This window comes from Pararge aegeria, chromosome 6, assembly GCF_905163445.1.
Source record: "Pararge aegeria chromosome 6, ilParAegt1.1, whole genome shotgun sequence".
Lineage (NCBI taxonomy): Eukaryota > Metazoa > Arthropoda > Insecta > Lepidoptera > Nymphalidae > Pararge > Pararge aegeria.
The window spans coordinates 40,233-112,321 of record NC_053185.1 but is presented as its reverse complement, the minus strand read 5'-3'; the positions used below and the strand labels follow the sequence as shown (position 1 = coordinate 112,321).

The following is a 72,089-nucleotide window of genomic DNA, read 5'->3' as shown; positions in this document are numbered from 1 at the left end:
GCGCAGACTATACTCATAGCTACCCGACGAGACCAACGAGAGACTTGCACACATTTATCCTTTACCTTTACTGAGAAATGAAATTCCCAGTAGGTATAAGAATGATGACAATTTCAAACCCGGAGTTCCTCGTGTTACGCAGACGAACGTGCCACCCACTACCCCGCATTGGGACCTCCACGACGCAGTGGGGAGCAGAGTGGGCTTATAAGTGGGAGGACCCGGCAGAAGCAATTTGGGAATTTATAATTTCTGAATTAACTCTGCTGGCTGGCATTACTACTTACCACAAAGTGAGATTGCAGTCAAGGTCTAACGTGTAGCGGAATAAAATAAATGAGCTGCAGACTCCAACAACCTTACAGAGATTCTTTATAACCTTGATATATTAACGACAGATGAGATGTATTTTGTGATGTAATAATTGACGCGTCACAATTTGTACCAGACCTTTAGGAGTTTACGTCGAAGTATAACGATTATAACGCACTTAATGAGGACTAACTGATGAGAAATATGTCAGACGTTCGTTGTCGCACCGATCGCAACTATGCTCTTTTCATTGTTTCTCCTCATCCTCCTCCTACAATGAGACGTCCACCACGCTGGCCCAGTGCGGATTGGTGGACTTCACACACCTTTGATAACATTATCGAGTACTCTCAGGTACCTATGCAGGTTTCCTCACGATGTTTCATTCACCGTTGAAGCAAGTGATATTTTTAATGTCTTAAATCGCACATAACTTTGAAAAGTTAAGAGGCTGGGATTCGAACTCGCCCCCTGAATGTGAAGTCGAAGTCCAACCCAATGCGCTATCACCGCTTCAGCCGTTTCTTGCTTCATTGTTGTACCTCATTCCAACGTTAATATTCCGTCCGCGTCTTATCACTTTCGACCGTTTAGCATACTCAATAAAAACTAGTAACAATAAACACATAGTTTTACCTCAGCTCCCATGTCGCGAGTAATTCGTAGGAAATGCGCGCGGCGCGAGGCTGGCCGGCGGCATAGTAATGACTATTAAATTGTTAAGTCACGTCGATGTAACCACTCGGGCAGGTCGGCAAGGTCACTGTCGGCGGCCGCGCTCCCGCAGGACAATGTGCTGTTTTCCTTAACATTCGTATTTTAATTCAAATCATAATACCCTTTAATTATTTTACCACATCGTTGAAACAGTAGAGTTACTAGACGGTGGATTGGTGCTAATGCAGTTGTCGGTACACAAATCACCAAACTAACCACTACACAGAGAAAAATTTGGTAGATGTGTCAATTTACAAACAAAAAATTAGATCCAATAACCACGCAAACAGTGTTAACATGTAATAATAATTATCACGTCACATAAGTTGCAAAAACCAAATGGTTCCATAGTTTGTCATTCAATCTCAGCGTTAGCAGAAACCGATTTTGACAAAACAGAAGTGAGTGGGAACCCAGAGGCTTGTTTTTAGAAAAAAAGGTAATTATACTAAAGTTTTACAAAAATAAAAACAAAATTATTTTGATTAAAAATTATTTATTTTCGGAAAAATCATCAACACAGAAAACAACGTACATAAACCTACATTCAACACATTACATTATCTATTAATTCCAAAGCCGGTTTTATACGTGATTAGTGTCTAACAGGTAATCAGTTTCTTAGTTTACTTCGATGTGTAATCAGCCGAACAATACATACATTAACAACCGTGCACACAAACAAGCATGTTACAAACAACATAATACTTAATTAGTTATATCGAGTGATCACTTTTTCCTGTAACCATTCCCTCAGAGGAAGAACCACATTCTGTGGCTAAGGAGCTTGTGACAGTTACAGTTACGTCTAATTTAATTATATATCCAAAATAGATGAATTAAGTGATTTCTTAAAATTCACAAATTCACTTTTGTCGTTGCTGCCTCAAAAGTGCTATTCCAAATCAAATTCAAATTAATAATTCATTATTGCGAATTTGGATAGTTAGAATACAAATGACTAAAATAGACTGTTAAGCTGAATTCCGCGTTACAACATGCAATATTGTTATATTGAAGATTACTTCCTACCACCGGCTCCGTAGCTATGAGTGCTCATTATGTAATAAGTTAACATTGAAGCGGGAAAACCGCACCCTCAAAATTGCTCAGGTAAACACCGATTGTTGATTGATGTAGAGACTGGTCGAGCGGTTCACATGCACGACGTAGATACTGGAGCAAACAGCGTCTTATCTACACACAAATATACTTCTGGACAAGGATGATAACGAACTTGATTTTTAAGGTACCGTACATCATAATAGAATAACGGAACCTTTACAGCAAAACTCGCGTAGGTAATTAATTCATCTATTCTGAATATCCGTCTGTCACAAGTTTGTGAGAATTTGCACCATAAAAAGAGTTGGAAATTAATTGTCAACAGTATATCTTGTGACGTTTCAAGTAAAACAACTGTATATTATTAGAATTCACAAAACACCGAGCCTCGGGAGAGCTACCTCGTCTTGTACTGAAAAATTATATCAACAACGTAACGCCAACAATAATGGTTTTCAATATGAGATTAAATAACATTGAAAGTTCAATTATTTAATACATAAAATAAAATAACTGAAACTCGCTGATCTCTATTATAAGCACTGGACTTGTTCATAAACAAATGATAACTTAAATTGTATCCCCATTTGAAGCGCCACATGTGTCTAACAGTGTTTTAAGACATTAGTACTAAAGCGTAGTAAACATAAACAGCTCTTAAATAAATCCTGATTCTCTATGGCACTGAATTCTTGATTGCATACGAAATTTATTTTACCTCGACATAAGAGGAAGTGCTATAATCAGAAGCCATGAACAAGAACAACAAAAATTTCATTGAAAACTAGATCATAATAATATTACGGTCCCGTGCCCTGTTATAAATGCTTCGGAAAACTAGAAAATTAATAGGAATTAACTTTTTTTTTTAAATTGAATGAATAGAATCCACTACAAGTCTCCAGGATTTAGTATGCAGCAAGAACTTTGCACGTGTATTAGTTTACACAGGAGTCAGATACCATTTATAATGTTGTACTAATTCGTTTGCCCGAAAATATCTTAGATAAATGTGAACAAATGAACTAGCATTACACAATTCAGTCACATTACACTTGATTTAATTAACATAATCTGCATCTAAAATACAATTAAGGACATTACGTAAACAGCTGAGAGTTCAACTCTCGCCACTATACATAACGTGTGGCTGTTCCACGGTTCTCGTGCAGTTAAAAAGTGGCACACGCTTCGTTACATCGCTTCGAAATTCTGTCGATGGGTTTACACAACGCACAGCTGAGTAGGTATTAATTATCTATGCAGCCGAGACCGATAGGCTAGCAGGAGCATCACCGCGTAGATTTGTCTGTGGCAGCCAATGTGGTGGTTAGCCGTGAGCACCATATCATTATAATTGAGAGAATACAACAAAATACATTTTTGATCGTAAAACTTAAAAAAATGAAAAAACAGTTTTGTGTTACAGAGGTCTTTACCGATTCCTATAAAATGGTTTAGATACATAACGCATCGCAATAGGTAGATAAATGTTAATAAAAGCCCTCCTCAGCCAGTTTAGTAGGATAACAGTTATTGAAGTCGTATGCTCGAACCCTTAGTTGATATCGAACTGAATAACTTAACGTCTTGGAGCAATCTTGGCCAAAGTTTGCCAAAGGGGTCCAATAATGGACGAGGCTTTGGTTTTAGTTTTCTCAGTTGTTTTTTTAATGTAGCCTTTATTTTACAAACTGAAGACATATATATAACCTCTATCAGAAATGTGAAAAATTACCTAAACCCATTTTTAAATGTTTAAAATGGCCCGTGTATTGAGAAGGATTAATATTAATCACAGTGTGATCCAGTTAACGCGGTCGAAATACCGTGGCACAGATATATATACGAGTTTCTATATATTATATATTTCATTTACATACAAAATGGAATTGGGTGGAAAAAGAGTTACCAACCATGTATAATATTCATTTAAACGATACTGAACAATTAACAATCGCAGGTATGCATCCAAATAGCTAGATTATTAGTAGATATCAAGATATCAATTTGTCAAGAGCCGGGTCGTGAGATTGTAAACGAAATATGAGTGTTTAATGAGCTGCGACGGGCGAGTGTGCGGCGGTTGCCATCTCATACAATGATGTCTCACACGGGGCTGGACGCGCGCCAGGATTGAGGCATTTGTAAACAAAGATCATTACGATTCGTGCTCTGTTATATTTTTCTAATGTACTGATATGTGGCAAATTAATGAATACGTTGACCTTAACGATAATTGAACCATGACTAAGTTAAGCTGAACCTTGGCAGTTCTCGTTTTGTGTTTGCAGCTTGCAGCTCACCGCGGCAAGCTGCAAGCGCGACCTTCGCATTCACGGGCGAGACGCGCCGGGTGCTGGCTCTGGCCGGGCCCGCGGTATCTGCGACCTGCTCGCATGCGGGAACCTGCCGGACCGCCTCTCGCTAACGGCACCTACTCGTTGTATTTAATAGTTTGGCTCACATGCATCGTGTTTGTGTTTACTCATTTTAAATAAGTAGGTACTAGAAGCGATTCCCCGCGACTTCGCGTATGATTTAACCTAAAAAGATAGTCATGCGCGGACGTTTAGAACTTTAAAAGAGGAAGAAATCCATGATTTATTATTTTTGCGTATTTTTTACCGTATATGCATCGCATCAATGGTCGATGCCAGTAAGTAAGTTTTATAAACAAATAAAATCAGTAACCTTAATTTTGATTAACTGTGTTATCTGGTACTTTGTAAGCGTTTTGAATTCTTATTACGAATTCTTACGGGGTTCAGCCTACAGTACAGCCTATAGATTTTTACATAAGTTTGGATTGATTTAGTAGGTATATTGTATTACAGAAACTAAGGATACCCTACCCTTTCACAAATATATTAAGACTTATATTATAAAAAATGAAATATATTATGAAAAAACCTAAACAATTTAACGCTTTGCGTAAAAATGTTCTAATATCAATATCAATTCGTTCTTCTACTCCAATATTTCAAATCGCCCCGGTGTAGACGTATTAGTTGAAAAGTGGCCTCGTGGTGTGCGGCGCTGCTTGCGGAGCGGGTTCGGCGGCTTCGGCCGGAAGCGAGCAAGATCTGCTGATTGCTTATTATCATATCGACCGACACTCACGCGAGCAGCGCGGCAGCTGACCGCACATCACGTCCCGAGCTGCGGGCAGCGCCGCATGTCCAGTATTACCTACTATCAGCAGCGGATTTCGTAATCAACTGTTGATACTGGCAAGTTGATAAAATGACTATCGTCGCGGTCTCACTGCGTTGAAAAATGTTTTGAAAGTTATCCAGATGCAAATTCAATTAACGTCGCCAATTATTTCTTCAATTGTGAAAATCTGTTGTGTAGTTTGATACGATACAAACTAAAGCTTCCTAAAATGATCTTTGATTTTATCTGATTTATATGGATGAAATACATAAGTTTCACTTTGGACTTAATAATATCTTTAGGGAATTTATCGGAAGCAAGTCAATTAGTACTTATTTTCGACAAGGGAGAAGTATAGGTACCTCATATGGTTTTTATTTTCAAAAACTTTTTTTAGGCTAACTGCCGAGTGTCTTAGCGTCTTCTTCTTAGTTAAATCTGCTCTCCGTATTGGCGATCACGGTAATAATACACAGACTACCTGCTTCAAAAGAACTTGCAATATTTATATAGAGAGTAGGTATGAAATAGAAGTAATATTTAAATGAAGACTATCAAATCAGTATCTGAAAATAACTGAGCCACTTATCCAAAATGTGTTATCCGCCGATATCGGGCCGATTATTGATAAGAGCGTGATAGCAGCGCTACCGAACTGCCGCGCGCTTGTTAGCTGCCACTTCAAATATTGTAATGTGCTAATGAAACATCACAAACTCTGTTCTGCTAATTACGATGCAATGACATGCCGAGCTCATGTATCTCCAGGATTGACGGCAGGGAGGCGGTCAAAAAGTTCAAAATTCAAATCAATCAGGTTGGGTGTGAGGGTTCCAAAAGCAGGAACTATGACAGAAGGTCTAGCCTCATGCTTTGGTTATGTGTTTAGATGTGCGACAAGGAAAGGACCTCCACCACCACTATTAAGATATTGAGCCAGGCGTACTAGGAGAAAATCCCGCCTGGAAAAGTACTGAATACACGTGTATGGTACTATCCAACTCATGTCCATGAAGCTAGCTATTATAATATTGTATTTTATCGTTGTTTTATATCATGGACTAAATTATTTAAAGGCCGTTTATTACGTATGGGTGGGATCCGTTATACTGAGAGAGCGTACGAAGCGACGTGCGGAATTTTTTTATGTTTTAACGGCTCCCTTAGCACGAAGTTTTACACCTTACAAGTACTTATAGATTTCGAGTATCGTATAGATTACTAGCTGAGCCGTGCCCACTTCGTTGTGCGGTAAACATTTATACTTGTGATGCAATTATGTGTGTGACTGCCAAAAGGAGGGTTTTTTTTCTGCATACATATATGTCAGTATTCTCATGTCAATTTAGCAGTATTACTGGGTTTCAATCGGGGGAATTAAATGATTTTGATTGAATACTATATACTGTCTATGTCCTGGTTCCATTCCGGGATAAACCAACATATACTATATCTAAATACCTTTACCGTCGGAATAAAGAAACATTAAAATCGGTTAAGAAACGGTGTATAAATCGGTTTAAGTAAAAACAAAAGCGAAACGGACCGAATTGTGTACCTCTGACAATTTAGTGTTTAGTATTCGAAAAGTGTTGCCGATTACGAGCTGTGAAAGTCGTGCTAGGGCGCAGCCAAGACGCTCAGCGCCGGGCGCGAGTCAAGGCTGGCCGCAAAGGTCGCTTGCGCAGCCCGCGCGGTGCAGCGAGCCCGCTCCTCCACAGACTATTCAACACATTTACTGCGAACATCGCACTTCGGATTGCGCGTACAACGGCGTACCAATCAACAACTTAACCGGACGTTCAAAGTGATCATTAACTGAAAATCAGCCCTACAATAATAATACCATAAACGTTTAAGTTTGTTTTCTGTTTAAAAACTTTTTATAGTAATTGAATTTAAAGTTTCGCCGTTATACATAGTTAAATCCTTCTGGTTTCGAAAGCGGTTGAGATGAACTTCTGATATAACCCTGGTGAGTGGTGCACTGGCGCGTTTGGAGCGCCTTTTAATATTAAATAAGCATCCTGGCCTTCGTCATGGACGATGACCATTTGAACTGTGCGCCAACAGTTATACGTTACTCGACTTGAACGGTCCTTGAGCTAATGGCACACATTTCCAGGTCGAAGCACATACACCACTGGATTTGACGAATTGTCGACAAATCCAGCGCGAAACAAAACGAAAAACTAATATGCGATCATTAATTACATTAGACCAGCATCGTTTCAATGTACCTATAACAGAATGTAATTTTGCCTGTTATCCCTCAACCTTGCTTAACGACATGATATTGTGGAGAGGGAGTGTAGCGGAGGAAAAGTTTCAATACACAACAACAAAGCTGTGGAATCATTCGGAAAAGGCAACGGAATCAATTTAGCGCGCTGTGTTGACTGTCAAATGTCAATATGTAGCGAACAAAGGGGCGGCCAGCGGGCTCGGGTGTCGCTGAATCAACAGTTGGTGTCACCGTCGCACCTCCCCCGCCGCCCGACACGACTAACGAGCGTCTCCCCTAGTCGAATTACACTGACCAGCTCAGTTCCTGAGTTGTCCATTTATTTAGGTTAAAAAACATTTCTCTGAAAGTGAAAAATGTACCAAGACATCTTACTATAGTGTTCTACAATGTTTACAAGATCAGCACTTGAGTACCTAATACAAGTATTTGGACACTACTAGTTAGCACAAAGTTTGCAAAAAAATTTGTTTAATAAGTATAATGCAAGCCGCCAGTGAGAATAACCACTGCTTTATTTATTCCTAGAAATAATTTAAAAGCAGTGTTTGCGCTATTTTTGTCTATGCCTAGCTGATCTAAAACCCTATCTATGACCGCCACTAATTAAGCTCTTTCATTTCGCCCTCTTCAATTGTCATGGATCACAACAGTGTCCATACAGTGCTCATAAAGGTGTTTTTAGACATAAACTTTAATGAACTGATCGTCCTTCATCATTGAAAAGTTGTATTCGCATTGTCTTTGGGTTTAAAAGAATATAATATCTCGTGAGCTATGGCACCCGAGTTGCTAACGAGCAGCAATTTAAACGAATCGCCCACCGCCACGGCGCGGCCGCGTCACGTCGAGCCTCGCGCTAACCAGATCGGTCGACAAGCGCCATTGTCACGGCTGTCACTCCGCTGTTACGAGTGTTTATTATTTGTTAGCTGCGGACCCACTTCCGCCACGCGCGCCGAGTCCCACGCCTTACTTCTCGGCCTCTCATTAAAATGTGCAGTCGAACTTAATACAGGCTTCACTTACTGATAAAATCTCGTTCCTTCCAATTATTTCCAACTGGTCCAACTTCATATTTAACGGTATTCTTTGCTTGTTTCCTTCTCATTGTACAGTTCGGCTACAAGCCGAGATACCTAGTAAGTACGAGTAGTTATATGCTAATATGCGTAGCTCGGACGGCCCAAGGATTTTACTTATTTTTATGTGTACGTAAGTACCGGTGCCGGTTTCTGCGCATTGTTGATCGGGCCTCTTACGACATATGAGTGTGTATAGTGCCATTTAAAAGAATCGATAAGCTGTCACATGAAGCGCGTGAGCCGCGCTCGGGACGCGGGCCGCCTCTGGGACGCGAGAGCAGGCGAGCGCTTAGCATGGGCGTTTGGTGAGACCGGTGCCAGTGAAAGCCAGGTGCCTGCTGCCGACGAGGTTCCACGTGGCCACTTAAGTACTTAAGGCACCATCACACACATACTTGACCTAACCTGCCACTTAGGGTTTAGTACCCGCTGTCTCACGAGCAGCCAATGCGAATTGCCTGGTGAGATTAGGAATCTGCAAGGCCAGAAAATACTACTTCGAAGTATATATAGGTTTTGTATTTTCGTGTAGGTTTAAACTTTGCAGTAGCGGCCGAATGTTTTAAAGAATTTGTATCGTATTGATATAAACAAGTGGACAGCGATGCGCCACGCTGTCAGTTTGTCGCGGCGCCGTATTTTTAGTGTCCGTTGGCCGCACACACACACGCGAGCTATAAATACCGCTCCGAACGAGTCAGCACTTCGCGCCGCTCGCCGCTATCTGCTTTCCGCTGACATTGGGCGACGCGCCGCATCGAGCGCTCCCTAGCGCACGCGGGTGTTACTCACACGCTCACCTACTCACGTCCCTTACTAGGACGGAGGCCAGTTAGGTCTATTTATCAGATGATGCCTCCATACCACTATACCCCACGTTGGGTTGCTTACAAGCTGGATGTACTCGTATCGGCATGAGCTAGAGTCAGGAAGTGTTTTCAGTGACCATATCGTGTATGGCTGTACGTGAAGTCTACTTCGGAGTTGGTGATGTGTGCGAAAGCCTTCCCGTGGTGCCGTCTTCAGGCGATGAGAAGGAACAGCGTGGGGTTTTGGTCAGTAACAGTCCGAAATGACGCGGGGTATTCATGAGGATTTTCCCATATAAAAAAAGGGTTCGCGCCCGTCAACGCTGCACATATATTGATAATTCTAAAAGGCCCGTTGGATAAAGTGCAGGGACCACATTTAGTAACATGAACGCCAGTAGAAGATGGGAAATAACGACGATAGATCCGAACGTATTCTACTTGATAAAACAGAATACTTTCGGATCGTATCCTGCTTTCTGCCTTGAACAATGAATATGACATTTTATACAAGTTCGTTCACCTAAATGTCAGTGTTGGGAGCATGTGCCGGCGCAGACTTGACAGAGATAGAGCACATGTCAGTATGTATCCACATCAATATAGAGTATGCATTTTGAAGTGTACCTGGGTAGTAAGTAGAAAGAGGTCAACTGCGCCACTGCAATGGATTCCTCTGCTGAGGGCGGTCCACACCGACACAACAACGTGGTATAATATGGCTCACCTTCATGGCACAGCGCCTGTGTCAACTCGACGCAGCTGTTCAAACGGAGCTTGCCGCATGGAAGTGACAATTAGAGCATCGTTTCGTATTTTTCGGTTCACAATAATATTGTAGTGTAGTGAATGAATACCTCGGCAGGCAGCCACCGGAAGCGAGAAGAGCATTTGAGATTCTAAATGAAACAGAAGAGACAGCGCTGCGTGCAGTTGAATGAAGGTACAGCAAGTACAGACAATGTGGTGATCGCAAACTCTACAACCAGTAGGCACAAAAGTATAGGTATCCTATGCTTCACACAATCAAAAGAACTACCACTACCGGTAGGTGACATCCATACTTTTGTATCTATTCTACACAATTCCATACTAATATTATAGAGGAAAGATGTTTTGTTTCTTTGTACCGAATAGGCTCCGAAAGTACTAGAACTATTTTAACAATTTCTTCACCAATAGAAATCTAAACTATCAAGAAGTAACATAGGCTATAATTGGTTACTTTATTGCAATTTTCAAAAGAATTTGCGAAAATTGCAATAATGTTACCCAAAGTAGCCAAATTTTGCATATAAAAGTTAATTGGCGTGCGCTGAGAAAATTGTTGGTACACACACAATTATGTACTACATAATAAGAGTACTCATTATAACCTACAAAAAAATCAGAGCGCAAAACATTTGTATCGCAGTATTAATATCTATTCAAGTAAATCGTTTTATCGTCAAAGATATTTATTTAGCAAAAGGTCTTTTCAATTCAATTTAATCAGACATTACAGTTATCGCGTTTAGAAAATTTAAGGACTACACTTAGTGATAAAGTTATTCTTAAAAAATTTAACATCTATTATTATTTACGTTCTCTTAACTTAACGGTTCCTTTTCCTTGTTAGTAATACAATCTGAAACCCACGTCCCAACGCTCAATTACCCTGCAAACCTCCAAACTGGGTGCTATCCATTTACTGACTATTTTTGCTCCTGCTACTGCCACACATCTCTCACACGCAAGCAAACGCGGACGAAGTCGCGGGCAACACCTAGTAGAATATACAAGCGGAAGGCTATTAGCAATTTCAATGAGGCAAGTACATAACCTAAACATTCTACGAATAGTAGATTAAAATGGTCTGACGCCACACTGTATCCAGCAGAAGCTCTTGACTATTGTCCGCTGGCGCCGTGTGGACGAGGCCTTATGGCCGACGCTAATTAAATTGCAAATGTCTTCAATAATAGTTTTTAGTAGCGCCACGCCCGACCCCGCTCCGCGCCCGCCGCGCCACCGCCCGCGAGCATGCGATTACATCGCATTTTGCTGATTAATTTTCATAAAAGCAAATTAATTTTATGATTAGTTGGGGATTGTTTGTTAACCATTACGAGAATGTTGGTGGCTCGCGCTCTGCTCCCAGGCTGCTCGTCGCCCCGCGCCTGTACGACATCGCCGGTAAGGCTCGTCAGCTCTGCTTACCAGCTCATGGTTGAGCGTGCTGAAATAACATCTTCATTGAATCGGTTTGCCCGAAACAATGGAAGGTCAACATACCGTCACAAACTGGAACAAGTCAATTTTTTTTCTTTGTAAAAATTGCTTTTTTTTTGTATCGACATATTTAAACCTAACGATAGAAATTCTGAGTTAGCTATAAAATGAATATGTATAAAGGTATGCTCGTAAAAATATAAAGTTTAAAGCAGGCAGGTAAAACTATGTAAATTTTCATTCGTGTCCGTGTAGTTTTATAAAATGACGGCTCATATGTATTAGAATTTTAAATTAAAATATTGATCTGAACGGTTTGTTTGTGTTTCTATGTCTGCAACTATTTTAACCTACACAACAACATTTGTGTTAAGTAGCCCATATCAGTTTATCGAGCTAATACCTACAACAAACATTTTTAACTCTTTTTAAAAATAAAATTATACAATGTTTTATTTCAATTTCTTATTAGAGCACATTTATCTGTAAAAATATTTTATGAACCTTGTAATGTTTTGTGTTTTGTCGATTACGCTCGGTAGGTTTAATTTTAATCAACTTTTGTAATAAGTTGTAGTTCCATATTATGTATCGTGCCTCATAATTTGTAGATACACGCTAGTCTATGTACAACAAGTTATGTATGAATGGATTCCAGCACCGAGGTTGGAGATGCAAGCTGAACTAGGTAGCCGCTTTAATTACTAAGTGCCACATATTTGTGCATTGCGTCACGCCTCGGCACCGACATCATGCCTCACTAGCACACACTACTGCGAGTGCAACCTGGCGAACAACTATTTACTTCCTACATGATAAAAATACTAACTTGCTACAATAATGTTCAGAGAATTGTGCCAGTAACACTCTAGGAAACACTACCAATAGTTTGCTATCGGTAGCGTTCCTTAGACATATTGTTTTTAAACTTTTAAAGTATAATTTACTTACTACATCCCTATTTCCTTTTCTAATCACAAGGTCGTAAAACTCATTTCTTGCACTTGTTGCACAATCTACTATTTATAAGTTTACCGCTCTGTCTGCCCGTGTCCGAGTAATGAAGGAGGTCGGTTTGCTATGAAGGAATTAAATCGCGATTGTTCTAGGCTGTGTGTGACTGGGATATGTTCAGGTGTAAGAGCGTGACCAGCTTTTAGCCTGTGTAGGCCAACAGTCATACAGTTACTAGTTATTTCCACTTACAATGAGTAGGTACACTAAGTCATTCTAATGACAGCGAAGAAACAGCGAGCGGTCTGCGGACTACACTACTCAAGGATTTATAAGGTGAATAGGGGGCGCTATGATCTGTTAGCGGTGTTTTCAAAATAAAAATGTTGATATAGGAACAGAGTGACAATAACCAGGGACTGTATAAATAACTGTGGAGGCATAATATTATGTGGTCGCTGGGGCAATGCACACCTGACAGTCAATATAAATCGAATACGATCGAAAGCGAGTTGGTAATGTTGGTCCTGACAATTTGTTTGTACCTACATTCCACCTGCCGTTCTATTGTAGAACTGTTGACAAACAAAGATGGCACTGCCTGCGACAGCCCATCGATTAACAGTTTAATTTCATTGTATAATACAATTAAATAGTATGATTATATAGGCTCTGTGGGCGTTAGGTTGTTTTTCCCTCTCTAGTGTCACTTCAACCACTGTCTCAACTGAATTTAACAGAAACTCATTTTGACTCTTACTAAAATCCATCATCACATCATCCTGAAATAAAAACACAGTAGTCGTTTGAGGTCGTTGAAGTCTTTTGGATGGAAGAGAGAATCTCGCATTGAATAAGGATCAGGAACGAAAAGTTAATTAGGTTCCAGTGATACAGGAACATTCCTCGCAGACGGGTCGCCGACAAGAGCTAGAGTGGGTAATCTAATCATTTAAATGCAATTGTATGTCTGTGACTTCGTAATAACTGCCTCTAACTTAGCTCTTTATTGACTATCTCAACCGATGGCGATAGCATAATCATGTTGTTATGGCTACGTAATCTTCGGAACGGCTAAACCCATTTTGGTGGGACTTCCTCATGCCGACTGTCTTATGAGCATTGAACAATGAAATTGAAGAAAGATTCCTTTAAGCGGTATACTATAATTTCCATCTGATGACGTACCGATGCAATGAAATAGCTAACCTACTTGTAGCCCGCGACATCAGGAAATTCAGCTTCTTTTTGGTTGTAGGCATTTGATAGAAAGAGCTCTCCGGAATTTCATTTTAAAGCGTTACATCTTACGAGTAATCAGAAAAAAAAACGTCGCGTGTCAATCAATCAATATAAGGTAACGCTTAAATAATATGCAAATAATGTTAACCAATATGCACTTGCATTTAAAATATTTTAAAATCAGCCTTCCAAAAGCCTACAGTGCAGCCTACTGGTTGTCAAAAGATTTTTGAATTTTTATTATTAAGGTCACTATTTTTAGGTAATTCATAAACTAAGCGCTAACTTCTGTAGCATATAGGTATGCTTGTACGTTTCGAACTACACTAATTTCAGAAGCTGTAGTAAAGAAGAGTTAAATTACACAATGAATATATAAATTAAAGGCAAATGGGTAGGTACGCGAAAAAACTGATTCGTGCAAGTCACGGAAGCGTAGAGCAAAAAAAGCTTTATGTTAGTTCAGTACGAGTACGAGTACGTGGCCAGTCGGGCGAACACTCGCAGCATTCAATTCCTCAAATAAAAATGTAAGTATTAATTAGCATTTAATCGCGTGATGGGAAACGGCCCGCCTCGACTCGAACGAAGGTTTTCTATCTAAGGAGGTCTCCAATTAAAACCTTCCTAACGCCTAACTCAGGGAAGAGTTACCATATAGTCGGCTTTCAAAGACAACGACATGATTAGCAATTCTACTCTTATACTAGCAGTCCTACTCGCAAATATACATTTGAACTAAAATGACACGACATCGAAGCTCGAGACCATGGTATCCACTGGCTGCCTACCGAAGCTGCGCTAGTTAGCACCTAGTAGCTATGTCGAGCTCGGTCGGTGGTCGGGGTCTCATTTCTCGACGTCACCTAGGTATTCCTACCATAGCCTATTAGCTTAGAGTTTCCGTAGCTTTGATAGCAAGCCGTGGTCTCGACCCGCGCTAGAAATCGAAGCGTAGCGCGTGGGCTCGCTCGACGCGGCCCGCGACGGCCACTCGAGGGCAATAGAAATAAAAGCCAACGCCACATTTCATTCCTAATATCTACTCTCGAGTCAACGACCGCGCCCGAGCTAATATAATGAAGGAGATATATTTTACGAGGAAAATTTAAATAAAACACCTCCGCATTAGCATAGGATTATGAGACCGTGCACCGCAGCTAACTGTAGTCCGCCACAGCGCCACGCGCTCAGCGCTCTTTCGGCTTTACTAAACAACTGCACTAATGTGAACTTGATCCATGAACTTATTAGTCCTACGTGATCGGTGACTTATTATTGGTAATAATAACGATAAGTCAACGATGTTTATTAAAAAGAATATATAAGCATGAGTTTAACGTACAAAGGGAAAGTAATTCCTTTATTATCTGCTCTAGCACCACACCAGCCCGCCCCCACAACGTGGCCACGTTTGGGTTTTGCCTATTATTCTTCTTTCCAAACTAACATTGAATTTCATTTATAGAACTCCGATTGTTGGGAACCCTCTTTCATTACGTCTTTTTTTTTAACGAGTGCCCCGATGTACGGAAGAACGTAAGGCAGCAGCCGACCGGCGTGCGCGATTGATTTAAACGCCGCATCAGCGTGGAGCTGCACACATTAGATAATATGTATCAATACTTGCGCCCTAATTCCGGCCCACTGCCACGCGCCACGTTCCCCAAGCACAGGACCGTGGCGTATTTAGGCAATGATCTTTCATTACCATCGGTCAGGTAGTTCATATTTTTAGTTACTTTCACAACCAGGGAAGCTTTCATTAAGCGCGGCGTGCGCCACCGTGGGCCTGCAGCCACATGCGGTTCATCGCGATCAAAAAATCCGGTCCGGTCGCGTCCCTGGACCGCCTCGGCTATGCGTACAGACACAGTTCCAAGAACATTCAAAATTCATTTACCTACCTACGTGCTAAGATCTATTTAAACATCTAGTCTGTCTGCGTGTAGTAACTCTAACGAAGAAGCCGGCAAGACACACAGAAATAACTCTTTTCCAACATCAACATTTTACATTCAACAATCATTTTTCCACCATGCCGAAAATGAGAGCCGAGGTGACACTTGCAAGCAACTTCGCCAATAAGAAATGTATCGATTGTATAGTAACGCTGTAATAAATTTTGTTTCATCTTAAACATGTGTAGTCAGATACATTGAATTCATGTTGTAAAGACCTATTCACTTCGCTACAGAAATGCAGCTCCTGGCGGCGCGGCGGAGATTGCTCACTGTTCATATCGCCGCGACCTCGACGCCCACGAGCGCCGCTCCTGCTGAAGCGTTATCAGTTCTGCCGAATTCACAAATACCTATTCCAGTATCGCTGCTTAGCCTTCGCCTTATCGAAGCAGACCGAAGCCGTGTTTTCTACCGCCTGGGTTACGGAGGTTTTTAATAGACAAAGTTGTTGGTAATTTATATTAAAGTATTAAACAAGTGTTCCGTCGACAGCCCCGTCCTCGACTGCTGTATGCTCGGAACTAGTTTGCCGGTTATAGCCTCGCCGGACTAGAAATCCGGATGCGTTATGTACGCAGCATAATCGTTGAAACGATTTCAATGAAATTCTCAACGAGTGGAAATCCGCAATGACACAGAGATTAGAATTGCACGACTCGAAACTACACGCTTCGAACTTCTTACACCAAGCCGTCGAAACTTTTTATTATTTAACAGAAACATTGCGCAACCGTGCCGTTACCGTTACCGTAATGTCGAGAAAAACATTTACATTTAACTGTAAGAATATGTTCTGCATTCTCGGTACTTACGCGTCATGTACTGCGCAATTAGGCTAATGAACGAAAATGAGATAAACTGCTCGCGAGGGGGGCGAGTGCAGCTCGGGCGGAGCGCGGCGCCGGGCGCGGGAGAAAGCTGCCCAAACCTGTTCCCGCCGCGCGCCCAGCGCTGGGCGCCTGACCCCGGCCGAGCCGCCTGCGCTTGTCACACGTGGACAGGTCGACGGGCGACGGATCAGCCGCTCGTTTTAGCGACGCGGGACCGAAATAGCCCGCAACAATGCTCGTGGCGCCGCGTGCCACGCGGGTGACACTTTCGTGAGCCACGCAGGGGCGCAGGCTGCTGGCCCGGGAGAAAGGGCCCGGGGCTTTGCCCCGCGCGGTTACGTCATCGCAGTATGATACCCTGTGCGTTTCCTCGGCCGCAGTGCCAAACGGCGGTCAACGACTCCCGAAATAGATGGCCGTCGCGCGCACCTATAGGAAATTAAGAACCGGTCCCGCCGCGGCGACACTCGAGACCGCCGATAAGAATTCGATTCGAAAGCGGAATCCACCTGAGCGATTAATTTACTGCTGCTTTCACCGACCTCGTAGCGACCGGCTCGCGGGGCCGGGAACCTCCCGCGAGGATCTCCGACGACGAATTCCAAGTTGAGTTTTATAGCTTCCATTGCCTAGTCCGGAATATCGTGGGAACGTGTCACATGGGAACAGAATACTGTTCGTTAAAGCTAATCTGTAATAACCAACACGGAAACTGAAAGTCTCGAGAGGTGAAGGCGTCTGTAGCGATCGAGAAGGCGGCCGTGGAAGCTGCGATGTCGGCATCATTAGGCAAGTCAATCGAGGTTGCATCTAAATGATCGGGAAGTAGCGCAACAGCGGCCGCCCAGCGCCGTGCGACTCTCGACCCACATCTCAGTGATCGGAGAACCGCAACTCTCCCTCTCTCTCCACGCGCAGATGTTGCTTGCGTAGGTACCACCTGATCTCAACGGTTGCCTCGCGTGTGAGGAAAATGGGGTTGTGAAGGCCCTCCGGTGCTACCTCACACCCTTGCGCAATGTTCACCAGCGACGTAAAGACACGTACCCACGAATTTGTAAGAGATATTCATTTCATCGATGATTGAACGAGTTACTACGCTCATATCTATTCAACGTCCACGCTCTACGGGCTTCAATTTCTTTAAAATATATTGAAAACTAGAATGTCACCGACTTCCTTAATTACCAACCACGTCAGCATAATTGCATAATTGGTCGACTTGTTTAAATATTGTTTTATGTCTGGACGAGTAGTAAGTACGTAGATGGCAATTGCGAGACTAAACTTAGGCTATTATGCCAAAATTGAGAAAGTGTAGATATACGTTGTGTTGGAAACATGTAAACTTTGGATTTCACAGCAATGCACGAGAAAAAACTAAACAATACGAACACAAACGGTGTTATAACGTTAATTGTATTTATGATCTGTGTCGGAGGAATCTAGCAGAAGTTAATGATTCGAAAACATAGGTTCATTGCGGAGGCGAGGAATTTTAATTAGGAAGCGCGTTACGTGATGCGTGCCGTGCGCCCGCGCCGTGCCCCGCAGCGCACGGCGCACGCGAGCCTGGCGCGGAAGGGCTTCACGCGGCCGGCCACGTGGGCGCGCCACGGCCGGCGCCGGGCCCCCCGTCAGAGTGGATGGCGGGAAACAGTCCACATTGACTGAGTACTACTAGCCCCGAGTGCTTCGCATCGATTAGTCTATCTTCAACGGACTCAGCTGTTCTAGAAGCGATGGAGTGGCTAAACACGTTTCGACTGCACGAGCTCATACAAATGAATACATGGAACAACCTCATGAGACATGGCAGAGTGCTGGCGCTCGGCGCTCGGGCTGCGGCACGCCGGGCCGGCGGACCGGTTCCGTACTCCTGGCGAGGCACTGGCGCTGGCTCCCGCGAGGGCGAAGCGACGAACGTGGAGCGCGGACGACATCTTTACCTGACAGTATTAGAAAATGACACGACTCTAATGCTGCCCGGTAAGATGCTAACCGCCACTCCTTTCTCGGCGACAACCGCAGTCCTGGAGCGCGTGGAGCGCGTAGAGCACCGGGCGAGAATCGAGCGGGACACATGCAGCCGCGGGCGCGGCGCGGCGCGGACTGAGCGCACGCCGCACCGCCGAGCGCGAGCCGCGGCGCGGAGGCGGCGCCCCACGCCCCACGCCCCCCGCCCCGCGCCCTCGAGCCCCGCACCCCGCTGCCGCTGCGGCGCCACTCCTGCCGCCGACGAGCCGCAACCGCGCTCCCAGCACTACCACACGCCTGGTCTTTCCTTTGCAGGGAACGGAAACGGGCGTTACAGTGCAATCGGAAACTGTTTACTGGACCTCCCGACCTTAGACTCTCAGTTAGTAATATCATACGCACCCACAACTAAACATGCACGTTTCGGTCTTGTTGAAGCGGTCATAACGAACCTAAAAAAAAAAAATATACCACGACAATACACTCATTGCCACCAAGCCCTAAAGTAAGCGTAGCTTGCGTTATGAGTACATACAGATAAACAACATGAAAAACATTCACGTTCATCACCAAACATTTTCCAGTTGTGGGAATCGAACCCACGACCTTTGACTCAGAAAGCAGGGTCGCTGCCCACTGCGCCAATCGGCCGTAAATTCCAGTAGTGGTAGTAGTTTTACTTGGATCGGTCGGCATATTTCGGATCACATATCCCAAGGTCGTTAAATCGGTCCCTTATTATTTATTCTGCACAGAAATGTACTACCATACGTAATTAGTAATTAGATACTGATAAAAATATCATTTAAGTTGATGACATTTCTTTTATGACATCCTCCTATAATATTGCTATTAGTGATCCCATAGACACAGTCGGAACACTATTTATCAGGTACCTACTCAGAAAACTACAGAATACTGCACACGCGCAACTTTAGCCCCATACGGGTCATGTAGATGAATAAGAATTCTTATTGCCATAAATCACGGTAATACATACAATTTACATATTTATTGAAACAAATCCGCACTGGGCCAGCTGGTGGCCAACGGCCTAAACCTTTCTTAATGTGAGAGGAGACCCACGCCCTGCAGTGGGCCGGTAACGAAATAATGGCATATGATGATTACAAGTACCTACATAAATAAATAAATGAAATACTTTTCTAGACACTTTTTCCCCCTTCGAAGTGGAAATTTTTAATTGAAGCGATGATAGGGCAGCTTGACTTCACTTTCGTGGGGCCGAGTTCGAATTCCAGCACACACCTCTAACTTTTCTGAGTTATGTATGTTTTAATTAATACCACTTGCTTCAATGGTGAAGGAAAACTTCATGAGAAAACCTGCATGACTGAGAGTTCTACATCGTTTTATTTGATAAATAAAAAAACGCACTGGGCCAGCGTGGTGGACTCGTGGCGGTCAATGTGGGAGGAGAGCCGTGCCCTGTAGTGGGCCGGTAGTGGGTTGATATGATGATGATGGATTGACGGACCAAGTAGATGGCCCCCTGATAGTTGGTGGAAAACCATCGCCGGTTAACAGCAACACTTCGCAGGGCATGCAAGGAGCACCTCCTGCAACATGCCGCCTGCGACCAACAACCTGAGGCGCAGGTGATAAGCCTCATGTGCCTGTAATGACACCGGCGCACGCGACCTTCAGCAATAATCAAAGGCAAAGTCAAGTATTTCTTTATTCAAATAGGCACATAGATGGCACTTTTGATGCGTACATTACATGTAAAATATGACATAGGAGTGAGTTGATGGCGATAAATAAATTCGTCAACTTAAAACTAAAGCTACGAGGGTTCCAAACGCGCCCTGGTCTAAAAAGACGCCCACAACAAACTTAGCCGGTTGTTATATTTTTTTTTGTTATCGCCATCTCACATTGTCCTTTAAAAACTAAATAAAGAAGCAACCTGGTTAGAGCAATAATTTACACCCAAGCATTTTTATCGTTGACTTACTCCTTAGGACTTTTCTATAAGCTTACGTTTAATACAAACTTTGAACTTATTCATTGTGGTGCGAATAACGCCGGATTCAATATTATCTAGTTTAGAGAACACGTACATAGGTATATAACTAGGTACCCTAGCACTAAGCCTGCACCTAGAAAGATATGGCCGACTTTTTTAGATTGGAAGAAGCTTACGATCGACAGGAGTAGATGGAGAGGTGATTTAGGGGAAGGGTGTGGAGCCCACAATGCCGCTTTGTTTTAGGACTTTAGGTTCTTGCACTGAGGAGAGCGAAGAGGTGGATCAATGTCGCGACTGCGTCAGTGGTCGTCAGTTCTTGCTGTATCGAGTGTGGACAAAATTGACGCTCACGAATGCCTCCGAGACAATTTTTGAATCGTCTGCTGAAATGATGATAATACCTACCTACACAATGGCAAATACTACTACCTAATAGTATAGTAGAAAATATTAGAATAACTATATATACAATACTATATATCTATATACTTATAATAAAACTCAAAATTCTGGGGTCAAATTCTGTATATTGACGATATTTAAATTATTTTTATTGAAGCGCACTCTGTAACCGACACTGAACCCAAAGCTGTAATTTTTTTCATTCGTGTCTGTCTGTCTGCCTGTATCAGGGCCGCGCATCCCGCTGAAACTACTGAATGAATTCAAATGAAACTTTGCACGATTTGAGGTTATACTACAAGGTAGGGCACAGGATACTTTTTATCCCGAAATTCAGCTCAGTTCCTTTGGGCGAGGGGATGAACGATGATGATTTTACACCAGAACTCCGTCAAATGTTAACCGAATCAAATAATTATGAGGTAATGCTGCTGATATAGATTATTTTTTCGTCCTGCAGAAGAAAGCTGTTCAAATACATAAAATGGGCCCAAGAGAGTCATAAAAGGATACATTTAAAGAAGTTAAAATAATGACGTTGCATAGCTGAAAATTTAATTCATAGCCATAAAAATATAATAAAATTTAAAAAGAAAATGGACTGTAACAATTTAAAATTTAAATATTAGAAGCAAAAATAAACTCTTTGTGCAGTTTACTAAGATAAATATTAAATAAAATTGCTAATTCATTCAAGGGTAATTGTATATTATTTAATAACAAATTACTGAATGATATCTTCGAGATGCCTCTCAATAAGTTCATACAAAACGTAAGCTTACAGACTACCCTAATATAATGTTAAGGATTACTTAAACGATAAAAAAGTTATGGATTGCTTTAACTTCTTTTTTTAATATTTATTTAGTGTGAGATGGTGAAAATAAAAACATTTACCCGGCTAAGTTTGCTGTGGGCTCTTCTTAAACCAGGGCGCATTTGGGACCCTCGTAGCTGAAGGTTTTATAGTTGACGAACGAAGTTATCACACTATTCTTACAATTAAGAAACCATATTATGTATGAACGCTTCATTTAATTATTTTTATACTGGATAGATTATACTATCAGTTTAGTCTTGCCCAATTTTTGTGTAGACCTGATAAATATGATTGGAGATAGATTGCAGAATTCTCAGCGGACAGCATTAAACCCCTTATTTAAGGCTTAACGATACTAAATAGGTAAAGTGCTGCGACATTTATGAAGACTTCAGTGCTAATATTAAATATAAAATATTAGAAATTTTCTTGGTCAAGCTTGAGCATACGAATCAACTAACAATACGATTTCGATTCTTCCTGTTACGCTTATCCTTCGTTAGTAATAGGAGCTGAGACTGATGGATATCAAAGTATAATTTAAACTTCCAAAGACGGTTACCCATCCATTTACTGACGTTGCTTACCGACCGCTACCGACTTATATGTAGTGCTGTTGTTAGTGTTGCCAGGTATCATCAGGTACAATCATACAGTCATTTGTTGTAGCGAATTCAAAGTATTTCCAATAAGGCACAACATGAGTAGGTCCGCCGTACATTTGCGATTGCAAATGTTAACGTGATTGAAGGTTTAAAATATGACACACCCAGGTCAATAAATGGGCGTTTGTTTGAATATTTCGTAGTACTTACTATCAGTACTAAATATCATAGATTTGAATTTTTGGCACTTTCAGTACTATTGAAAAAAACTTTACGTTTGGTATCTGATTTATTGCGGTAGGTGTAGGTAGACTATGTAACAGTACGCTGCGTCTCGAAATTTACGCAGGCTATAGGCTTGTATAAGTACGAGTATATATAAATTTAAAGTCCTGACTGACTTGTAATCATGGGGGTTAGAAAGTTACATTTTCACAGTAGATTTCTGTCAAGACTAAGAAAGGATTTCGTGAAAATCCACCCCCAAGAGGGTTAAGTAGGAGTTGAAAGTTTGTATGAAAGTTTGTTATTTTTCAAGTCATATACACGAAACTTGGTACTTTGGCTCCTAAAATTAAATAAAGAAATAAGTGTACCACAGTTTTTGGAAATTTTACCCCCGAGAGTAATAAAATATATAGATACCGAATTCAATACGATTGAAAACTCAATGCACAGCCTTAACTGCTGCTCCTAGAGCCATTAATTTTTAACCGTGTATTCTTTACAAAGTGTAGTAGTCCAGTAAGAAAGGATATTATTACGAAATCCCATCCCTACGAGAGACAAATAAGGGGTTGCCTACTTATAATAAAATTTTCCATCCTACATTTATTGTTTTGATCAGGTGAATATTAAATATCGATCGAGAACACAAACTGTTTTTTTTTATATAGCGCATTACGCGAAACTAGTGAATAGAATCAAGTGCCATTTAGTCTACCCACTTGTGGTTAGCTAATACTCAGAGTTAACATTAAAGCTGCTTTTATCCCTAAAAACAAAAGGATTCCTGCGGGGTGAGCAATGAAAGATTAAGAACATTTTATGCCATAACTCTGTAATATCTCCACCGATTTTAATGAATCTTTTTTGGGCTATGTAAGTAATTTATTGAAGATCTGATGAATGTAACAGGTCCGTGGAACGGTTACTTAAGATTGACAATGTTGATTGCGAAATCTATCTTATCAAAATGTAGCCTTATATATTCCCAACAGCCGATTTCCTGGATTGCACAGGAAGTGTTTTACACCATCATAATTTGGACCGCAAAAGGCTATATTCCCTTGAATATGATAATGAGCCTTTTGCGTTAATTATAAACTTTAAAGTAAAACTTTGCGAAATAAGACTAGAGTGAGTAATTGGTTAAAAACAACAGTAAAAATATTTTTAGCAAAGCTGAACTGACGTGACGGGTATGTTATGTTCAACTTGAGCTATAGTGGCAAGAATTTAGACAGGTTGTTATTAATTCAAGGCTGGCAATGCTGGTAAAGTGTGGCAACTGGCAATACTATAGACTTTGGTCGAACCTACAGTCCATAAGATTATGGAGGGTAGAGGTAAGGAGAGTCATCTGTGTATATGAAAAAGTGTCGTCAAAATGTATTAAATTAGGATGGCGCCACATTTGCATCAGGGTAACTCTTAAAAGAAGCGCCAAATATAAATATTGTTAGAGTAGGCTTGAAAATAAACAAGGAAGTATGGAGATACAAGGAAGTAAGGTTATATTTACCACAATATTTTGTACAACGTAAGTTGTTGAAATTCTCAATAATTAACTACTTTAGTCGATAATGACATTAAATTTTTTAACTCGGCATACTTCAATTCATCTACGATTGCTACATTCATACCATACCCTGTGCATCCACCAGCGCCATTGTGGAGGATTTTTGAACTGTTATTTAGCGCAACAACTGGACACTTTTTCAACTTTTCTCCCATATAAGATGACTCTCCTTACCTCTACCCTCCATACATAAGATGAATAAATTTACTAAAGGTAAATAATTACTAAACCTAATTTAATACATTTTGACGACACTTTTTCATATACACAGATGATCCTCCTTACCTCTACCCTCCATAACTAAAGGTAAACAAATATGGCTGACTGTGTCCTGCCATCAACTCTATGGTTATTTTTTTTAAGTTCTATTACTCTATGTCAAACTCTAATTAGTTTCAGTCTGTGTTTTTTTCCGATTCTTACCAGTGTTTTGATAAAGTAATAGCGTAAACTAATTTTGATTCAAAAATCCTATGTTTATTATAATCTTTAATAGTAATTTTACTTTTGGAAACAAGACAACGTACGTGTTTTGTTTACTACTCGCGCTTAGCCGGTTTTTCTTCTTTATGGGGTGTAATGTTTATATACTCATTGTTCGTGAGTCAACGGTGCTACCCGTTGTTGTGTAAGTCGTCTTTACTCATAATTTTTAGTCTGTGTCCGTCGTCTCATCATAACTGTCAAAGTGGCATCAAATAAAATATAGAAGCAAACTTGCGAAAGTTTTATCAATTAAAGATAAAATATTGAAATAATACAACACATCGATATATTTGTCAATACGTGTGATGAATTAGAGATAAAGTCGTGATTGTGATACTCTTGTTTTCCACAAGTGAGCTGGGATTGTGCATGCTGAGTGCTGCTGAGTGCGTCGAGGATGGCTCAACGTTTCCCGGCCAGCGGGCCCGGCGCCGCACCGCCGCAGCAGCGCTACCCCGGCCCGGCACCGCCGCAGGGCTCGCCGATGCCGCCTAGACCTTATTCAGGTCCCACATTTCCGGTAACTTGAGTGATACTTCGCGATCTCGGAATATACTTTTAGACAACGTTATGTTACTTTGTTGATCAATTACATTTTCAGCTTATTGATGTCGCAATTGTCGCAAGTCGTCGTCTCTAATGAGGAGCATTAGAGAGAAGTTCCATGTATTGCAACTCAAAATGTAACTGTCATAACATCTATAGCATGTTATAATGATCACTTTTTTACTACTTTGGCCTTTCGGTCGGAGCACAACCATGCTAACGGTTAAAGTGTCTACCACCAGGTGTCAAGGCATCACATGATAGAAATAAATCCGGTGCAACCCAAATGAAATTCTCACACACACTTTAATTTATGCTACACATATACATATTCTATACAGTGTATAGGAACTAGATAGGAAGATAATAACTTTGGACTACCTAAAGCTAAAATTATCTAGTGAAAATAATTTTGTCATACAAAAGAATTTCTACGTCTACACACATTTTTCTTTTTCAACTTAAAAAAAAGTAATAAATTGTTTAGACTCTTCAGTTACTCTTAATACTTCTACCAAGATAATGATGTGCATTTATGCCACTTCCAAGTTAGTCCAACCTCCAGTGTGATAGTGACACTTATATTTTGTTGTTAGTTTGTTATCTTTGAAGTACTTTGTACAATATAAATATAGTATAAGTATAATATAACAGCAATTATTTGTGTAGTTCATCATCATATCAACCCATTACTGGCCCACTACAGGGCACAGGTATATTTTAATTGCTTAAAACACACATAACATAGAAAAGTTGAAAGTGTTTGCCCGGATTCAGTCCGGACTCGCCCCCCAAAAGTGAAGTCAAAGTTCTACCCGTTTGGCTAGCACTGAACACTTCACATTTGTAGTTAGTAAAACATCAGTTCTGCTGCATAGTGAGGGCTTTACTCTGAATTACAAGTTAAAGCACAATATTTTCTTACAAGACATGTTGAGTAACATTATCATAAAAATAAAAATAAATGGAGTGTACTGGTATATCGGATGTGGCACATCCGATATACCAGTACACTCCATTTATTTTTATTTTTCACTGAGGGTTTTTATAACATCCCATATAATAACAAGATTAAAGATTTCTCGTCTATCATGTGACCCGATAGTAGCATTGAAGAAAACCATACTTATAATAATTGCATAATTTAATTGAATTAAAATGTAAAGCCGATGATAACTGCGTCTGGCGGTCTGCAGCCGCGCAGTGGCTTCACGCCGCCGCCCGCCGGCGCGGCCCCGGCGGCGGGCGCGCCCCGGCCCGGCCCCGCGGCCTACGGGCCCGCCGCGCCGCCCGCCGCCGCGCCCCGGCCCGGCCCCGCGGCCTACGGGCCCGCCGCGCCGCCCGCCGCCGCGCCCCGGCCCGGCCCCGCGGCCTACGGGCCCGCCGCGCCGCCCGCCGCCGCGCCGCCCGCCGCGCCCGCGCCCTACGCCGCGCCGCGCGCGCCGCCGCCCGCGCCGCCGCCCAAGCGCGCGCCGCTGCCGCCGCACAAGCCGCACTACCAGGGGTGAGACTGCGGCCCAGCCCCGTAGTGCCACATCACTGGTGTCATAAAAATGCACAAAAAGGGCGACAGACGCTAACTCGATAACTATAGGCCGATACCGATAGTATCCGCCATATCAAAAATACTAGAAAGACGATTAACAACATAATAACTAACTAACCTTGACAAATTTAAACTTATCTCAGACAACCAATATAGTTTTCGTAACCGGGAGGTCAGCAAATGACGCACTAATAGAATTTTCACAGTTTTTTACCAATGCATTGACAACGGTGATAATTGCCATGCTATATCCTTTGTTCTAGCTAAGGTGTTTTACATCATGTTGATTCTTAAATTGATAAGAAAGCTAAATGGCATAGGAGAGTGTGGGGGACCTTTAGACCTGATGTCAGACTATTTGAAAAAGAGATCCCAGTGTGTTAAGATAAGGAAAAACTTAGATAACTTCCTTCCGGTAGATTATGGTGTACCCCAGGGAGGTCTCTCGGCCCCAACATTATTTTCAATATACAAACAACTTGTGCTCCTTCCGGTATAAATTATCTTATTTGCGGACCACACATTTCTGCTTCCCTCAAAAATCGTGGAAAAAACTATTTGTATCAGCTCAAGCAAATTTTTACGAAATAAGTGACTGATTAAAAAATATTTTTTAACACTAAATGCAGACAAAACAAAACTAAAAACATTAACTCATTTCTGTTAATCATGTACCTGTCCAACCCTAGATAAAACGTCTTAAATAGGTATCATAATAGATAAGTATTGATCTAAATTTTAGATTATATAAACTTACTCACTCAACATAGCCACATTATTTATATTTTCAAAAGCCTTCGAGAAACAGCAGCCTACAAGATTATAAGAATGGTCTATCTTGCAATTTGTCAACCACTAGCAAGAGCACAAAAGGTGCTTATCAAAGAAAGTCATCGTCTTCCATTCCAATATCTGAGTTTTGAAGTAAATAGACAATTTAACATACTGACTGTAAGACAACTTTTTTACTGGAATCTATAAACTAAGTGTGTGGAATTTATTTTACCAAATTTAAAGAAAGTTAATAAAAATATAATAATAAAATAATATATAATAAATGGAGATCACTATAAATGGAAGATTCCACAGTTTTTCTTGGCATGACCTTAGATTGTAAGCTTCAGTGCGGTACCCATATAGATACACTAGCAGTTAAACTAAGCTCAGCTGCCTACGCCGTCAGGAAAATTAGACAGATTACTGACGTTGAAACAGCAAGATTTGTTTACTTTGCGTACTTTCCTAGTGTGATGTCTTAAGGGATCTATCTTATTATGGGGCAAAGCTGCTGATATTGAAAGTAAATTCATATTGCAGAAAAGAGCTGTACGGTCAATATATAAACTTAACGTGATCACGTGAATCCCTCTGTGAAAAATTTAAAGAAATAAGTATACTTAAGGTAGCCTCACAATATAGTATTTGTAAGACAACATATCTTAATATATATAAATCTCCTGTCACGATGTTTGTCCGCGATGGACTCCTAAACAACTTAACCGATTTTAAATTAAATTGACCCACCGTGAGCAGTCTGGTCCAACTTAAGAGATAGGATAGCTTAGATCTTTAATTATAGTCGCAATTTTATTTTATTGCAAATTATTTGTCTATAATTAATTGACAGTCACATGTTATATATATACTACTATACTCATTTAAGGCTTAGCGATACTGAATACTTTAAAAACAATATCAAACGCAGACGAAGTCGCGGGCAACAGCTAGTTAGTCTATATAAACAAAAAGTGGATATAAACAGTCGACTTATAAGAAATGGTCATAAATTAGTGACATCTGCATATCGTCTGCGAAAGGTGCAGAAGTCATTTGTGGGATTGACTATACGCTTTTATAACATGACTCATAAAGTAATTTTTTACCTACAAATTCATAAGTTTAAAGAATGTGTTAAAACACATTTATTATAGTGAGGATACTATACAATTGATGAATTTCTTAATGACAAGGCTTGTAAGCATCCGGCTCTGCTTTCATCTCTCGCAAGATAGAAAAATGAATTTTAAAATGTAAAATGTAAATTGTTTGTATTGGAAAAAAGACACTGCTGAGTTTCTTGCCGGCTTCTTCTCGGTAGAATCTGCCTTCGGAACTGGTGGTAGAGTAAAGTCATTTTGAATTTGAATATTTGAATTAAACAACACTCAATACTAGAATACAACACAAAATATAAGGAAAAAAATCTCTTACCGTGTAGCTAAAGTTCCTAGCTGCAATACACACGGCCCAAAAATTTTCTAAATTCATGAAACCATACTTATATATAAAATAAATAAAAAAATATCAATCGTAACAAACAATGCCAAACTACAACTTTTAAATATCTATTTGCCTTAAAGTATAACGAAACATAAAACCTTGTAAAATCAATTATAAATTAAATTGCTGATGGTTAAAACAAACACACACATTCACCCTAGATTAAGCGATAATATATTGTAACACTATCATCATTATCAATTTGAGATTTTTCGGTATTGTGTCTAATAACAAAACCTACCTAAGGTATATAATAACAAATGTTGGTGTTCAATAAACATGTTCATACAAAGTGTGTACATAGTAGTGAGTAGTGGTGGCGATAACTACATTCGTAAACTTAAAACTAAACCTACTAGGGTTCTAAACGTGATACCCTGATTTAAGAAGAAGCCCACAACAAACTGACCTGGGTGTTCTTTTTGTTATCGCCATCTCATATTGTCATTTGAAAATATTTAAGAAGCAACCTGGTTAGGCTAGACCGCTAGAGCAATAGTTTACACCAAAGCTTTTTTATCGTTTACGTAATACCTTTTACTATGGTAGGACTTTCTCTAACACAAACTATTTCACTGTTTTATAGACATCCCCAAGATATCAACCGGTAATTTATTGTAAAATTGTATACAATTTCCTTTAAATAAATTGCTTATTCGGTGAAGTCTAGTGCACTGCAAGTATATTTTTGCTACTAACGTTCAAGTTATTGCAGCTACATTTTCTCCTAAATTAAGAAATATTTTTGTGAATATACATTAAATTTTCAAAGATGTATTGGCTATATACTATCATTATTGTAACATCTTTAAATTTATCACTCAAAGACTCGGAGCCATTTTATAAATCGCACGAACCGCCGTCTTCTGCAGCGAAAATAGTGCCAATATCAGCAGCATTAGCCCATAGTAAAATTCCATATGAAATAATGCTGTGAAAGTAACTAAAATAGACTAGCCTAGCAGTTTCTAGGTCTGTCATGTGGCGTATCTTATTTACTGCATGGCAGCAGAACCAAGCCTGTTCGATAAATTATTTACATGAGGGAACCATTGAAGTTTAGCATCTATCGTTATTTCGAGAAATACTGTCCTATCCACCGGATTCAATTCTTCATTATAGTTTTTCCTATGTTTAAAATTTGTTAATGTGAAATCTATGCACTAATTTTTTTTTATTCATTTAAAACCAAATTTTTAGCGTCATACAATTGTACAACTTTAGCGAGAAAGTTGTCTACATCGTCAAAAGCTAATTCACATCTATTAATTTCTAACATAAGTTATGTATCATCAGCAAACAATACTATCACGTGATTGTCCTAAGCAAGGTAAGGAAGGTCATTAATGTAAATAAGGACCCATTAGACTGCTTTCCATTAATGTGTACTGTTTGAACTCCATCGTGTAGTTTTCTGACTAACGTTTTATGTACAAAGCAATCAAACGCCTTAGACAAGTCACAGAACACACTAAGTGCATCACGTGACTCCTTTCAAATTTCAGGCTTCAATAAATTTGAAGCCTGAAATTTGTTGAGATACTTTGATCGCTCAGTGTGGTGTAATGATTTCAAATTCAGTTTTTAATTTTTTTTTCCTGAAAATGGGTAGTACTGATACTGGTCTAAAATTAGTGGGGTAAGATTTATTTCGTCTCGTTAATAAACTGACTCATAATGCGCAAAAATTATGGTTGAAAAACATATTTTAGCTTTTCATCTACATAAAAAGCGTTTATCACATATATTATCGGCACAGTACAGGGCACAGATCTCTTCCAACAATGAGAAGGTATTAAGTTCGCAGTGCCCATTGTAGTTTGGTGGACTTCACACTGACACCATTGAGAATATTATGAAGAACTTTGGCATGCAGTTTTTGTTCACCATTGATTTTAATTGCTTAAAACGCTCCTAACGTAAAAAGTTGAGGTGCATGCTACCAAAATAATAAGGCGTTATTATGGCTCATTCAATAATTTATTTAATAAAATATCTGGTATACTTTATTAAATAAATTTCTTCAGCGAGGGCTACGCGGGCAAGCGCAAGAAGCGGCTGGCCGACAAGATCCTGCCGCAGAAGGTGCGCGACCTGGTGCCCGAGTCGCAGGCCTACATGGACCTGCTGGCCTTCGAGCGCAAGCTGGACGCCACCATCCTGCGCAAGCGCCTCGACATCCAGGAGGCGCTCAAGCGGCCCATGAAGCAGAAGCGCAAGCTGCGCATCTTCATCTCCAACACCTTCTACCCCGGCCAGGGCGACAACGCCGTGGCCTCGTGGGAGCTGCGCGTCGAGGGCCGCCTGCTCGACGACTCCAAGAACGACCCCAACAAGGTGAGTGCCCCCGCGGGCGAGGCTCACCCCGCGGGCGAGGCTCGCCCGGCTCACCCGGCGCGCGTTGCAGGTGAAGCGCAAGTTCTCGTCGTTCTTCAAGTCGCTGGTCATCGAGCTGGACAAGGAGCTGTACGGGCCGGACAACCACCTGGTGGAGTGGCACCGCACGCTCACGACGCAGGAGACGGACGGCTTCCAGGTGAAGCGGCCGGGCTACAAGAACGTGCGCTGCACCATCCTGCTGCTGCTGGACTACCAGCCGCTGCAGTTCAAGCTGGACGCGCGCCTGGCGCGGCTGCTGGGCGTGCACACGCAGGCGCGGCCCGTCGTGGTCAACGCGCTGTGGCAGTACGCGCGCACGCACGGCCTGCAGGACGCGCGCGAGCGCGAGTGGCTGGCCTGCGACAGCTACCTGGAGCAGATCTTCGGCGTGGCGCGCATGAAGCTGGCCGAGGTGCCGGCGCGCCTGGGCGCGCTGCTGCACGCGCCCGACCCCATCGTCATCAACCACCTCATCTCCGTGGAGCCGCCGCACGACGCCAAGCAGACGGCGTGCTACGACATCGACGTGGAGGTGGACGACACGCTCAAGGCGCAGATGAACAGCTTCCTGCTCAGCACGGCCAACCAGCAGGAGATCCAGGGCCTGGACGCCAAGATCCACGAGACGGTGCGTGCTCGGCCTCGCTCGTTCCCACTCGTCGCAGACGAGGCGCGAGAGTGGCCGATTTACAAATTTCAAACCTACTCTGTCATTTGTGATCCGACGACCGGACTGAGAGAGTGGTCCTTTGAGCAGTGGCGTGCACTGGGTTCATTACCAGGGTATACATACCCCAGGAAAATAGCATAAAACGGCACAAATTCTCCTCCTATACGATTTATATATCAAGGGTATGCAGTGCTTTTGTGCATGTATGAAGTGCACGCCACTGCCTATGAGCTTAATTTTTCGAGAACTACGACCCGCAAAATTTGTGTGTTGATGCCAGAGTTGATAAAATTTAAATAAATAATAGTTAAAAAAAACTACAAAACACGCTTTTTATAGAAAACCAAAATAGAAAATAGATTTTAATAAATTTAAAATAAGAACAGTGCTAAAAATTTCAATAAATATAAATTAATAATACTGTAAATTAAAAAAATATTATTGTAAAAAAAAGCGTGGGGTGCACGGTGTCAATATTGATAAATGTTTTATTGACAGATTTTTAGTAGAGTGATTATTATTTTGATAATATCTTAAAAAGAACCCCACGCTTTTTTTTTTCAATAAAATATTTTTTTTTAATTCACATTATTAGATTCTGATAAGACAAAATCGAGCTCAAAGGGGTCAGTTACATACAAACATACATACAGGTGAAGCTAATAAAAGCGTGTTAAAAAGAATTTGGGAAAGTTTTTTGCGGTTCGTACGAAGCGATTATGAACGCAAACTTTACAGATACGCAATTCAAATGTCGCGTAACACATTATATTTAGACTCCGCTGGTGCTCTGGCTCTGCGCTCGTTTTGAAGATGTAGTCCCAGCGGCCCTTATCCACACTCGTTAAGGGGCACATCGGGATTTGAATGACATTATAAAAAAATCAGTCCCAACGTGAGGTTAGTGGGTTATCACTGAATGGTGACCATTTCTTAGGATCTAACCCTTATACGGAAATACGGAAGTTTAAATTAGTATGTGTAAGCTGTGCCTTTTGACGAATATGATTACTATTATCATGAAGTGACACGATACGATAATCTCGGGTAATGAAATAACTCCAAATGCTCTGCATCTCCATGATAGCTACCGATCTCTTCCTGCGCTCACCGACACCCATTGCTTTGCTCCGTCGCAGGTGGACACGATCAACCAGCTGAAGACCAACCGCGAATTCTTCCTGAGCTTCAGCAAGGACCCGCAGCAGTTCATCCAGAAGTGGCTCGTGAGCCAGTCCAGAGACCTCAAGGTACTTTGTCTGATATTCGGGTTTTGTATTAACGCAAGGTAGGCTCGCGCTCGGCGACCGCGACCCCTCACGGACTGCAGGATTAGCTAAATTCTGGAACTCCGGTGTCGAATGAATCCCTTGCGACTGGATATCTTTCGATCGTTATCTTCTCTTAGATAACATTTATACGAACAGGCCTATTTTTATACGCGTATCTCACATCTTCTAAATTAAAAAATAAGTAAAAGTCTTAAGTGTCAGTCTTTTGTATTTTCACGTATAGAGTTTAATTGAAGCTCTTCGGTGAGTCGTTTCTACGTCAGTGATTCGACACTCGCAAAAGACTCGAGTCCTAGAATGTTTCGGCGAGGGTTCCGCGCCCCTCGGCTCGAAACGTTACACCGCCATAGCGAAATAGACTCTAATGGCGCTCGTCTTAGAATCGCAAGTTCCGGACGGAAAGTGTTCCGTGCCGAGAGCACCGGCCGAGGGGTCGTTCGAATATGAGCTTTAGAACCGTGCGGCTAAGCCCCCTTCTCGCGTGGCGCAGAGCCTGGGCGGCGGCGCGGGCAACCCGGAGGAGGAGCGGCAGAGCGCGCTGTACGCGCAGGCGTGGGCGGGCGAGGGCGCGGCGCGCTACCTGCACGCGCGGCTGGCGGCGCGGCGCCACGCGCTCGACGCCGCGCTGGCGCGCGTCTAGCCGGAAGAAAAACTTATTTAATTAACGTGTTTGTAAAAACATTTTCAATAGAAAGAAAATATAAACAACTAGCAATGATTTATTTGGAGCCCGGAATCTATAATCGTGAATATTTTGATCATTTTAGACAAAAAATAACGAAAAGTCCCTTTAAGTTCCCTTAAGTGCCTAAAACTAGACAACGGGGAAAACGAGATGAAATTTCATTCGATGTCCCCCGCACTCGTGTTTCGTGCCTCACCGTAGGAAAGCTATATGTGATCGAAGCGATCTTAGTTCAACCGGTAGTACAGTTTTTGTGAAATAATGGTATAGAAACAATGAAGAGGTTTTGCACATTTTCTTGAATAGATAAATTTTATCGTGTTATTTTATTTACGATTACGTGAATAATAATAACTTATTTATTTCAAATAAATTTTTATGTTAAAAAGACGAAAATATTTGCTACATTTTAGTTTTAAATATCGGCTAACAAAAAATCATTACACGTTTTTTTGGCGCTTGCATTCAAATTTATCATTGCCGAAAATTACCCAAGAAAAGAAAAGTAACTTAATTATTAATAATAGCAATAACCATACACGTACTAAATTGCCAAAACAACTGTTCGATATTATTTTAAGAATTGTAAGTATCGAAATTTACTTATTATTGTTTTAACAATTAAAAGTTGTGACAATACAATAACCTGGTCTTTTATTTCTGCGCAAGTGTGCATAAACGCTCCGTTATAGTTATCATAGCGTTATTATATATGTTTTTTTTTTTTTAATCTATAGGCGTGCAATCACACCTGATGGTAAGTAACGATGTAGCCTATGGTGGAGCGCGCTTGCCTAGAATATCCCTATTAACTCTTGATTTAAAGGCACCTACTCATATTGTAGGCATGGGAGCAAATGGAAGCTGGAAGGGCATTGCAGATCCTTGCGATACGAATTAGAATGAAGATGCAAATGTAATACACTTTAGAATGTCCGGAGTCATTGGAAATGGGGGTCCGTTTGGCAGTAAATAAACACACTTGCGTTTTGGTAGCATTGAACTTGACCAGATTAGCGTCTCACCAATCAGACCCCTAATTCAAGGTCAAATTAATGCGTTCTACCAAAGTCTCTCAATGTCCAAAAATGTCGGCGCCACCAGCGCGGGGACCGGACATGTATCTCTCCGTTTGCAAGAAGCATTTGGTTCAATACACAGTGCTTTTGCAAAGTAAGTACAAGTTGATTGCAATTGGCCGGGTCTGCACATCTACCTTTTTTGTCGGTTAACAAGGTTACAACCTTCCAAGCTTTCGTGATTCGGGCACTACTGGAGACAGCTCGGCAGCACGGGCTCTCAGTACTATTGCTGGTATCCCGCCTGGGCCGCTGGTCTTATTCCCTTTTTTATATTATTCTTATTAATAAGCATGAATTGCTTAACATCTATATTAAAGTAGTCGAATCGCAACCCGTGTTACGGTGGCCAAACGTTTCCGTGGCCATCATCAGTTTTACTTTACCATGGTTCCCAATCCCAATGGTATCGCATAGTTGTCTAACGACAAAATGAAATGCCAGTTGGTTAAGTATACCCGTGACACTGCGTAACTGCCGGCCAATCACAGCTGGTTCCTTGCTGCATGCACACACATGCACAATTCAAATTCAATTTTTTTATATCCTCAGGCACTTATGAAGCGTTCATACATTTAACATGTCACTACTAATGTTAGGTTATGGAGATAACTGCATTTGCTAACTTAAAACTAAAGCTAAGAGGGTTCCAAACGCGTCCTGGTCTAAGAACACATCATGTTTATCATTAACTCGACACCAGCGTCGGTTGTTGAGCGTCCCCGTGGGAAACCAAATTGCTTGGCATGGAATCAATATTTTTTATTAAAACAGTTAAGTTTCTGATTTAATATAAGTTTTTCAAATATTTTACTGAGAATAGGTAGTTTAGATATTAGTCTTAAAGTTAGAAGGGTCGTTAGTACTACCCGATATTAACAATGGAACTAATTTACTTCAAGTCAGGAAACACACCACATTCTATACAATATAAATATGAATGTTAGGTTGGGTGGTGCAAATAATTGAAACTTGTTTTTTCATCTCATCACTGGTAACATATTCTCGTTCTGCATACGGTACCTACTTATAACCTATGCCTACTTTTATGTAGTCCAACTGTAGCCCACTCACTGAAACCATTGTATCTGCAATCATAACAGACTTACTAGTGAAGACAGAATTAAATACTGTAATAAATGTATTAAAATAAATAATAGTTTAAAAAACACGCTTTTTCTAGAAAACCGAACTAAAAATTAGAAAATAAATTTAAATTAAGAATAGTGTTAAAAATTTCAATAAATATAAATTAATAATAGTGTGAATAAAAAAAATATATTTTATTGTGAAAAAAGCGTATTGCTATATAAATAGTACAGAGTCATATTTAAATTATTTATATATATTGGTGTGGCAAATTGTTACACTATGGAAATGTATACATAAGATAATTTAAAGAACATTAATATTTAAAGAATCTAAGAAATTATAAAGTTTTATTAATTCAGTTTTGTTAATATTGCCTTTATTTCCAATAAGTAACATTAAATTAGTTGCACCATCATACCTATCTCTGTTTTTAAATATAGAAGGAAACAATCGTTTTTAGTCTGAGTTAGGTAAACAGAGGTTCAATACAGTGTGCCTGTGTAGAAGTGAATTAAGAATTAAGCTCATATTACGTCCAATCTCGCGATGATGCTGGTAACAGACTGTGGATGACTAAATATACCTTCATCATTACACTCAAAGTTAGTTTGAGTATAATTATTGTTGTATTGTCTCTTTTGCTAGTTTCCGTATTCAAGTTTGGCTATTTGTGATTCTAAAACCTGTGTCAGATTCATATCTTAATCCATTAGCTTCTTAGTTTCAATAAATCTAAACACTCTTTTTTTGGGGCTTAAGGCCTTAGAAGATTATTTCTGAGTTTTTAACAATTTCTGAGTTTTTTTAATAAATTGTTTGAAGTTAGTATATTTTGAAGTTTCTTAATGCTGCGGAGATGTCCTACTGTTCTGTTAGAGTTCATAAATGGTCTTCTTTACAAAAATCATTCTATTAAGGTATTAATTTTATAAATTATATCATTAAAGCCCACCAACCTGCATCAGAGCAGTGATGTGGGTCTGTCCCCTTTAACTTTCTTTTTCCAAGGAGTAAAATAAAAAAACTGGACCAACTCTAATACTGTATATTAAATTTCTCTATAAATCATGTTACTTGTAACTTTGAAATGACTCAACTACCAGTTTGGAATGCTGTCTTTGTCAGAGAAGACCAATGGCCAGAAACTCTCCCGTAGCTCTTTCATTCAATCAGTTGAAACAATTCTTATAAACACAATTACAACATTGCCATATGTTATAACGCTAGGCCCTTTGATACAAGACATATAAGATGGATATAACTTATAAAACCAGAAATTTTGGAACTAGCTGTTTAGATAGAGCTTCTGCTACATATAGCAACTGTCTGTCTAAAATAATTCTAGGGCTCCATAAGTGATACCTAAACAAACCAAGGGAGATTAAGAGATATAGTTATCTGTTGCAACATCAGGTACCAACTTATCACAACTCCGTACAAGTATGACTTTCGTTTCACCACAACAATACTAATTAATTAAGTATAGGTATACTTTCCATTATAAATTATCTATTTCTAATTTGTAACGTTCTATCACTTAACTTTTATTTTAATTAATTTTCTAGCTCTTAATTTAAATCCGTGCCAACTTTTTCTTTCCCGCCAATCGAACTTGACATATTCGCGTCACCGCCATAGATCATATACTTTTTACTATCAATGAGTATACAAACCATGGCTTGTTGATGTATTTTAATATAATCATCGTATTTTATAAAGACAAAGATCTGTTATTTCCTTAAACGTGCGCATATAGAATACCTTCTATGTTTTTCCGTTCGCTGCAGCTGAAAAACTATTACACAACTATTGAGTTGCTGCAACTGATTTACTTTCCCCAGTCATTCGTACTACAGCGAAGGTATATTAAATAAAGTATATTAGCTCAAGTTCACTCATCTGTAGGAATAGTGGCGGTTCGTCAGACCACGCCAATGTTGTCAGTCAGCATCGGTTCTACAAATACCAATTCTCGAGGCTCGCGTCAGAGCCCAGGTTGTGTATCCTGTAGATATTAATCGCAACACACCGATGTCGACAACGCTGAAGGCTGATATGAATATAATATCATGGACATAAGCTCAGTTAATATTTAATTAAGATTTAAACATGTAAACAATAGAAGCAAGCGAATATGTATTTACGATTAGAATAAAGGTAATTGTTAAATATAAATCTACGGCGGCGTTCACAACATAAATTCTTATCTACCTCGGTATCGAAATATTCCATTAATTATGAATTTGGCAGCAGTATCGATGCGAATCTTCAATCAATAAGGCAAAGATTGATACCTATGCAGCCTTTCCTTACCATGTATACGTCAGTGGGAACCTACTCGTCGTAAGTTTGACGTCTCTGTGTGTGTGTGTGTATGTGGCATCGTAACCTCCAAGTGGATGAACCAATTTAAATTTGTTTCTTTTTTGTTTGAAAGGTGAATAAGTCGCGAGTGTTCTTAGCTATGTTTGCTGAAAATCGATCGAAGATGGCCGCTGCTACAAAAGTGTGGATTATATATTTTTTTCGACTCCCTCAATATCTATCAAAAGATAGAGCTCAACTAGTAAAATATTATTCAATGCGATAAATTTAAAATCTAACTCCCTTAAATATGGGTATCAATAGAAAGAACTTAACTCGTAGAATACTATGCATACATCTACCAATAACTAATAATAATAATCATTTATTCAGGCTAAAAATGATGGATACAATAATTACATGAATGCCCTAACCTCTGCGGAAGGAAAACCTGTGTTACAGAGGCTAGGTCCTTCCTGAGGTTACAAAGGGTGCTTGTTTATTTGAAACCTATGTTTTATAAAATATACATATTCTAAAATTTAAGAGCTAAAAATAAGAAAACAAAATAAAAATTAAACTATAACTAAAGAATAAATTTTGTAGGTCTGTGTAGGGTATTCTGGGGGGGTGTGTGTGTGTGTGTGTGTGTGTGTGTGTGTGTGTGTGTGTGTGTGTGTGTGTGTGTGTGACCGTATGTGCGTGAGTGCGTACATGAATGTGCAAGTGGATGCTTGTGTGCGTGCGTGCGTGAACAACATTTAAGACATTCAAAACAGTGCACTAACATGAAAGAATGTTGTACAAATGTGTGAAATGTAAATTGTGTAAATGTTTACATCATAATCTTAAGTATATCTTCAGTGTCGTTATAGCTAAGACCTGATAGCCTAACTGACTAATAATAGTTTTTTAAATCTTTTATTTATTATGTACCTACAAAAATGACTACGTTGTCATCTGATAGTCCTCATTGAAAAACACTCCATCTTACATCTATAATTATTGCGATATATAAAATTGTATTGTTTTAAAAAAATGTTTTTTGTAGTGAATTATTTTCTAGGGCGTAGAAAAAATCTTATTTACAATTAAGTATACGTGGTTAGTCATTTTAATTCTCATGCTTTCCCATTTTCACCAGAATTGAAATATCCTTCATTTTGTAACAGTTGCATAAATAGCTACGCTTAGCAAAGGTGTCGTTGGTTTTTGTTGAAGTTTGGTGAAATACAGGAGCTGGAATAACAAATAAGGGAGCTGGGATATCTTCAAGCTGTTAAGTGCCATGGTAAGTCTCGTATGTTGGGGGTTTGAATTAAATTACTGCCGCGATAATCTTATCGCTTAATACAAGTCTGTATTTCCATGCATTTGCATTATCTTTTTTGTCCTATGTACGCAGATTTGTATTGTCTGTAGTGACTCATAAATTAGATAATGCAAAACAAACCATACATACGTACTTAGATGCTGTGAAAAATAGTGTTTTAGTGTTCCGAGAGCAAACAACCGCAGATCCCGGGGAGTATACGAAGATGGACGCTAAGTTACGTAAACATTAGAGTCAGTTTGCCTCACACCGGCGGATAAGCGACACTGAGAACAAACATCATCAAGTTGTAAATTCTTTCGATAATATCCCCTGACAGCATATAATGAGATGGTGAGCGACATTTTATATTCGACTTTCCTTAAAGCTTGATGGTTTCTCGGTTACGTGTCAAATTAATAAGTCGATTTCGCAGTACCATGGGAGTCGTTCTGCAATAGCCGACGAGCGGGCAGCCGTGCGCGAGCATGGCGTACTCGGAGGAGCACCAGCCGGCCGGCGCGGACCGTGAGTAGCGGCGGCGAGCGGTGCGACCGGCTCGATGCGTACTGACGTCTGACGCGCGCGCTCCGCAGACGCGACGGAGGCGCGGCCGCTGGGCGGCGCGCGGGCGGGCGCGCGCGCGGCGGCGCTGTGGCGCGTGGCGGCGGCCGAGGCGGCGGGCAGCGCGCTGCTGGTGCTGCTCACGTGCCTGCCGGAGTGCGCGGCGCGCGCGCCGGCCGAGCGCGCGCTGGCGGCCGCGCTGTGCGTGGCGGCGCTGGTGCAGTGCTTCGACCACGTGTCGGGCGCGCACTTCAACCCCACCGTGACGCTGGCGGCGCTGCTGGCGGGGCGCGTGCGCGCGGCGCACGGCGCGGCGGCGCTGGCGGCGCAGCTGGCGGGCGCGCTGGCGGGCGCGGCGGGGCTGCGCGCGCTGGCGCCCGGCGCGCTGGCGCGCTGCGTCACGCGCCCCGCCGACCACGTGTCCGACTACCAGGTGACCGCCGCCCGCGCTCTCTCGCACTCCAGGAAGCGTTTTCGAGCATGGAGTAAAATGGACTTATTGCGATTTATTTAAAGCTCGAATAAAATATAATTATAATTATAATTGCTGCATCTATAGGTAAAAAAATATTCATTTAGCTCAGTCATAAAAATCGAAAAGTAACAACGACGAAAGAAAGAAATTCGACAGTTCAGATGCAGTACTACTATGATACTTTTTAAATTTATTTCCGTTTTACAACAGGTTCTCACTTATACATGTATCTATATGTGGAATAAAATACACACATGAAAAAAAAAAACAATAACGACTGCTATCTATAGAGAGATAAGAGAAACTAATAATAATAAGATATGAATATAAATAATAATAATATGTTAACAATAAATGTATCTACCGTATAGAATTACCTTTGACTGGTTCTAAAACTACTTTAAGGGTAGGTAACTGTGTTAATGTAGATAAGCAAACTAGTAATTTTTCTGACATCAGCTATGGAGTCCGTCAGGGTAGGGTTTTAAGTTCAACCCTTTTTCTAGAGTACATAAACCCTCTGTGAATTGTCACCTTATTATACGGCCGTGCCTTCTGTTTTGCGGATACTGTCATTTTATGCAAAGGTTCAACGTGGGAAGAAGTCAAAGTTTTTGCTGAAAAGGGACTTAGTCAAATCATCTTTTGGCTAGAGGTCAATCAACGGTTATCACAACAAAGATAAAATATATGTTTTTTAGTGTCTCTCGCAGAACACTTTTTTCTTTTTAAATAGTTTATAATTTGTAGATTAGTTGAAACCTAGGTTCAAAATAAACTAGCAGCCTTTGTTACATCAGGTGGTACCTATTCTGTGTTAAGGTCGGTTTTTCCTTCCTTGAATCGTATCGATTTATTACTTAACCTAAATTAATAAATTTCGCATTTTAAATGCTGCGGAATGCGATTTGGTCTGGGAAGCTACGTCGTTCCCCGAGCCCGCGCGAGGCGCCGAGGAGTGAGTCGCGCACTTGTGCAGGCGCTGTGCGTGGAGGCGCTGCTGGGCGGCGTGCTGGCGCTGGTGAACCTGGCGGGGTGGGACCCGCGCTGCGCCGCGCAGCGAGACTCGTGGGCGCTGCGCGTGGGCGCGACCGTGGGCGCGCTGGGGCTGGCGGCGGGCGCGCTGACGGGCGCCAGCGCCAACCCGGTGCGCAGCCTGGCGCCCGCGCTGCTGGCCGCCGACCTGCGCGCGCTGTGGGTGAGCTGCCGTCCCCCGCCGGGGCCGTCCGCCGGGGCCGTCCGCCGGGGCCGTCCGCCGGGGCCGTCCGCCGGGGCCGTCCGCCGGGGCCGTCCGCCGGGGCCGGCAATTATTACTATAAAAAAAGACAATCATCAAAATCTTTTTTGCTTTAAAGGTGTATTATGAGGGAGTGTTCTTAGCTATGTTTGATGAAAATCCTTCCTTTGTAACATCAGGAAGGACCTAGCCTCTGTGACACAGGTTTTCCTTCCGCAGAGGTTAGGGCATTCATGTAATTATTATATCCATCATTTTTAGCCTTAATAAATGATTATTATTATTATTATTATTATAATCGATCCAAGATGGCCGCCACAAAATGGTGGATTACATATTTTTTTGCGACTCCCTCAATATGTTTATCAAATTATAGATCTCTACTGGTAGAATATTATTCACTACGATAAATTTAAAATCTAACTCCCTTAAATATGGATCAATTGAAAGAACTTAACTAGTAGAATACTATACATTATTATCAATATCAATCCCTTATGGCCACTTTACAATTTACCTACTCGTTATTTTCGTGATCACCATGATTAATGAAAATGTATACTCTTATTTCTTTATTTTTTAGTCTTATATTTGTCGATTTATTTATTTTACGTTATTAGGGAAATTTTAAATCACGTGTTTTATTTTTAAAATAATACTCGAGTTAATCTCCATCATGCTCTCTGAGCGGGAAGTCTACCGATTCGCACTTTCATTCACTTACACGTTCCAAAAGTGCTTATAAACAAGGCCTTCTTGAAATAAATAAATTTTTAATTAATTGTTTTGAAATTTCTAGTTTGGCCAGCGCGCAGCGTTCGCGGTAATGAATTGATATTGACGATGACTGAAGTTAAAATTATTTCCATTATGTAACAGTTGCATAAATAGCATTTTTTTTGGTATGTAATTATAAAGCTACTGGTGTCGCGCAGGTGTACTGCGTGGGCCCGCCCGTCGGGGCGCTGCTGGCCGCCGCGCTGTACGCGTGCGCGTGGCGCCCCGGTGCGCGCGCGCGCAAGGCGCACGAGGCCGCGTGAGTGCGAGGCCAGGCGCCGGACGCCACCTTTTGTAAAGGAATACAAATAAATGAATATTAAGTCTCTTTAGAATGTCTCTTTGTGATTTCGAAATAAGTGCCTGCTATTATTAAAAATGCAATGCAATATTTCCTACTAGATGGTGATTAAAACAGCCCGTCCTAGTAACGTAATACCATCATCATCTTATCAACCAATTACCAGCCCACTACAAGGCACGTGTCTCCTCCCACAATGAGACGGGGTTAAGGCCGTGGTCTACGCTAGCCCAGTGTGGATTGACCCCGCCCGTCCCCCAATACCCCTAATACAATCCATTACTAATAACAAATAAATACAAACAATACAAAAACTAATTATTACATAGTAGTAATTTACATTTTGTACAGTGCAATTATTAAAATTTACTCTAATATGTTCTTTAGTTTTAGTTGAATCTTTTCGATCCTCTCTCCTCGTATTCGGCGGAACTTCACTATTTTTATTCCCCGTGGAATCCGAACATATAAAAATATTATTATTATTACTATTTAAAATATTTGGCTCTCAAAACTTGAAATTTCAATCGATAATTTTTTTGTGAACAAAAAAATAAAAATATCGATTAAAAATGGCGTGGATGACAATGTTCTTTTTTGAAATCCATACAAATAGCAGGCATAGTGCAATAAGAATGTTGCTGTCTGTTTTTAATTCCTTTAGGAATTAAAAAATAAAGAAAGGAGTGCTTTTGTGAACTTAAGTACAACATGATCAGGACATGTGTTTTAATGTTGGCAATAAGCTAACTGTTTCAGAATCTTCTAAAGAGGATTTAAAGCATAATATCGTTAAGTAGATAAAAATATAAACGATACAATTACCCAAACCAAAATTTATTATTTCTTTTCATCACACTTACTCGTAACCCCGGACCTTATTACATCGATATAAGAATCTTAATCCACGATATGAGACAGGCTTGTTTTATTTAACATTACCGCACTTTTATTTTATTTATACTGTTTAATTTGTTCCTCACTGATGTATATGTGGAGGCGCATCGCGGGGGCTGCTGTAGGCAAAGAAAAAGAACCATCGTCAACCACGACCACTCTGTCAAGAGTGAACGACTAAGGAGAGAGAGAGATGTATAAAGGTGGACCATTTTTAATTTAACCAAGTAATACAGTTTCTTTTTTTAATACAACGAGTTTTATGCGACTAAAATTACGTACAATTTTGTACCTTCTTTATTAATCAAATGAATGTTTAATTTGGTCAATTTATTCAGGTCGCCATTCTTTCACGATTAATGGGTATTTGTGGATCATTATATTAAAAGTGTACCTATACGGCTGTTGAGTTCCAAAATTATTACAAACTAGCTCCGACTTAAGAACATTGAAGATAAAAAAAAAATAACTTAATAGTATTTGCCTATAGCTATGTTTATTTATTCAAAATTAAATCGACTGATTGGAATGGCCAAAATTATTATACACAATCTGTATTCTGATTTATCAAACAACTTTAATCCGTTCAATTTAACTTGACGCTCAAGTTATTGGTAGCTTTACTCTTTACAAGATGGCGGATTAAAGGAAGAATTCCTTGTTTTTAGTTTGTTCCATTTCATTTTGGCTTTTTGTAAAAAATCTTAGAAAGGATCAAAAATAAACTAATCTATTTTTAACCGACTTCAAAGAGGAGGATGTTATCAATCCTGATGTTTTTTTTCTCTAAAATACCAATAAAGTAACCGCGACTGCTGCTATTACATAACTAACAGTTATGCATGGTTTCTTTGCAAAGTGTTTAATTATGACAACTTTGATTATTAAAAATAAAAGACCAACACGCGCATGCGTGTACGATACGCAACGCGTGCCTAATAATGAGACAGGAGTCACATGATTCTAATTTTACGTGTGAAGTTAGGGCTGTATCTGATGTGTTTAAATAATAATAAAATAAATAAATAAAAAGCCATTTATTCTACTGCCATAATTATAAATTTCTCTTAAGATTAGTATTATTGTTGGTATTCCATATTATTATACAACGCTATTTATCAATTTATTTATTCCTTAATTTTAATTCACATCTTATTTATAAACATTATACACAATTACAATACATGCACTTTAAAGCATCTATACTAACAAATTTATATGACTATTACTATTACATTCAGGACCTTAGAAATAATATTAGATAATTATAGTTAGGTCTCTGTAATTTAAGTTTTCCGTTAGGTACGGTTACGGTAGAAGTCGCCTCTTTAGCGCAGGCCTACCCCTGCTCTCTCCATGCCTTCCTTTCCATGGGGGCCATTGACCTGCACAAGTACGTCCGCCCAGCGCCTCCTTGATCATCCTCTTTTTCTTTTCCGGTAGTACGCGGCACCCATTCTGTCACTATCTTCGTCCACTTATCATTATTCATTCTGCAGATGAGACCAGCCCCTTCACATTTTTGCAGTCTTATTTGCTGAATAACGTCGTTAACTCTCGTTTTTTTACGAATATTGATGTAGCTCTCCTTTTCAGACAGTTTAATTAAAAAAAAAAAAAAAATAAATAAATAAATAAAAATAGTTTATTTGGGTAAATAAAATTACTTTAAACACTAATGGCTGGAGCCTTCTTTTAAGGGTAGTATTACTACCCCTGTGTCAGAAGACACCGCTCTTCCATAACAAGAAATAAACATAAAAACGAGGGTAGGTATACAAACAAAAATATTTGAGTTGATATTAAAAATAATAGACATCTTAACAGAAGAAATTAAGTTAACTAAAAAATGAACATTAAAGAAAAATGACATTACAATATATTTAAAGTGTAAAGTAATTCGCGTGTGTTAGGAAATAGGGAATTACAGCACTTTATCTATGATAAACCTGATGATTATATTAAATATATCAACAAATCATAGTTTGTATACTCATTGATAATGTATTGAAAATAGAATAATGGACTTTAGTAGACTGTCAAATAAAAGTATAGGATCTATGGCGGGAGACGCGAGTTTGACAATGTAGATTGGCGGGAAAGAAAAGTGAAGACGGATTTAAAGTAATGAATTGAGAAAAGGAGATTAAGTAAAGTATTGTGGATAGAACGTTACAAATTGGGAATAGATGATTTATAATGGAAACGATAAACGTAACGAAATACTGTTGTGGCGGAACAAGAGTTGTATATACTGGTGATGGAGTTGAGATAAGTTGTTAAAAGTTATTGGTACTATGGTTGTACCTGATGTTGCATCAGATAAGTATATCTCATCCTTTGGGTTATTTATTGGTATCATATATGGAGCCCTAGCATTATTTTACACACACAGTTTATGTAGCAGAGGTTGCTCTATACAAACAACTTGTTCCAAAAGTCCTGATGTTATAAGTGATCATAGTAGTTATGTTTTAACTGTCTTAAAATATGTCTTGTATCAAAGGGCCTAGCGTTATTACATATGACAATGTTGTAATTGTGTTTATAAGTTGTTTTAATTGATTGAATAAAAGAGCAACGGTAGAGTTTCTTGCCAGTGGTCTTCTCTGCCGAAGACAGCATTACGAACTGGTAGTAGAGTCATTTGAAGGTAACAAGTAATATGAATTATAGAGAAGCCTAATATACAGTATTAGAGTCAGTCTAGTTGTTTTATTTCACTCCTTGGGAAGTCAGGTTTATAGAGTACCGACCCACAACACTGCTCTAAAGCAGGTTGGTGGGCTTTAATGATGTCTTTTATAAAATGAATACTTTAATATGAGAAACTAGGTATTTAGCTTCAATAATACTGTTAATTAACGAAAGATCTAAGTGCCATCCTGAACATTGTTGGTATTGAAGTGAATATCTGAATACCTGGGCCTTCCATTCTCTATATTTTTTTAGCATCAGAAGTGGGATCCTATTCATGTCCAATTTATGCCTTTCTCTAATGCAGATTTACTTTTTTTAGAACCATCCCGTCAAATATGGACATAGTAAAGAGTTTGATGTTTTTTATGATGCCTCAACTATTTGCTGCTATGTGCTAAAACAGAAACACTCTGGAGACAAAGCACCATGCTTGGTGAAATTCTGTTTAAGGATATGTGGTCCGGGGAACCAATGGATAACCATCTTGGCAAATGTGGATATAGTACATGGATTGATGTTTTTGATGATGTTTCAACTAATAGCTGGTATGTGCTAAAACAGAAACACTCTGGAGACAGAGCACCAGAATTGGTAAAATTCCATTGAAGGATATGTGGTCCGGGGAACCAATTGATATGATATTTTAATTTATCTTTTCTTTTTGTGGTTTCTACTTTTGAAAGATAGTACTTATTACCTGAAACTGATATGGCCTAGTGGCTCTTTGTTTATTTTGCTGAAATTAAGTCCAAAATAGAATTGATTTAAGTTTGTTTGTGAAAACCAACAAGTCAAGTTGGCCAAACAAAATGTGTAATAAGTTTGATAAATTTGAATTATCAAGTTTTATTTAATTAGTCTGGTTAGACAAATGGAATTTGTGTTAGGTTTTATATTATTAGTCTGTCAAGGTTAAAATAAATAAACTGGTCAGGTTAGCTGAACTGAATGTGTGATATATTTTTCCTATGATTCTTATTTATTACATACAAGATTTCAAGTTTAAATTGAGCAACTAGTCAAGTTAGCCAAACAGAATGTGTGAAAAGTTTGATAAATTTAAAATTTCAAGTTTTATTTAACTAGTCAGGTTAACCAAATGGAATTTGTCTTAACTTTTATTTTATTAGTCTGTCCAGGCTAAAATAAATTAACTGGTCAGGTTAGCCGAACGGAATGTGTAATAGATTTTTCTTTTAATTCTTATTTATTACATACAAGATTTCAAGTTTATATTGAGCAACTAGTCAGGTTAGCCAAGCTGTTGACTTTTATTTAGGAACTATTCTATGTACTTCGAGATCGAAGTACTTGTCAGGAAAGCCGAGATAGGAGAGATTGTGTAAATTATTCAGAACATATAAAATAATACCCAAAAAATCAAAAAAAAAACAAAAAAAAAAAATCAAAATTTCTTGGTAGAATAGAATAGAATATGATTATGTGTCAGAACAATACATATAGGGAAAATTACTACTGAATAGCTAAATGAAGTAGTTTAGTTTCTATGTTGGGTTGTGTGAAGAAAAGAATTAGGAGTCAGCTTAAATGTTGTGGGTTAGGTTAGGTTAGAGATCTTTCAGTATGATGTTGAGAGAAGTTCTTAAAAATGATATAAATAAAATACAATTATAAACAAAATAATGTTGCTGCTGCAAAGGAAAATATATTAGTTGCATTATAAATAATTAGATTATATTCTGTTAAACAGGTGGTTTAATTGATGTTTAGATTGAAATAATCTTTGAATAATAGAAATAACAATTAAACATAAACCTTGGCTTTTATGATGATATGATAAAAAAAAAAAAGAGGTGAACCCTCCATAATAGAAATAATTCCATCTTAGCGTTTTTATATTAATTTATTTATATTTATCTTATATATTACTTGACTTGGACAGTGAAAAGAATATGAATATCACCAGTGGGTGATGATTATGTTGATATCATCAGTAGGTGTTGGTGTTTTGGTATTGGCTAAGTAAGTCATGCGTCAGGTTCTTGCCCACAGCTGATTAAGCTTCAGTGTTTGTGAGTAAGGAGCTGTTGAGACTTGTATTGCACATTGTTCGAATTGCCTTGGCATATTTAGACTGTACCTATTGCATCTGTGACTAAATGAGACTAACAATGCAAATAACAGAATTGAGGAGAAATACAATTATGTGTATATTTTGATAAAGTTGGACTGGAGGCAAATGGATAAATTGTTTGAGATTTATATTGAGATGGAAATATTTGGATTGTGATTGTACATGTTAAAATGTACAAGATAAATGAAAATGAGTATTTTTGATTTACATTGTTGAAAATTAATCATTTTTTTTACTTTAATAGAAGTATTACATTGTTATAATTTGTTAAATGGTGTGGAATTTTGATGAAATTTTTTTTGGTCTCTTTCACTTTAATTATAAAATGTTATGATTATGCCTATCTTTTGATAAAATATTGTTTACAGTTTATTGATAAAAGTGTATACAGAATGTAACTGATTTGATGATTTTTTATGCTTATATACCATTTGAACTAATTTTATAGAGGTGTACATAAGATGATGTACTTATAAGCATGTTCTTTGAACCTAAAGACTTATGATACAAAGCATATACCTAAAAAGAATAACCCTATGTACTTCGAGAACGAAGTACTTGTCAGAATGGCCGTGTTAGGAAATAGGGAATTACAGCACTTTATCTATGATAAACCTGATGATTATATTAAATATATCAACAAATCATAGTTTGTATACTCATTGATAATGTATTGAAAATAGAATAATGGACTTTAGTAGACTGTCAAATAAAAGTATAGGATCTATGGCGGGAGACGCGAGTTTGACAATGTAGATTGGCGGGAAAGAAAAGTGAAGACGGATTTAAAGTAATGAATTGAGAAAAGGAGATTAAGTAAAGTATTGTGGATAGAACGTTACAAATTGGGAATAGATGATTTATAATGGAAACGATAAACGTAACGAAATACTGTTGTGGCGGAACAAGAGTTGTATATACTGGTGATGGAGTTGAGATAAGTTGTTAAAAGTTATTGGTACTATGGTTGTACCTGATGTTGCATCAGATAAGTATATCTCATCCTTTGGGTTATTTATTGGTATCATATATGGAGCCCTAGCATTATTTTACACACACAGTTTATGTAGCAGAGGTTGCTCTATACAAACAACTTGTTCCAAAAGTCCTGATGTTATAAGTGATCATAGTAGTTATGTTTTAACTGTCTTAAAATATGTCTTGTATCAAAGGGCCTAGCGTTATTACATATGACAATGTTGTAATTGTGTTTATAAGTTGTTTTAATTGATTGAATAAAAGAGCAACGGTAGAGTTTCTTGCCAGTGGTCTTCTCTGCCGAAGACAGCATTACGAACTGGTAGTAGAGTCATTTGAAGGTAACAAGTAATATGAATTATAGAGAAGCCTAATATACAGTATTAGAGTCAGTCTAGTTGTTTTATTTCACTCCTTGGGAAGTCAGGTTTATAGAGTACCGACCCACAACACTGCTCTAAAGCAGGTTGGTGGGCTTTAATGATGTCTTTTATAAAATGAATACTTTAATATTATGAGAAACTAGGTATTTAGCTTCAATAATACTGTTAATTAACGAAAGATCTAAGTGCCATCCTGAACATTGTTGGTATTGAAGTGAATATCTGAATACCTGGGCCTTCCATTCTCTATATTTTTTTAGCACGTGCGTGTTTGTGAGTATGCGTGAGGGTGTGAGTATGCGTGTGAGTGTGTGTGTGTGTGCGTGTGCGTGTGCGTGTGCGTGCGTGTGTGTGTGTGTTTTAACCTCTATAATTGTTTTAATATTAAATTATGCGTTTTAATAGCGATTCCACTTCATTATAATTTAATGTTAATAGAAATTTATTTAATATTTCTTTGCATGCATGCAATTTTTGCGGATATATTTTAAGTTTTCTGTTAATCGTGTTATATAAGTAATTTGATTGCGAGAAATATTGATTTCGCGCAAAAACAGTTCTGGTGCGAAGAGGTTTTGCCACAACAAATCGATTACGTTTATTTAAAGCTATAAACGGTAAAGATTTGTGCCTTCTAAGAACTATGTTCAAAACATATAGCTGCCTGACTTAAAGTATCCCAGAGGTGGAGTAGAGTTGTGAAGTAGGGAACAGATAAGATTTAAAGAACATTACTTTTAAAAGAGATCGTTGGGCTCTCTCTAGCTCAATAAATTTCGTTTTGGCTGCACCACCCCAGACTGTTATACAGTAGCATATAATTGATTGAACAAGAGTTATGTACACCGTATTCAAAATTTTTTTAGAAGCTATATGTCTCAGGCTTTTGAATATCCATATTAGTTTCCTGATCCTGTTAGAGACTAAATCTATATGAAAATACCAAGTCATTCGTTGATCTAGCACTACACCGAGGTACTTAATAGTCGAAACTTTCTGTATAACCGGGCAGTCACAGATCGCGTCATTGCGTAACTGTCCGCATGTATGAATCTTAAGTTTAAGATGTTGACCTGGTTGTGTACATTTACGGATAGTAAAACACATATATTTAGTTTTTTCTGTATTAAGCGTCAAAAGATTCCATACCAGCCACTTAGAAATGTCCCTGAGCCCTCTCTCAGCATGACTGTGAACTTCTTCCCAAGAGTTGCCAGTGAACACAATGGCAGTGTCATCTGCGTATGAAAAGATTTGTCCATGTTGTAGCTTTAGATTACACAGTTCATTGATATAGATTAAAAATAAGGTTGGACCCAAAACACTACTATGGGGGACGCCATAATTAATATCTATCTCCCTACTAATATATCCATCAATCTTGATTACTTGGGTACGCTCACTCAGATAGCTCTTAAACAAAGACAATATCGTATCCCTTACACCAATAGATTCGAGTTTTTTGATAAGAATGGGCACCGAAACAGTATCAAAAGCTTTTCTAAGATCAAGGAAGACTGTGAGACATTTTTTATTGCTATCTAACTGTTTTACGATGAGAGTACTAAGTGCTGATACAGCATCTTCTGTAGACTTACCTCGTCTGAATCCGTATTGGCATTCAGATAATATATTGCGTTGTTCTAAATAATTAAGCAGTCGTATGTTGATTATTTTTTCAAAAACTTTGGAGATAGCAGGTAATACTGAGATCGGTCTAAAGTTACTAACATCATTAGTGGTTCCCCCCTTATGGACTGGTGTAACAATCGATTTTTTTAAGATAGCAGGAAAATTTCCTGTACTGAAGCAACGATTAACAAAGTGCGCAATGATGGGAGCAATCAAATTGTTAGCTAGTTTAAGAAATTCTGTTGGGACATTGTCCCACCCTGATGCACTACCCGTTTTTAGATTCACAAGTATGTCACTAACTTCCTTAAAATCAGTTTCAAGGAGGCCAAATGATGAATAATGGGAGTAGTTAGAGGTGATGAGCCTAGGTGGCTTTTGTTGCGGATTATTTAGAAGGATATTCTCGGCCAGTTTTTTTCCAACACTAGCAAAATATGTATTAACAAGATTAACAGATTCAGAAGGGGAAGGCTTAATACTTAGGAGATCCGTATTTTTATTTTTTGAGATATTCAGATTAGTAAAACTTTTAATGTTCTTCCAAAGTGCTTTATAATTTTTTGTAGATTTATTCAACTGGTCTTTTTCAAATTTACGTTTTAGTTTTTTAATTAAGTTATTACAATGGTTGCGATATCTTTTGTAAACAATTTTTAAGTTACCATCAAAAGAATTAGCACGAAAACTTTTCTGTAACTTATTTCTGTGCCTTATACAACGCAGGACTCCTGGAGTTATCCACGGTTTAATAATACGTTTACATTTAGGAATTATTAAAGTTCTTGTATTTTCGTCTAGAGAATCTTTAATTTTATTTGTTAATTCTTCAATTAATATATTAGGGTTATCGCAATGTAGTAGTATAGAGATGTTTTTATTAGCAAGACTCTTGAGTGCTTCATTAAAGTCAGTAATTGTCTTGATCTTTGAACATCTATATTTGCTACCAACTATATTTGATAAGTGAAGAAGTTGCATGGCATGGTCAGTAACAGTAGTATTGAGTACAGCTATAAAAGCACTACGTTTGGTTTTCTCTAATTTAAGCATACAGTGATCCAAGCAATTATCTTCCCTAGTTGGTAGTAAATGACCAGGAAGTAAACCATGAAGAGTGAGCATATTAAGGTAATTCCCAGCATGCTTCTTTCTATTTACCTTTGGCATAATGCTTATCTTTCTTCGTCAGACTTTCTAAGTGCCCATGTTTGGCAGCCATAAGTAAGACACGGGAACATAGCTACATTAAACAATTCGGCTTTTATTGACATGCTTAAACATCTGATGTGTTTACTCAAAAATATTAGGTTCTCGGTTTCACAGATAAGTTAGGAATAGGGACAGTAGGTACACAATGTAGCTCTAATGCCTGTAAAGTAGTCTTTCGGTTTTCACGTTGTATATTACCTACAAAAACAACGGCAATTTTATAGTTTAACCCCTCATATATACTCGTAGTAAGGAGGTATATAGTGACGTTACTAAAATAAACATGGATAATAGGCCGTAGGTACTTATGACTTCTCGCTTCAAGCCATAGATGACGCGGGCGAAAACGCGTAGGACAGCTACTCGTAGTTATGTCATTTATAATAGGTTAGTGAATAATAAGTAGAGTAAGTATATCATATTATGTGTACAATATAATCTACATTAACGCATCACCTCTAACCCGTTCAAAAGGAGTCGAGTTCAGAAGAATATAAGTATACCTACCTACCTAATAGCGAGTCGAAAAAATAACCTTCGCAGTGACCCCGCGCTTGATTCTTAAAAATAGCTCACTATACCGATAAAACAGATGATTGTAATAGGTACATTGGAACTCATCGGAAGCGTGACCTTGGATCGTAAAAGCGGAGATTGCAGCACGGGAACTCACTTTTAACTTTCCCGTCATATCTCAGTACGTCATTTAACGACGACTTAATGACTGGGGAATGCGTTCAAACAAACACGTTCTAATCAGCAGAAACAGCGACCCTCGTGTGCCACACGTCCGCTAGCTCCCAGTTTTGGTTTATGGGCAGGTATGGAGGCGCTTCCTTTGCTCGTGAGCGTTTGGTCACCTATCTTTAGATTATTCAAATTTCAAAGATATTTCCTGCTCTTTTAGAGTTCCGTTACAAAACGGTAAAAAAAGGTATTATTTGTATTCTCTTCTAGTTTTTATTTAGTAATAATTGACAGACCAAGCAGATGGCTCACCTGATGGTGAGTGGGACAGCATCGCTCATAACCAGAGCGACACTTCGCAAGGCACGCGAGGGACACATCCCAATCCATACAATGTGCCCGCGTCCATCAACTTGACGCATCAGTGTTTAGCCGCAAGTGCCTGTGTATTTTCTGAAAATGGCTATACTGGAAATCTGGAAACTGCGCCTTGGGTATTATTTTCTATGCAATACACTTAGTTTCGATATTTGAAAACTGCCAGGCGTATGGTTTTTATTAAGTTCCGAGGTGCGAAACCCGCGGCCTCGCTGCGCACGCCTTCGTACTCGCCGGTGACATGACGCGCAATAAAATCGTTAACTTAGCAAATATGTACGACTTGTGACATAAGTGAACGGATAAATTGATAAGTGCGAGTTTTTGGCCGCGTCCCCGCCACAGCGCCGCGGGTTTATCTCGCGGAGCGGCAGATACGCTATCGCGGCCGATAGCCCGCCGACCCGCGCCGATGCGGCAGCGGAGGGCGGCTGCCGCCTGCACAAACAGACTCGTAAAACGGAATAAATACGCTCAAAAGTCCATTATCACCTAATTTCCAAGTAGTTCCGACGTCATATTGACGCTGAGAAAAGCAGCCCTGCCGGCAACAAAATCGCTACCTACTCCTTCCAAAGTCAGCGTATATAATTTAACATCATTTTGTTATTATATAAAATCGGAGCCGATGGCTTCCCGCCATCATTGCGTGACCTTGTGTTTGAACACATCGTCATCATTTAATGCATTAGCGAGCTAATCCGAGCGTGGTCTATTGCGGAATCTACTGAAAGCTTTGATGCAATTGACGTCACACACACGAACACACGCACAGCGACAATGCTCAGAGATACGCTGCTCGACCGAATCATTTTATTTGTGTTACTTAGAAAATATAATCAGTATATAATTAATTTTTGAAATGGTACTTATGTTAATTAATTTTAAAACAGACAATTTAAAAATTGCTGCCTTGTAGCTATAGGTTAGAAGTTAAAAAAAAAAGTTTTACCAATTCGTTTAGGGAATACTTTTTGTTCCCTACCACAAAATAGTCTAAAGTAGCACGGATACGGCCCAGCACGCAGCACCCTCGTCGTTTGTGTGGGCTGAGCATTGTTGACTTAAAGTTTAATGAATATTGGATTAATTCAACTTATATTGAGTGACACTGTAACTGATAACAAAAAAGATTTATTTTTTAGGCTGTTCGGACTCACGTCAAATATTTGACAATATGTAGAATATAGATTTACTTTTAAAAATAGCTAAAAATATTAAACAATAAAACGAATCTAGTAATACCTAGTAATTACATTTATTTCCTTTTTTTTACTTTGTTCATCCATCTGCAACGAACTCAGAATACAAGAGTTCGACTTTATCAGACAACATAGAAACATTCATTATAATTCCTACTAAATTCTGAAATTTTAAATTCCCAAATTGCCGGGGATCGAACCTGGGACCTCGTATCTAAAACAAAAGCGCTCACCGCGGCGCCAGAGAAGTCGTCAAATTTATGTAGCTACTAATATTATAAATGTGAAAGTGTGTTTGGAACTTAGTTTGTCCGCCCTCTGCACTGTGCCGCGACTAAGCAAACGATCGCCTCGATCTTTTGCACAGATAGTTGAAAGGACGGAGAGTAACATATTTTGGATTGGGAAAAATATCAAATTCCCGAGGGTGGCTCGGACAATATGTGCACCATTACGCAGCATCTTCGCGTGTGTCGAATGCTCGTTTACATATCTTAGCGTCCACTGGCATAGTATTCATGGTCAATTCTCCTGGCCACACTTTTAAAAGTACTACGCGTACAATCTCATTAAAATAATTTGAAAAAAGTTCGCCCATGTTCATCCGGTAAGGAGGTAGGTGTGTAGCCCGCGTGTTGTTGTCGGAAGAGAAGGGTGGGCCTTGGCGCGGCGTGCGCGGGGTCCGCCGCCGCCGTATCACGAAATTGATCTACTAATCATTATTCTCTCATTTACATAACTATGTTTGCCAAAGCTAATGGCAATGACCGAAATCTATATATACGAGTATATATAGACGTTAGTCGTTAAGCTACGGCAAGGGAGTAACGGTTAGTTAGTTTATAGTCTTTGAAAAAAAAATGAATGAGAAATGAGAAAAATGTTAATGGTCAAAATGGTTGCACAAGACGTATGTATACTGTATAGGTACACTACACTTAATGTAATGTAAGAACCACAAGAAATAAGAAGTGCCTGTATTTACCTTAACATGTGTTTGAAGTAAATAAAGTGATTGTCATCGCATCGTGTAGGTAGGTATCTACTAGTAGCAACTCTTGCCAACAAAAAATACCTTAAACTATTCTTCCTAATCACAATTCACAAGTATTGAGATCAATATTAGAAAAAAATTCATAGCATCGAATCCAATAAGATTTTTGCAAACAACTTTGTAGCTGATGCCCACGAGATCGTCCGCGGTTTAGCCGGTCGTATATAAATCATGATGAGTAACGGTTTAGGAGCCTGGTCGGAGTACAACACTATAACCGAGAGGTACGAGTACCGAATTGTCTAATTCTAGAGCCGCGGCGGTGCTGAGGTCCGCGAGCCTCTGGCAGAGCGTCTGTGTGTCAATAACATCAAGATAAGTAAGCTTGTTTATTTACCGCAAAAAGGAGCATTTTGGATTGGTTCCCACTTTCCTCCCAAATGTACCTACTGAGCAGTTTCAACACCTCATCCAAACTTAATTTCGAGAAATGCTCAATAATCTAAAGCCAAATAAGCCGAGGAAAGTAAATACCTAGAATCTAATGTTTTGGCGTACTTCACTCCGGAAAAACTTCTCACACTGCATCGAAGCTTAGACATCCTCATCTTCATCTACCCATTATCGGCCCACCCGGGCTTATGCCGTAGTCCACGCCGCTGGGCCAGTGCGGGTTGGTAGACTTTACAGTACTTAAACATGTTGTACTTAATGTATTTCATGGTTTTAGATTGTCTAAAAGAGGTTTGGTTTTAGTATAAAAAGCACGCTTTTTATTTGATTACCTGCGGTTATTAATTAATGGGATGAAATAAAAAAAAAACAAATCAATATCAAATGAAATAAAATAATCTTTATTTGCTAATTGTGGTAGGGACACTTGTGGTGTCCGTTCGTATTAAAATGCTCTCATTTTGCCACAGGAATAAGGCATTCAAATATATTATAAAAATATTTATTACAATTTATAATTATTAATTAAAATTAGGTACTGGGTGTATATGTGTTATGTAAGAATAGAGTTTGGAAGTCAGATCTTACATTTTTTTTTTAAATTAATTGCGGTGTTTGCCAGCAAATGGGTCACCTGATGATAAGTGAGCACTGCCACCCATAAACATGTGCAGCACCAGAGGAGCCACCGATACGTTGCCGGCTTTTAAGGAGTCTGTTTATCAACAACTTGCATAACCCTAAGTAAAGTCAAAGTCAAATATTTCTTTATTCAAATAGGCACATATATAGCACTTTTGATGCGTACATTACATGTAAAATATGACATAGGAGTGAGTTGATGGCGATAAATAAATTCGTCAACTTAAAACTAAAGCTACGAGGATTCCAAACGCGCCCTGTTAGACCAGGACGGACGGACCAGAAGAAGCCCACAACGAACTTAGCCGGTTGTTATTTTTTTTTGTTATCACCATCTCACATTGTAAAAACTAATTAAAGAAGCAACCTGGTTAGAGCAATAATTTACACCCAAGCATTTTTGTCGTTGACGTAGTCCATAATACTATAATGGGACTTTTCTATAAGCTTACGTTTAATACAAACTTTGAACTTTTTCAGAGACATCTCTAATATATAAACTGGTAATTTATTGTAAAATTGTATACAATTTCCTTTAAATTAATTACTTATTTTATGTAGTCTAGTATTATTATCACTGCAAATGTTCAAATATGTATTGGCTAAAAACTCATCTTCACATCTTAAAATTTATCTCTCAATAACTCTCTCGGACCCATTTTATAGATCGCACGAACATCCCTCTTCTGCAGCACGAAAATAGTGCCAATATCAGCAGCATTACCCCATAGTAATAGTAGATTGCATTTTGGAGGGAACTCATCAGTTGAGAGATTGTGCCACAATTTGCAAGTGCGCGTTACAAATGATTTGGTATTGCGAATAGTAGAAGAAAGCCAGGCATCCAGATGATGAGGGTGGAATTTATTTCAGCGGCGTGAGGTGCGGTTAGAGGGCAGGGAAGGAAAGGTTTTTCTAAAAATTCATTAACTGATGTTAATGAATTTTTAGAAAGTGAAGCGAAGTACGTAGTCGAAAAGATTTTGAAGTTATGCTACTTTAGCGGCGTTAGGAAAAACTCATGGGAGTGAAATTATGTATACGAAATATCGAAATGCGCGCGCACATATTTACGCCGATTTTAACAGGATGAAGGTAGTCGCGAAACCGAGTGAGAGGGGAATGCATCGTCCGCCAGCTCACTTTTTACGATGCGCTCGCACACTCCTCCCTTCCCTCGATTTCTGCAAGATGCCTTCAAAAGATATGACCTGATGAAAATGGGAGTACGTGGGAAATATGCCGTTTCTAACCAAAAAATGATTTATAAATGACAGAAATGAGTTCTGAGGTAACAAACATAAAAAAAAAAATACAGCCGAATTGATAACCTACTCCTTTTTTGTAAGTCGGTTAAAAAATACTACTACATGTAGCCATGGATTTATGAATATTTTGTTTATGTTATAATCATCGTGTTTAATTTTATAAGGGCTAACTAAAAATTGAAAATTCTACTTTAGTTATAATTATAGTAACTAATAGTTTATTTCAATTCAATTATCATGAAAAATTATTTTGAAAGTGCAAGGAATGGCCAAATAGGTACCTAGTTAGAACGGCTAAAAAGTTTGCAACGGTCTGAAATCGAATGCCTATAAACTAAGCATTACTCGGCGAAGTGAGATACGTCTAGCATAGTACAATAATTTAATATCCAATAAGGATATAATAACATTATGCAAAATATAAATCCGACTCCGAAGTAGCCAGGTATGCGATTCATATTGTAAAATTACATTTCTAGCGCCCGCTAATATAATGGATCTCATAATATTATAATTCGACGAGCGAGCGAGGAGGCCGTCCACTTGCTCCGCGCGGCTTTCATAAGCGGCTCCTTCGGCGACCGCAACCTGGCTGACTAGGTACTGCGTCTTCTAGTAAGTAAACATCCTGCTCGGCAGCTGCGCACGGAGAGCAGTCGAAATAACTCGACCCCAAGTCGTTCAACAGTGATAGCGGGCGCTCGGCGCTGGCGAGCCCACCACGCGGCGCAGTCTGTGCGAGGCGCCCGCGACGTCGCTCGCTCCTCCGTGCTCCGCCTGCTCCCTCGGCTCTGCGCCCGACTCCTCTCGTCGACATCATGCCCAGCGACGGTCAGTATGCCCCCGCGAGTGAATTGTGAACGGAGCTTTCGAATGGTGCCCCTCAGCGAAGTTTCAAACGCATACGTGCGCGTGGACATTATTCGGTTCGCGCTTCCGCTTCCACCGCGTGCGGCGACGACTATTTATAATAATTGGGTGTTTGATATAAAAATAAAGAAGCCACCAAACAGGAGCGATGTGCCGGCGAAGAGTATCGCGCCTGCCTTGGGATAACTGATATCATTTGTCCCATCGAAAGGACAGAATTCGGGAAACCGTTGATTAATCTGGACTTTTACAACTTTTATCACTATTTCAAAGTTCCATGAATTTGTTAACAGATAGGTACGGTGCGACTCAGTCTGGTTTTGCGAGTTGTAAATCATCGCTGCATTGTCGTCATTGTGAAGGAGTTTGATTTCGATTTGAATTGACTAGAGGTTACGTTGGTGGATACTCTTTTCAAATTAATCATTAATTATTGCTAGCTTAATTTATTTGGCATAACTGATCTTATGGATCGAAGCGATGAGCTGTCTTAAACAACAGACAAGACAGAAATAAGTACTAAACTTGAAAAATAGATACAGCCAAACAAAGAACCTACTCTTTTTTGAAGTCGATTAAAAAATATCTACGATTCAACATATATATACAGCCTTAAAACAAATTACTAAAAATTACAAGAAAATAAAACCATTTCTCGAACTACTTAGAAACAGCAATATTCCTCTAGAAACAAACTTATTTTCGCGTTAGAGACGATCTGATTTTACTAGGAACAAATCATTAATTGGGTAGGTACCTACTCTAAATACTCAGGGAAAAACACTTCAATTATTGTGCTGAATATATTATATGATTAGGGAACCGATTTATGGACTGGTGTTAGATATACGAACATACTTTTAATGGTACTTATTTGTTAATACGACTATACTCGTACCGCGCGCTTTTTCCAAGAATAGTTTTTTGTAAATAAGTAGGTAATAGCGCGTTTGTTTTAACTAAAAGGAATGATTAAGAGGGAAGGTTTGATTATTCGTATATTATAAAACTACTAAGTACGCCTCAATTTCAGCAGATTGTGGCTTCTACAATTCAAACCATTTTTTTGGCAATTCATAGGCATTATTTGTCATTTAATATTATTCCTTACAACACGAGGCATTTACCAAGAAAACACACGTAGATCAACTTTGCAGCATGTTATTAGGATGCATAGTTTAGAAGGTAATGTAAAAGTAAAATAACTTAAATTAAATAATTTTCAAAAGGCGTCATTCGAGTGGAGTGGTGCAATGGACGTACGCGTGCAGCTTACGGCTATAATATGTACGAGACTAGGAAGTAGTGCCGATACCTAACTAACAGCCTTACGGCAAGTAGCTAGTAGGTAGAACTCAATGTCGCTTTTAAAAAGGGATACGACGACTTCAACCTGCAAATGAAGTTTGCATATTAGTGTACATACATATGAATATTGAAGAGCGAATATTCATTGACAGTAATTAATACGAGAAGCGTTGACGAAGAACTCGCCTCCCTTCCTGCGTAATAATATGCCGTGTGTTTATTATTTAAATACCAAATTCTATAGCCACGCATTCTCAAGTACCCGTGCAAGGCTGTCCGCACAAGGCAGACAAGACGGTCCCTTAGCTGTTAGATGTAAAGAGGGTCGACTCCCGTAGTATGACAGCTTTAAAAGAATGATCGCTACGGGATAGTAACAGGAAACTATGATTATAATTGCGGGCTCCACTAGACAAACAGGAGCGCGCGTGCGGACGGCTACGTGGAGCGGGCGAGCGTCGGCCGTTAGTCGTATAGTTATGGCTGACGGATCAGCAGTGAAGTCTCGTGCCAACCGGCACCGAGTCCCAGTCTTCGACCTCACACTGAGCCCGATGGCCTACCTGGCGACAGGGAGAGAAACATGGCCTATAAACAGAGCGACACCTCGCAGAGCACGCAAGGAACCCGCGCAAGTCGCCGCGGCACCGCCCCGAGGCGCGTGCATCACCGGGCGCCCGGCGGCGCGGAGCCCGGTGATGCCGCCCTGTAAGTGAAGGCTGGCTGCAGGCGCGGCGCGCGGCGGCGCGTGGCTGCGGCGCTGGTGGCGCGCGCTGCTCAGCGAGCTGCTGGCCACGGCGCTGCTGGTGCTGCTGGGCCTGGCGTCGCTGCTGCCGAAGGACGGCAAGCCGCCGCCGCTGGAGCAGCCCGCCTTCGCCTTCGGCGGCGTGGTGCTGCTGTGCGCGGAGGCGTTCGGGCCTCTGTCGGGCGCGCACATGAACCCCGCGGTGACGCTGGCGGCGCTGCTGGCGGGCCGGCTGCGCGCGCCGGTCGCCGCCGCCTACGCGCTGGCGCAGCTGGCGGGCGCGCTGCTGGGCGCGGGCGCGCTGTGGCTGCTGGCGCCGGCCGCGCTGGCGGCGGGCGTCACGACGCCGGGCGCGCTGGGCGCGGGCGCGGCGGCGCTGCTGGAGGCGGCGCTGACGGGCGCCCTGGCGCTGCTGTGCTGCGCGCTGTGGGCGGCGCCGCCCGCGCCCGGCGCGTCGACCAAGCTGGGCCTGGCGGTGGCGGGCCTGGTGTTCGCGGGCGGCCCGCACACGGGGGCCAGCCTCAACCCGGCGCGCAGCTTCGCGCCCGCGCTGCTGAAGACTTCCTTCCAGGACCACTGGGTCAGTACTCCGCCCGCGGCCTGTGTTAGCCCTACGCGGCTCCTCGAGTGAATACCCGCCCCGAGGGATTTCTGATCATAGATTTACCCAGTTCGAAATGAGCGACAGCTGTCGCGTCGTTCGCTCGCCGCTTTTGTCTGCGCGTCGGTGCCGCGGGAAGCGTGTAGTATCAGAAAACAATTACATGTTTACTGAGCACTTAAGTCCTTCATAAGTACAAACAAATAATAATAATAATCATTTATTCAGGATAAAAATAATAGATACATTATGCCCTGCCCTCTGCGGAAGGAAAACATGATAATTTTTTTGTGGAAAACCATCGACTACAACGGAGCAACACTTCGCACGACATGCGAGGAGCCGAGTCCGGCGACTCGTATAGTGCCGGTAACGACGGCACCCACTGCTCGTGGTCGGTTGTTACCATGCTCACGAATCAGCGGAGCGGTACCGGGACCCGGCCGAGCTCCACAACTGCCGTTGCTGCTGCAGGTGTACTGGGCGGGCCCGCTGGGCGGCGCAGCGGCGGCGGCGCTGCTGCACCGCTTCGTGCTGCTGCCGCGCGCGCCCGCCGCCGCGCCCGAGGAGCTGCCGCTGCGCGACAAGCAGGCAGCGTGACGCGCTGCCTGCCGTTCGCGCTGCTCGTCGCCGAGCTGTTAGCTCGCTGCGCAAGGATGCAACCGACTTGCTCGTACACACAGATCAGACGCCAACAGACCGAGCTAGACCACACTTTGAATAAAACCCGCGTAATTTTATTTGACAATTCTGTACAAGTTTGCACTATATGCAGATCATGCACATGCACTTTCAATTTAATATTGGATCGGTAAATGATTTGTGGTTTGATATACGGATACCTACCTATTTGATTTTAAATGTATACTTATTGTACTTATTTGATATTTTGTTTGCGAATTGCGATGCCTACCTAACCTACACATGTAGGTACATAAGACACGTTTACATAACAATTAGACAGTATGGACGTAATTTACTGATTTATTAACTTAATATGACTGTGCGACGCAGCAGAATGAAAACAGCCATTGCCGCTCGCGCAGTTCTGCCACGGACTCCCGCACAAAAAACCTCGAACTATGATAGATACATCGTCATCTATGGGACTAATTCAAACAATGATATACAAATTCAAGTGTCCCCGTTATGGCAACGGCGATTTAAAGAGCGCGGGGCGGCGCGGCTACATTCAAGAGTATGACAGGTGGCGCGTTTACGTTCTTGGGCTGAATCTACACAGGGATTATTCTTTACATGACTTTTACTGTAAGTAGAGGAACAGGAAATATGCGATTCGTATTTCCAGCCTCAAGACTCGTAGTACTCGGTTACTCGGTTAAAATAAGAAATATAACATTAGCTAGGTATATCTATATTTTATTATAAAATACAATTATCGTGTTGAATACCTACAGTTGCATTTTTTCACTTTTCCTTTTTTTGTAACGGTTTCTGTATATATTTGTATTAAACCTTTGTTGTAATGATTGTACATATTGATTCAACACCAATATCCACAACGGTTCTCCGAGACTCCCGGCAACAAGCAAACAGGCATGTTACTCTTAAAGATATTTTGATTTGATTTTATTATTGAGATTGCCAATATATATATTGAGATTGCCAATATATATATTGAGATTGCCAAACTCAATAAAATAGAATTAATAAATTAAGTGATTGTTTCCATTCAAAAAATTTCCATTCAAAAAGTCAAAATTGAAACTTTTCAATGAATGCATAATACCTATGTAAGTATTTGTATTTTTGTTCATTCCAACTTATCGCCATTAGGCCTAGCACAGGCAGGAGACTATAATTATATCCACCGATTATATCCCCTGGGCAGAGGATATAATTAGCGTGTCCACATGCTAAAGCATGGGAACATGGAAAACCAGACCAATGTCCCTGTTTATCATTACACATATATTATTTCGATATTATTTCCACTTGTGAGCCAGTGCTCTGAGAGTTGATAAAGCTGTGGGAGATGGTAAATTGTTATCCTTTCCCCGTGGAGATAATTCTCTCCTCCTCTCATTATGCTGAACAGCTGCACTACAAAGGAGTCCTGTTCAAGGTTACATCATAATGTAGAAGATGTATATAATATGTTTTAATGTAAACGAACAGTTGTAGCAGGTTATGTAGGTAGTTTATTGGCATATATTAACAAAGATATAGAAAAATATATAAATCATACATGACTTATCGTTCACAGAAATTACAGCAACAAACCATATTATTATGAGTGTCTAGTATGAAACAAAAGTGGAATAGATTTATTTGATATGAATGCGTACAATATCTCATTGTCATTGAATAATTTTCAAAATATCCTAAAGTTGCAATCATAAACTCATCAACAGTGAGCACTGTCATCCACATTTTCTAGGCACAGAATCCCATCAATCGCTATTTTGGAAAATGGGCCCCTTTTAACTAAAACAAGTTCCATATTTTTTTTTAATAATTGGCACATTTAACACTTGGGACTATAAAGAATATCCTTAAATGTTTATATGATAATACCAACCCTTTATTTCAACAGCAAGATAAGTTTGTTAAATTATAAAAATACTCAGATTAAAATCCTTATTCCTCAGCTCTCTTATGCTGATTAAGAACCAAAATACATTTTCTAGATAGTCAGTTTCAGAGCCTTAGATAATTAATTATAAAAATAAAACAACACAGATATTCAAAATCCAAAATCATCGCTTTATTACAATCAACACAGTAAAGCCTCTTTAAAACAGGGTCTAAAGTTTCTTTTAAGAAACGGCCACATAATGGTTGGATGACCAGTATTAATTTAAAACTCTGTCCTAAACCACGTTCTTACACAGTAACAACTCCTGATGGTCAATTTCAAAAGAAAAGAGAACAGATTATTTTATCTAAGTAAATAAATTCCTTCACAGCCATTCTTCACAACAGTCTATATTATTTGATTTTCCGTAACTCCTTTATACAAATCAAGATCTGGTCGTCAAAGCCCTAAGGCTGATAGAGGCAATTCATAGGTTATTGTGTAATAGTTGTAGATTAAAATATTTAATTTTCAATTCATTTCTTGTTTATCGCTTTTGTCTGTGCCAACTGGGCACAAGGTACTTCGCCAATGTCTTGTAGATGAAGAAGGCACGAAGGAGATTGATTGGTGAAACTAATGAAAAGTTAATTTTGAATATGTACCAAGAAATAGTTGTGATTAGCTAGTTAGTTCTTTAACCTAAGGCAGCACAGACAACACATGCATATATATCTAGCACGGATATTTTTTATACATTATACTTTAATATTATTACTTACTTACATTTAAATCTACAATAAGGACTGAAAACAAACATTAACAAACATTTAACACTCAAAGGACGGGGGACTTTGGGAGGGAGAACGTCATAGAGGGGATAAGTAAGTTTGGGACAGGTAAAAATAATGTGAGTTATAGTGCCCTCATCCAAGCCACACTCACAGATAGAGTTGTCCCTTATCCGGAGTTTGGCCAGATGAACAGGTGTGCAAGACACAAACGGGAAACGCAATCGGTGGATGTAATCCAGCGATTTGTACTCCGAGAGTGACAAAACCAGGGATTTTTAATTTTATTAATTTGTTTTGATTTTGTAATTGGCAGTTGTCATTGTTAATGTCTACGTGCTAATAGTTTGAAGTTTTAATTGACTTTCTAGCTCTGGGTTCTAGTGTTTCCGATCATATTCACCATTGTGGATTGGCGGAATACAACGTGCTCAATTAGCACACTTTAAAGCCAATAAAAGGCAAAAGAAGAAATAGAACAAGAATTATACAAGACATTGGCGAAATACAACGTGCTGATTTGACACACCCAAAAGCCAAAAAAAAAGCAAAAGAAAAAGAAGAAGTGGTTTCATTTTAATGTTTACATACTCTTTGGTTGTATGAAAATAAATCATTAGCTACTACTATGTATTAAAATACTAATACGATCTGCATTTCTAGATTAAGCCGTTTATTGGTTTTATACAACTATTTTCATTAGACAAACCACTTTAGTTTAAACTTTGAGTAGACGGCATTCTGTAGTGCCGGATCTTGTTGTTGAAGTTTTGGGACTGTTTTTCATGGATAAATTCAATTTATCTTTCAAAAATTCAAAAAAATTGTCATTTAAATCTCCACTTAAAACCAATCTGTATTTTATCAATTTTGTTACCGAGTAAGGCACCACCACTTGTTGTTTGACAGCAATGAATGGTGAAAGTTTGCTATTGACTAGCTGAACTTGGCCGAGATCTATAGAACACATCGCTCGGAGTGCATTGGGCTTCGTCTGCGAGGCATTCAGCCTTATCCGAATCTTCGAAGGTGGGCGGAAGATTTTATTTGGTCGGCTTTGAGATGAAGCGTGGCGACACCTAGCGATGTTTGCATCGCGCTAATCGATGGCTTCACCTTTTGTGTAGAATTTCCGCTGTTATATGAGAGATTGCGCCGTATGAAATGTCTATGGTTCAGTTAGAAAGGATTAAATACCTATTATTAAATAAAATAAATGAGGGAAATCGGTTTATTATTTTATTTTTTTAAATAAGGGTTAACAAGTCTTGTGCCCTGAGTTTTCTTTGGAGTTGCCAGTTTCCTCCGGTTGCCGTCATTAGCTGTCGGACATTCGCACACTTCTCTTCGACCGAAGTCGTTGGGAATTGTACAGGTGCTCCTGTACAATTCCCAACGACTCGACCTTTAGCGCGATTTACATTGCACGCAACTACTAACTACTACTAACGCCATCTAGTGTTAACGCGGGTCAATATTGCGTTTTATCGTAATGTTACAGTAGAATATTATTTATTAGAATTAGATTGAACGGCCACAATATACTCGCCACAATAAACTTCTTTGCCGCCGCGGCCTGTAAATGTTGGAAGATAGGAAAAACTGCGTGAGTACTTTGACATTATTTAATAAAAAATAAATACAACTACACGAGACGCCTGCGCCGCGGCTCACAAGCGCTTGAGGATGCGGCGCGCGTCGCGGCGCGGCGAGGCGCGGCGCGGGCGTTTGGCGCGCGGCGCGGCGGCGGCGGCGGCGGGGGCGGCGGCGTCGGCGGGGGCGGGGGCGGGCGGGGGCGCGGCGGCGGGCGCGCGCGCGTGGATGTCGGTGTAGAGCTTGGCGCGCGCGAAGTAGTCGTCGTAGCGGTCCCGCAGCAGCGCCGCCGCGTCCGCGTTGAGCGCCGAGTCGGCGTTGGGCGCGATGAGCAGGCAGCGCACGGCCTGCAGCGCGTGCGCCAGGCCCAGCTCGGGCCGCCAGTCGCGCCGCAGCGTGTTGACGCACACCTCGCCCGCCGCCGACACGTTGGGGTGGAAGATGCGCGTCACGAAGTAGGCTCGCGGCGGCGCGGCCGGGAACTCGCGGCCCAGCACCAGGCGCACGCGGAAAACGCCGCCCGCGTACGGCGTGTCGGCTGCAAGCCGTTTTCGGTTACCACTTTTATCTCAAAATACTTCTCACTACGGAGGACCTCCAGTACCATTTTTTTCCCACTATGTGCAGTGGCGTGCTTAAAGGGTATGCACAGGGTATGCAGATGATATAAAATGAAGAAAATCTTCAGTACGAGTTATAAATACTTAAGTGTAGGCTTTTTATAACTCTTACAATGCATATCCTTAAGTTTTTTATAAGTTGTACTGGAGATTTTCATGCACTATCACCTACTGCTAAGTGAAGATGCAATGTCAGATACTAACAGGCTGTACTGGAATGCTAAATTGCTTGGCTGCATGTCTTTGTCGATAAGGTAATCATAAGAATGCCATTTACAAACTATATACAAACATTGAGATGAACAAGAGAAACATGGATAAGACTAAAATACACTTACTGCCACCAATCCATAAGGAGAAACAGAAGTGTCATGACATAATAAATTTATGTTGCAAATAATATAGTAGATTGTATGCAACTTCTTAAAAAACTTTTCTTCAACGTTACCCCACTAACCAAGGCATCACCTCACATACACTCAATCCTTATGTATATGAAATATAACAGTGAAATAGCATTCATAGCTTGTAGCAGATGAGTTCCTGCTTGCAAAGATGCCTTTAGGCATTTAGGACGTAGGTATTGTTTTTGTATATTTGTACTTTAATTTGAAGCAGAGTAGCTTAACGTTTAATCTTGCTATAATCACACCAGACAGGTGTCCACAAAGCATCAATCTCTTGCCAAATGGTAGTGAGGTATAAGTTCCTCAATTCTATGCCATCTGCCTTTTAAAAATTGTACCATGACTACCTTTAAATTTTTTATAACTCACATTGGAGATTATATTAATTTTATATGATTTAAATTCAATTTTTGGGTTTACGACTTGCATTTTTACCAACGAGGTACAATTGCATTGTACATACTGCTTCTAGTTTGATTTGTTATTAATATTAAACTTACAGTCGATGGCTCTCAAATACCAAAAAGATGTAGTCAAAATTGCATAAATGCTCGAGTGCACCACTGGATAGAATCAAATAAAACTCCTAATTAGAGCCACACTTTGCTGTGGATTAATTATTGAGGTAGTTGGTAATGAGATAACCAAGATGTCTGTTTGGCATTTGTAAAATAACTATTGAACTCATAAGCTAACAGGGCCGCAGCCGGCCGCCGGGCGGGGCTACACCGGCTACTCACCGGGGCCTTCGATGAGCGCGGTGACGTCGGTGAGGTCGTCGTCCCGCAGCAGCAGCTTGACGCCGGCGGGCGGGCTCGCGGCCAGGCGCCGCAGCTCGCGCGCCACGCCGCGCAACACCTGCGGGCACACGTTCTCCACGTTGGACATGCTGGCCGGAGCTGCCAGGAGCGCGCCACGGCGGGCCGAGCGCTACACCATCACACTACTGCCCGCTACCGAATTGTTCCTCTGCTGCGACCTGCTCCAGTGCTTGCAATACCAAGGAAGTTAACTAGGCGCTTGGATAACAATTTATACGAAAAACTATTTTTATTTTGTTCGGTTAACTCAATACAAGCTTTTGTTAATTCGTTTGAGAGTTCGTTACAAAAGAAAAATAATTTTTATTTTAGAATACTGTCACTGCGACAGATAAAAAATTAGGTCCACAGATTATTATCAAATATGATTAGGTCACCGTGGTACGTCAGTCTCAATCTATTAAAAATTACAAATTTTAACTAAAAAAAAAAATTATTATTTTAATTTGCATTGTTTGTAAACATGTTACTGCATCGTTTGTTTTCATAAGAAATTTTATCAACTAGTAATCGTATTTCACTCCACCCTACCACCCTAAAGTCCATTTATACCGTGTTGAATGTATAAAACAAAATGCTCTGTGGTAGTGATTATATTCTCTTTGGATTGGAATTTAGTAGTAGGTTTTATTGCATAAACGATAAAAATGCACTAACCTCTATTATGCTAAAGTACGTTTGGTTGATTTACCCACCGACCTCTGTTATTACATTACAATACTATATTAATACCGTAGACAGAGAAAAGCCATAAACAAGAATTGAAATTGAAAATAGACGAATGGTTGGCGTGCTGCTTGTGAGACAGAGCATATTTGAGAAGTGTTGCCATACATTTTTTTTACCCCGATTCTAATGTCCTAGATTTCAGGTCTTCTACCACACTTATAGTTTGTTGGTATGTGTTTATTACTATTTGTTCCATACAAAATGTAGGCATTTGTTTCATTAGAAGCAGCTGCACTTAGAAACATATCCTAAAGGAACTGCATAATCATTTGGAATGTTCCGTTATTAACTTAATTGTAAAAAGGGAACAGTTTATGGAATAACATTAGTACGTTGGTCTGTGAAGCAATTTGGCGTTTTTATGAGAAAGGCTTCCGGCTCTTGATTAGTTGGAATAGGGAAACATAAATACTGAAAAAAATAAAACAACGTTATAATGGTAATAATATAACAATAATCATTTATTTGCATATATACTTTTGTAAACACCTGTATTTTGATACGATTATCAAAAATTTTTTTGCTGTTTTACAGGCATTTATATGGTTTATTTACAATCATAAAATTGAATTGTAATAATTACAATTTAACAAGTACACCAAACAAGAGAGAAGCATAAGGTAGGTTTCGCATCAATCAGCTCAATTCAGAAGAATCTATATATCGAGGAAGGCTATAGAAAAATGTGAGCGAACGAAGTCGCGTTTTTTCGAACCACTAGTTTTAATTAAAGATAACCGAGGGTTCACGAATGCCTCTCGAGATTAAAAAAAATTGTATTTTGGCAGACAATTTGTTAAAGGTTATCAAGGATATTTGTTTGATACAAATATCCTTGGAGACCATTCTTAACAGAAAAAATAATAATTCGTAAATTAATAACAGAATTCTTTGTTTACTGTCCCTTAAAGAGAGATGAAAGCGGAGCGACTTGCTTCCAGGCAACTTTGTCATTAACATTATAAATCTATATATATACATTTTGTATACAAAATAAAAATGATTTTATAGTAGGCTAATAAACAAAAAGTGTCATAATTATATCATCCAGCATATCTCCATACAATGAAACTCAAAAGCAAAATTATTCACTGACCAGTGTTGGAATAGCGTTAGGATAGCTTGTTAGCTTGTTCTTTTTAATGACCATATTTTTTATGAAAGTGTTTGCTGCAAATCTTTGTACTCTTTTTGGGTGTCCAATTAGTGCGACCTGTGGATTCAACCCATAGCATCAATAAATTATGGTCCGTAGGAAAACTGTAAAAAAATATTTTAAACATAATTTTTAATTATAGTTGGGAGATTCGTTTCTCCGCATAGTATAGTTTTAAGTTTAACATTCTGTACATGAAAATGGTCAAAAACTATCTTCGATGGATTCCGAAATGTTTCGAGGAGTATAAAAAATTAGGTTTAGACTTTACAACGTAGTCCTTGCATATTTGTAGGAGTCAACAAGTTTTTTTTTACAGTTCCACCAAATACATTTTTTCTCTAATACATCAACATCGTATCATACATCCATGGAATTAAATTTATGATTATTGACACATGAAACTTGAAATTCTATAATTTTAATAAATTAAACTATAATTTTCATGCTGAATGTAGGCAACACTGCACTCTATTATACTTTAGGTTATGTATGATTGAAATTAGCATAAAACCTTATAAACGATCTATTTTCTATTGTAAATTGTGTTGTATATTATAGAAATATAATAAACGATAATTATCTATACTTTTAACAAATCAAAAGTATTGTACTTACGAGTGGAACGACAAATGCGGAAATTTACGTTCTCTATCACTTTTACATACTAAAACACTGCACCGAGTCATGTTTTCGCAGAAATTCTTCACGAAAGCTGGTTATTAACAATGTCAAATTAGTTAGGTCTGTATTTTTGTGCTCAAAATCCGTTTACCTCGAATTTCTTACTAATAAAAGTATCTCTTACTAATAAAACGATGGCTAACTGTCAAAGTGCTTTGCTAATCCATGAAAAAACCGGCACGCGGTATGAAACAAAAGACCCTATCGCTTTATCTCGTTTATTTACAAGACGTATACATAAGTTGTTCTCTTACTTGTGTGAATGCGACGGATGCTATCCAATTGTCTATTTACTTCTCTGTCTACGATTAATACTATAGTATAATAGTGATCAGAGTAAAAATGTATATTTCAAGTGTCAAACTTTTCTGAGACAACTTTTCCTTATTGTAAACTATGGAGGGTAGAGGTAAGGAGAGTCATCTTATTTGGGAGAAAAGTTGAAAAAGTGTCCAGTTGTTGCGCTAAATAACAGTTTAAAAATCCTT

General features: G+C 39.8%; 4 protein-coding genes and 1 long non-coding RNA gene across 5 annotated transcripts; 4 read left to right on the top strand and 1 right to left on the bottom strand.

The window, feature by feature from the left end:
• The first annotated feature begins 24,853 nt into the window (after positions 1 to 24,853).
• On the top strand, positions 24,854 to 34,707 carry LOC120624305 (brahma-associated protein of 60 kDa). The gene is made up of 7 exons (XM_039890771.1): positions 24,854 to 25,197; positions 26,420 to 26,572; positions 26,690 to 26,727; positions 31,077 to 31,386; positions 31,457 to 32,056; positions 33,238 to 33,348; positions 33,881 to 34,707. The coding sequence occupies exons 1-7, from the start codon at positions 25,075 to 25,077 to the stop codon at positions 34,028 to 34,030; spliced, it is 1,485 nt and encodes a 494-aa protein (XP_039746705.1). The 5' UTR covers positions 24,854 to 25,074; the 3' UTR covers positions 34,031 to 34,707.
• Positions 34,708 to 39,641: 4,934 nt separating this feature from the next.
• Positions 39,642 to 40,497, top strand: LOC120624306. The gene is made up of 4 exons (XR_005658759.1): positions 39,642 to 39,841; positions 40,037 to 40,216; positions 40,299 to 40,390; positions 40,459 to 40,497. It is a non-coding gene; the product is annotated as an uncharacterized LOC120624306 (long non-coding RNA).
• A 2-nt stretch (positions 40,498 to 40,499) lies between these two features.
• LOC120624247 (lens fiber major intrinsic protein-like) lies at positions 40,500 to 43,602 on the top strand (the record flags this gene model as incomplete). Its single annotated transcript, XM_039890686.1, has 3 exons — positions 40,500 to 40,859; positions 41,881 to 42,099; positions 43,074 to 43,602. Coding segments are annotated over 3 exons (684 nt in total), but the record flags the coding sequence as incomplete, so codon positions are not given.
• A 15,621-nt stretch (positions 43,603 to 59,223) lies between these two features.
• Positions 59,224 to 63,756, top strand: LOC120624668 (lens fiber major intrinsic protein-like). Its single transcript, XM_039891336.1, has 3 exons — positions 59,224 to 59,568; positions 61,645 to 62,240; positions 62,736 to 63,756. Exons 1-3 carry the CDS (start codon positions 59,556 to 59,558, stop codon positions 62,859 to 62,861), a joined length of 735 nt encoding a protein of 244 aa, XP_039747270.1. The 5' UTR covers positions 59,224 to 59,555; the 3' UTR covers positions 62,862 to 63,756.
• A 3,052-nt stretch (positions 63,757 to 66,808) lies between these two features.
• Positions 66,809 to 69,369, bottom strand: LOC120624588 (ubiquitin-conjugating enzyme E2 S). The gene is made up of 2 exons (XM_039891227.1): positions 68,952 to 69,369; positions 66,809 to 67,722 (listed from the first exon to the last, which is right to left on the bottom strand). Exons 1-2 carry the CDS (start codon positions 69,097 to 69,099, stop codon positions 67,262 to 67,264), a joined length of 609 nt encoding a protein of 202 aa, XP_039747161.1. The 5' UTR covers positions 69,100 to 69,369; the 3' UTR covers positions 66,809 to 67,261.
• Between the last annotated feature and the right edge of the window lie 2,720 nt (positions 69,370 to 72,089).

Excerpts from the sequence above, each read along its gene's own strand:
- LOC120624305 (XM_039890771.1), top strand. The coding sequence starts at position 25,075 with ATGGCTCAACGTTTCCCGGCCAGCGGGCCCGGCGCCGCACCGCCGCAG. Across the intron at positions 26,573-26,689 it reads CCGCCGCGCCGCCCGCCGCC|CGCGCGCCGCTGCCGCCGCA; the intron begins GCGCCCCGGCCC and ends CCGCCGCCCAAG. Across the intron at positions 33,349-33,880 it reads GCCAGTCCAGAGACCTCAAG|AGCCTGGGCGGCGGCGCGGG; the intron begins GTACTTTGTCTG and ends CGCGTGGCGCAG.
- LOC120624588 (XM_039891227.1), bottom strand. The coding sequence starts at position 69,099 with ATGTCCAACGTGGAGAACGTGTGCCCGCAGGTGTTGCGCGGCGTGGCG. Across the intron at positions 67,723-68,951 it reads CGCGCTCATCGAAGGCCCCG|CCGACACGCCGTACGCGGGC; the intron begins GTGAGTAGCCGG and ends AACGGCTTGCAG.
- LOC120624668 (XM_039891336.1), top strand. Across the intron at positions 62,241-62,735 it reads CTTCCTTCCAGGACCACTGG|GTGTACTGGGCGGGCCCGCT; the intron begins GTCAGTACTCCG and ends TTGCTGCTGCAG.